General features: G+C 50.3%; 2 protein-coding genes across 4 annotated transcripts; one reads left to right on the top strand and one right to left on the bottom strand.

Annotated features, from left to right (window-relative positions):
- Positions 1–11667: 11667 nt before the first annotated feature.
- On the bottom strand, positions 11668–35878 carry TRIP6 (thyroid hormone receptor interactor 6). Of its 2 annotated transcripts, none has more exons than XM_083580996.1 (10): positions 35304–35878; positions 28646–28852; positions 26419–26531; positions 20350–20466; positions 16788–17441; positions 15195–15285; positions 14718–14887; positions 13863–14041; positions 13355–13475; positions 11668–12815 (listed from the first exon to the last, which is right to left on the bottom strand). In XM_083580996.1, the coding sequence occupies exons 2-10, from the start codon at positions 28839–28841 to the stop codon at positions 12684–12686; spliced, it is 1773 nt and encodes a 590-aa protein (XP_083437122.1). In that variant the 5' UTR covers positions 28842–28852; positions 35304–35878; the 3' UTR covers positions 11668–12683. The 2 variants fall into 2 exon arrangements, with proteins under 2 accessions (XP_083437122.1, XP_083437123.1); XM_083580997.1 differs by having other exon boundaries at positions 26419–26477; positions 35304–35464.
- A 7191-nt stretch (positions 35879–43069) lies between these two features.
- On the top strand, positions 43070–65201 carry BCL6B (BCL6B transcription repressor). 2 transcript variants are annotated; one of them, XM_083581034.1, is made up of 9 exons: positions 43070–43206; positions 46671–46842; positions 49571–49792; positions 51448–51867; positions 53719–53828; positions 55481–55672; positions 58276–58406; positions 60902–61039; positions 62343–65201. In XM_083581034.1, exons 2-9 carry the CDS (start codon positions 46676–46678, stop codon positions 62472–62474), a joined length of 1512 nt encoding a protein of 503 aa, XP_083437160.1. In that variant the 5' UTR covers positions 43070–43206; positions 46671–46675; the 3' UTR covers positions 62475–65201. The 2 variants fall into 2 exon arrangements, with proteins under 2 accessions (XP_083437160.1, XP_083437161.1); XM_083581035.1 differs by having other exon boundaries at positions 43070–43260.
- The last annotated feature ends 4686 nt before the right edge of the window (positions 65202–69887 follow it).

Raw genomic sequence — 69887 nt, 5'->3', positions numbered from 1 at the left:
TATAATCAACTTTAAACAAATATAGGATTCATTGAATCCTTGGACCTTTCTCCAATCCCTCATGGTTTCCATTGCAACTCTTTTCCTAGGTAAAGGTAAAGGGATCCCTGAACATTAGGTCCAGTCACGGACGACTCTGGGGTTGCGGCGCTCATCTTGCTTTATTGGCCGAGGGAGCCGGCGTACAGCTTCCAGGTCATGTGGCCAGCAGGACTAAGCCGCTTCTGGCAAACCAGAGCAGCACACGGAAACGCCATTTACCTTCCCGCCGGAGCGGTACCTATTTATCTACTTGCACTTTGACGTGCTTTCGAACTGCTAGGTGGGCAGGAGCAGGGATCGAGCAACGGCAGCTCACCGCGTAGTGGGGATTCGAACCGCCAACCTTCTGATCGGCAAGCCCTAGGCTCTGTGGTTTAACCCACAGCACCACCCGCGTCCCTTAAATCTTTTCCTACTGCATCTTAAAACATAAAAGGTCAAGGACCCCTGGACGGTTAAGTCCAGTCAAAGGCAACTATGGGGCGCTCATCTCACTTTCAGGCCGAGGGAGCCGGTGTTTGTCCGCAGACAGCTTTCCGGGTCATGTGGCCAGCATGACTAAACCGCTTCTGGCGCAACGGGACACCGTGACGGAAACCAGAGCATACGGAAATGCCGTTTACCTTCCCGCTGGAGCGGTACCTATATATCTACTTGCACTGGTGTGCTTTCGAACTGCTAGGTTGGCAGGAGCAGGGACTGAGCAACGGGAGCTCACCCCATCGCGGGGATTTGAACCGCCGACCTTCTGATCGGCAAGTCCTAGGCTCTGGTTTAACCCACAGGACCACCCGCCAGCTGTCCTTTTTGCCCAATGTCCTGTTCTCACAGTGGTGCTTGTGCAAAGCCCAAATAGATATCTAAATAAATAGATCCAGTAAGCAAATAAATAGTTTTTTATTCCGGGTCTGCGTTGGCATACCCACCCACGGACCATGGCTTTCCTGACCCAGAGCCGCAGAACCGCGGGAAGTATGGTCATTTCGCTGCCCCCGCTGGGAACTGTCGAGAGCAATTGCAACCTTTAACGGGGATCCCTCTGTGACGCAGCCCCTTATCTCTGAGACGTTCTCCCCAGGGAAATCCATAAAATGCTTCAGTTGGAGCCTTCAGAAGAAAAACACCCTGTGACCTTTTTAAAATTCCTGTCTGCTTTTTGGTACATGAGAACATCAGCGCCAGCTGCATCCGGCCAATGTCTGTGGCCAACCTGTCTGAAACCTGCTAGCAGGATTCGAATACAAGACCAGCACTCTCGCCGCCTGTGGTTTCCAGAAACTGGTACCCAGAAGCATTAAAGGCCACCAAACACTAATAATAATAATAATAATAATAATAATAATAATAATAATAATAATAATTTATTTATACCCCGCCCATCTGGCTGGGTTTCCCCAGCCACTCTGGGCGGCTTCCAACAAAACACTAAAATTCAACAACCAATTAAGCATTAAACGCTTCCCTAAACAGGACTGCCTTCGGATGTCTTCTAAAAGTTTGGTAGTTGTTTTTCTCTTTGACATCTGGTGGGAGGGAGTTCCACAGGGCAGGTGCCACCACCAAGAAGGCCCTCTGCCTGGTTCCCTGTAACTTGGCTTCTCACAGGGAGGGAACTGCCAGAAGGCCCTCGGAGCTGGACCTCAGTGTCTGGGCAGAACAATGGGGGTGGAGATGCTCCTTCAGGTCTACTGGGCCTTTGAGGCCGTTTAGGGCTTTAAAGGTCGGCACCAACACTTTGAATTGTGCTCGGAAACATCCTGGGAGCCAATGTAGGTCTTTCAAGACCGGTGTTATGTGGTCTCGGCGACCGCTCCTAGTCACCAGTCTGGCTGCCGCATTCTGGATTAGTTGTAGTTTCCGGGTCACCTTCAAAGGTAGCCCCACGTAGAGCGTGTTGCAGTAGTCCAAGCGGGAGATAACCAGAGCATGCACCACTCTGGCCGGACAGTCTGCGGGCAGGGAGGGTCTCATCCTGCATACCAGATGGAGCTGGTAGACAGCTGCCCTGCACACAGAATTGACCTGTCCCTCCATGGACAGCGGTGAGTCCAAAATGACTCCCAGGCTGCGCACCTGGTCCTTCGGGGGCACAGTTACCCCATTCAGGACCAGGGAGTCCCCCACACCTGCCCGCCTCCTGTCTCCCAAAAACAGTACTTCTGTCTTGTCAGGATTCCACCTCAGTCTGTTAGCCCCCATCCATCCTCCAACCGCCTCCAGGCACTCACACAGGACCTTTAAAGAAGGATTAGAGCAGCCAACCCCAACCTTTGGCCCTCCAGATGTTTTGGACTACAATTCCCATCATCCCTGACCACAGGTCCTGTTCGCTAGGGATCATGGGAGTTGTAGGCCAAAACATCTGGAGGGCCAAAGGTTGGGGATGCCTGGATTAGAGTAATTCATCACGGGAGCACAGTCCCGAGGCAGCAGTGCCTGCAGATACCAGTTCGAATCCTGCTGGTGGGTTTTCCTATTGTGGTTGGCCACTGCAAGAACAGGATGCTGGGCTCAATGGGCCCTTCTTGGCCTGATCCTGCGGACTCTTACATCCACAGCAACCTTTCACTTCCTTGGCCTTGCCCCAGAGGAGACCCTCTGGAGGTGGGCTCCCTGTTCATTATGGGATGGAAGGAGGAGGAGGTGGCGTTTGGTTTCCCCCACCTACAGCCCCGAAACACCTTGGGCCTTCGCGTACGTAAGGGACAGGATCCGACGGAATTGACAAACCCAGATGACTCTCTGGGGAGTTTTCCAGCCCAGCAGCTCCCATTAGCAGAATATTAGGGTGACCACAGAGACATCACCTTGCCAACAAAGGTCTGTATAGTTAAAGCTGTGGTTTTCCCAGTAGTGATGTATGGAAGTGAGAGCTGGACCATAAAGAAGGCTGATCGCCAAAAAATGGATGCTTTTGAATTATGGTGCTGGAGGAGACTCTCGAGAGTCCCATGGACTGCAAGAAGATCAAACCTCTCCATTCGGAAGGAAATCAGCCCTGAGTGATCACTGGAAGGACAGATCCTGAAGCTGAGGCTCCAAGACTTTGGCCACCTCATGAGAAGAGAAGACTCCCTGGAAAAGACCCTGATGTTGGGAAAGATGGAGGGCCCAAGAAGAAGGGGACGACAGAGGACGAGATGGTGGGACAGTGTTCTTGAAGCTACAGTCATGAGTTTTACTAAACTGCGGGAGGCAGTGGAAGACAGGAGTGCCTGGCGTGCCCTGGTCCAGGGGGTCACGAAGAGTCGGACATGACTAGACGACTAAACAACAACAAGGGTGACCGCTGGCACGTCCGACCACCCTGCGCGGTTGGCACCCGTCTCTGCCTCGTCTTCCTGCACCTCTTGCCGTGCCCACGCTCTCCTTCCTCCCAGGGGGTAATTAAAACCCTTTTTACATAAAAACCTCCATCAGGTTTAATCTCCATCAAAGGGAAAGGTTATTAGAAAAGCGTGGAGATAACCCAGGCGCATCTCACACTTCCTTCGCAGACCCAGAGGAGACCTGTGAGTTTCTGGAGATGGAATGGGGTTCTGGAGGAGGGGTGGGGAACGTCAAGCCTGCAGAATCCTACAAGGGACCCCCAGAGGTCATCCATCCCAGCCCCCTTGCAATGCAAGAATCTCAGCTAAAATCTCCCTGGCAGATGGCCACCCGGCCTCTGCTTAAAATCCCCGAAGGAAGGAGACCGTTCCACTGTCGAATGGCTCTTACTGCCGGAAAGTTCTTCCTGATGTTTAGCTGGAATCTCCTTCCTCGTAACCTGAAGCTGTGGGTTCGAGTCCTGCCCACTGGAGAGTTTTTGTTTTTTTTTATCAGAAAGGTACAAGACACAGAATTCAGGGTTGAGACTTGGGTAGAGAACATCATCTATGTTCCTCCAGATGTTCACAGGCTACAGCTGTTAACAGCCAGCATGATTGACGATTAGAGAGGATGAGAGTTTGTATCCGTTCCTGAAAGACCTACATTGGCTCCCAGTACGTTTCCGAGCACAAGTCAAAGTGTTGGTGCTGACCTTGAAAACCCTAAACAGCTTCAAAGGCCCAGTAGACCTGAAGGAGCGTCTCCACCCCCATCGTTCAGCCCAGACACTGAGGTCCAGCTCCGAGGGCCTTCTGGCGGTTCTCTCCCTGCAGAAAATGAAGCTACAGGGAACCAGGCAGAGGGCCTTCTCGGTGGTGGCACCCACCCTGTGGAACTCCCTCCCACCAGATGTCAAGGAAATAAACAACTACCTGACTTTTAGAAGACATCTGAAGGCAGCCCTGTTTAGGGAAGTTTTGAATGTTTGATGTTTTATCGTGTTTTCCATATTCTGTTGTGAGCCACCCAGAGTGGCTGGGGAAACCCAGCCAGATGGACGGGGTATAAGTAATAAATTATTATTATTGTTGTGGTTGTGGTTATCAATTACATGCTATCCTAGCTTACTTGCAGCTGCCATCAGGCATTTTTCCTGCATGCAAACCCAAACCCCCTCAATCTTATAGCCAAGTACATTTAATACAGCCAAAGCCATATAAACAACTATCTGACTTTTAGAAGACAACTGAAGGCAGCCCTGTTCATGGAAGTTTTAAATGTTTGATGTTTTATCGTGTTTTTAATATTCTGTTGGGAGCCGCCCAATATATTATTATTATTATTTATCCCGGAAACCTCTAGATGCCGACCAGGTTTTTTGGGGAGGTGAGTAAGGTCTCTTCCATATTGAAGGGAGAGGGTAGATTGAGAGAAGGGATTCCTGGGCCCTTAAGGAAGTGAGTGAAGCATAGAATAATGGAATTGCAGAGCGGAAGAGTTGTAAGGGATCTTCAGGGGTCATCTAGTCTAACTCACCTTCAATGCACCAACTGGAAACGAATAATTATGTCTGCCTCAAAACTTTCACAAACACAACTGAATGTGGAATCATGTCCAATTGTCTACATCATCAAAGCACAATTAATGCAGCAGGATAGCTCAGTTGGTTAGAGTGCAGTGCGGATAACGCCAAGGTTGCAGGTTTGATCCCCGTAAAGGACAGCTGCGTATTCCTGCATCGCCGGGGGGTTGGACTGGATGATCTTCGGGGCTCCCTTCCAAGCTCTACAATTCTATGATCCTTGTGTAGAAAGGGCCACGGCCGCCGAGGCAACTGGCCCTACCCACGATTAGCAAAAGGATGAAACAGCCATGAAACAGCCAGAAAACGGGCGCTTTATTGCGAAGCATCGACATGTTACAATATCCAAAAAAAGGGAGAGTTTATTTCACAAGTGGCAACAGAGAAAGAGGGAAGCGACAGGGGTCCTGATCCGGACTGAGGGTGGAGGGAGGCGAATAGGTCCTGAAAGCCACTACACACCCATTAGCACAGACAGGCCCGTCTTACCCATAGAGGCGAGTGGCGCAGGTGCCAGGGCGCCAAGTTCTGCCGGGCGCCAGGCGAGAGTCCGGGGAACACCAAACGAGTGTGCTGAGCATAGCTGTCAACCGTCCCTTATCTGGCGGGAAACTCCCTTATCCCAGCGCCGTGTCCCGCTGCTGTCCCTTGTTGATGATGTCCCTTAAATTTCCCGGGTTTCATGCTCGCCCAGCCTGGGAGGGAAGCAGCGGCTCGGGGTCCTCTGCCGAGAGAGAGAGAGAGAGAGAGAGAGAGAGAGAGAGAGAGAGAGAGAGAGCGCACAAGCTGCCGCATCTCCGTCTCTCCCTTTTCCCCCTCAGGGGCACGTCGTGAGGAGACGGGTGGCGGCAGGCGGTTAGGCAGCCCCTCTCTTACGAGACTTCCGCCGCGCTGCCAGGGGAAGCCGGAGCCAGCAGTGGCAGCGGAGGCGGCCTGAGGGAGGAGGAAGAGGAGGGGATGGGGAGGGTCACAGAAGGGCGACGCTTCAGCGGCCACGGTGGCACCACAACTGCCTCATGCGAGGCTGGCGGGCGGTGTGGGCGAGAGTCTCTCTCCCTCTCTCTCAGGCGGGGAAGGGCCGATGGAACTCCTCGCACCAGGACGACGGCAGCCCCGACGTGCTGCTTAGCATCCCCTCCAACCAGTGCAGCATCTCAATGTAGTGATTTCCCTCTCTGCATCCCTTTCATAACTCTATTTTATAAATCATGTGTCCATCCATAGTTCAAATTTTTACTACAAGTTTTCTGTCAATCCTACCAACGTATGTAACTCTTTACAATAGCTTGTCAACTAAATTATAAACTTCCCCCGTTCTTTATTAAGGAGGTCCTCTTCCTGGTTTCTAATTCTGCCTGTAAGCTTTGCCATCTCGACGTCGTTCATCAGTTTTGTCTGCCACTATTCTTTGTTCGGAGTTGTAGACCCTTAGGATCATCTAGCCAAACCCCCTGCAAAACACAGTCAGTCGCAGCAAAAGCAGCATGGCTCCATCAGTGCCGGATTTCTGTATAAGTGAAGCAAAATCCCTTATTTTGGCTGCTGATCCCTTCTTTTCGAGGCTGCTGGTCCCTTATTTTCAAATCTGTAAGTTGACAGCTATGGTGCTGAGCGAGAGAGGGCGCGTGCGCCACACCCGCCGAGCGCCGGCTCGGTTTTTCCCTTTTAGCCTGCAGGCGCCAAATTCTGCCGGGCGCCAGAAGGCTGAAAGGGGAAAAACCGAGCCGACATTCGGCTGGAGCGGCACATGCGCCCTCACTCGCTCAGCGCAGGCCTGCTCACTTGGCGTGCTGTGTGCCATGGCCACCGCGGCACGAAGCAGCCAGCTGAGTCCAGCCTTCACCTCTTCCCCACCGGAGGAGCTGCCCTCCAGCCACTGCCCGCCACAATCTTTGCGCCACGGCGCCAGATATGCTTAAGACGGCCCTGAGCACAGATTTGCTAGCACATCGCATTGAAAGCTACCTAGGAGGGGTTGGGTTAGGGGCCCCACACAGATCTGGGGAAGGCCGAAGAAGAGGAAACAGAGGCAGGCAGATTTTCAAGCGCAATTGCCCAACCTGGCACCCTCCAGGCGTTACGGACTACAAATCCCATTGTCCTGAGTTAGCTTCGCCGATTGAGTCACGGACGATGGGAGTTGCAGTCCGACGATGTCTGGGGAAGACCCCAAGGCTGAAGAACGCCGGCTTGGAGCGGCCTTCGTCAACCTCGCCCCCTCCCAGGAAAAAAAAGGACTACAAATCCCATCACCCTGAGTCGGTTTAGCCAGTTGCCGTGGATGATGGGAATCATAGTCCGAAACATCGGGTGCACACGACGAGGTCACAGAAACACACGCAGCCCTGGAGACGATGCTCTAGCAGGAGGTGAGCGTTTTCCAGTAGAAAGTCTTGCAGCCGGCTTTCCGCTCCCGGGGGGGCTGCCAGGGGGCGGGCGGACGAGCGGAGTGGTGGGGGCCGGGGTGGTGGGCTCGCCGGAGGCCGGAGATGGCTCGCAGGACGAGGTGGTCCGAGGAGTCCTGGTTGTGTGGGAAAGGAAGCAAATTGGGGGAGATCCCCCCCTCAAAATAAAGAACACGCTATAAATATACACATACGCAGTCAAGAAATAAATATATACGTTATTATATAAAGAACACGTCATATGTACATACATACACCCCACTCCAATGCAATCCATGCAAGTCTGCAAATTACCCACGATGCCTACCGGAAGGGGGTCAGACTAGATGACCCCTGGGTCCCTTTCGACTCTACGGATCTATGATCAGCCAGGGTAAAGAGGGGCATCTGCAACATTATTTGGAAGCTGAAAATGGAGGCCTCTGTGGGGAGGAAGTTCCTCAGTTTAGCAGCCACCACAGAGGCATTTGTTGGAGGGCAGTGTGGTGTAGTGGTTAGAGTTTTTGAGCTAAGACCTGGGAGACCAGGGTTCGAATCCCGGCTGGACCATAAAGCTTTGTGATGACCTCAAGCCGGTCGCTCTCTCTCAGACTAACCTATCTCGCAGGATTACTGTGTGGGGATTAAATGAGAGAGCCAGGCACAAATTGCCTTAAACTCCTTGTGGGGGGAAAGGGGGATACAAATGAATAAATAAAAATGTGTTTTTTCTACTCGCGGTCCCAGGGCACGCTGCAAAATTAAATCTGTAGGTCTTCAGAGATCTAAAGTAATCTAACCCACAAAGTTTGGAAGGGAACTGAAGATTACCCATCAATTCTCTCGCCTCCAACAGGTAAAAGTGTGTTGCTTAACTCCCCTGGAAGAATTTCCATCCCAGATTTAGGACCACGAACTAATTCCTCCAAGTCTGTCAATCTTCTCTCCACCTCCCACCAGGCAAACACACACTTGTCTCCCTGAATTTGGGAGCAAACCCAGAAATCGCCCACCCCCTAAACAATATTCTCTGCTTCGCATAATTTTCTTGTTTTTTTTAAAGTTGTGGACCAGATAATGTCAAACAGGCAAGCCATCCTTCCCTTCTGTATCTCTCAAACATATATCCCGACTCTACAATTCTATGGAATAAAATAAAATAATTATAATTTAGGGAGGGGTGTTCACTACCCCTACTCCTTGCAATAATTATTTCCAGGGATTGCGAACGAAACGGCCCAAATTGGCCCAAATTGAATGATAAAATTGGTTGTTTGTTTGGATTACAATTTTGATTCAGTTGAAGCGCACGCCCTTTCTTAAATAAAAAAATTCATTTGAAAACACACATACCCTGATTTCCCTAGAAACTTACCATCCTGCCCCCTGATATTTGGGGAAAATAAAAAATAAAATCTGCACAATTGCTCTCCACTCCTATTTTTGAGAATCCCAAACATAACACCCTAGTTGTCTATTTTGGGGGTTTACAACTAGGAAGACCTCCCCCCTAGTTTCTCCCCAAAGCTTACCTGGCTCTCAGGGGGTAGGAGTTTCGGGGGGCTGGCATGGAGGGCTGCCCTGGGCATCAAGCAAACCGCTAGCAGGAAGAGACACAGCTGGGGAAAAGACCTCATGGTTGCAGCCGTGGGCAAGCTGGCACCCTGAGTGGGCAGCAGGTGCCAGGAACACCCTTTTTATAAATCTCTTCCCCCTCCCCTGCAAGGAGGCAGCCAATGGAATCGCAGGGGGAGGCTGGCGGCAGCCAATGGGCAGGAGGGCAGGAGTCGAAAACAGAAGCATCCCATTCCCAAGAGAAGTTATTCCTGATGTTCAGCTGGAATCAAATCTCTCTTGCAGTTTGAATATCCATTGGTGGTTTGGGTCCAGCGGAAAACATGCTCGCTCCATCTTCCATGGGGCAGCCCGTGAGATATTTGAAGATGGCTAGGGACGCGGGTGGCACTGTGGGTTCAACAGAGCCTAGGACTTGCCGATAAGAAGGTCGGCGGTTCGAATCCCCACGACGGGGTGAGCTCCCGTTGTTCGGTCCCTGCTCCTGCCAACCTAGCAGTTCGAAAGCACGTCAAAGTGCAAGTAGATAAATAGGTACCACTCTGGCGGGAAGGTACACGGCATTTTCGTGCGCTGCTCTGGTTCGCCAGAAGCGGCTTAGTCATGCTGGCCGCATGACCCGGAAGCTGTACGCCGGCTCCCTCCGCCAGTAAAGCGAGATGAGCGCCGCAACCCCAGAGTTGGCCTCGACTGGTCCTAACGGTCAGGGGTCCCTTTACCTTTATATTATTATTATTATTATTATTATTATTATTATTATTATTATTAGTGCTTTTTTTCTTTAAAAAAATGTTTAGGAGTGCAGTGGTACCTTGGGTTACATACGCTTCAGGTTACAGATGCTTCAGGTTACAGACTCCGCTAACCCAGAAATAGTACCTCGGGTTAAGAACTTTGCTTCAGGATGAGAACAGAAATCGCGCGGCAGCAGTGGGAGGCCCCATTAGCTAAAGTGGTGCTTCAGGTTAAGAACAGTTTCAGGTTAAGAACGGACCTCCGGAACGAATTAAGTACTTAACCCCAGGTACCACTGTACTGCACACCTTCCACCTTGTCGACACCCTCCTGAAAGTGGGGTACCCAGAACAGGACACAGGACTCCAGGCAGGGTCTGATCCAAGGCAGAAAAGAGCAGTACTGTGTGACTTCCCTTACTCTAGATTTCTGTCAACGCAGACTGGAATCGACTTTCCTCGCACCGTTCTCTCGATACTGAAGCACGCTGGGCTTTTTCTGTATTCCTGAGCGCTTAGCTGTGGAGCAAGCAGAACAACTTCTCCTTGCTGGACTTCTCCAGAGTGACCCCAGAAGCCTATTCTCAGTGGCCGGCATGTCTCCTCGAACGACGATTGGCTCCAATCAGCCCAAAAGTGAGAAGACTTAGATATAATATAATTTATTATTTATACTCCGCCCATCTGGCTGGGTTTCCCCAGCTACTCTGGGCGGCTTCCAACAGAATATTAAAATACAATAGTCTATTAAACATTAAAAGCTTCCCTAAACAGGGCTGCCTTCAGATGTCTTCTAAAAGTCTGGCAGTTGTTTTTCTCTTTGACATATGGTGGGAGGGTGTTCCACAGGGCGGGCGCCACCACCGAGAAGGCCCTCTGCCTGGTTCCCTGTAACTTGGCTTCTCACAGCGAGGCAACCGCCAGAAGGCCCTCAGAGCTGGACCTCAGTGTCTGGGCAGAATGATGGGGGTGGAGATGCTCCTTCAGGTATACTGGGCCTTTGAGGCCGTTTAGGGCTTTCAAGGTCAGCACCAACACTTTGAATTGTGCTCGGAAACATACTGGGAGCCAATGTAGGTCTTTCTGGACCGGTGTTATATGGTCTTGGCAGCCACTCCCAGTCACCAGTCTAGCTGCCACATTCTGGATTAGTTTCCGAGTCACCTTCAAAGGTAGCCCCGCATGGAGTGCATTGCAGTAGTCCAAGCGAGAGATAACCAGAGCATGCACCACTCTGGCGAGACAGTCTGCGGGCAGGGCGGGTCTCATCCTGCGTACCGTATGGAGCTGGCAGACAGCTGCCCTGGACACAGAATTGACTTCCTTCTCAAGGGCTAAAAAAAGGTCAGTTTTCATGCTGATCGATTGACTTTGGGGTGCTGGAGGTGGGAACCCTGATGCAGATATACTGGTCTCTGACACCCCCATATCTGGACCTCAAAACCTCTGCTTGCAGTATATCCCACCTCCACTGTCCAGGCCCAACCCCAGCTGAATCACCACGTCTGCCTCCAACCTGATGGGAATAATTTACCTGCGAGATCACGGCGAGAGTTGCCACAGTTCCGAAATTTGCAAAAGATCGGTCCTTTACACTTTAGAACTCCCTGCTTATTGATATCAGGCAAGAAACTTTGCCGTGCTCTTTTCAGTGCTTCACAAACGATTCTCGTTTAGACAAGGCTACCCAAGGGATGCGGAACGCCAATGTGTTTTAATCCGGATTCCAGTTTGCTGCCGATTTCATCACTTGAATGTTTTAAAGAGTTGTTTCGACTGATCGTTTCATTCACTCGGTAAACCCAAAGTGGCCACCCAGTCAGATGGGCGGGGTACAAATAATAAAATTATCAAAATTATTTTTAGCTCATTGTTGTTTTCCAACACAATCAAGTGGAGTAATATATTTTATGAAATAAGTAATTAATCTGCCAGCCGATGCAATCCGAGCCCAGGTAACAGCTCTCCCGGTCCCCTGGGTTGGGTTCGGGGGGCAGTTCAGCAAAAGCCCCTCCCCAAAAAATTAGCAGACACAAGGTGAAGTTTGACACATCTTTAATTAAATTCTGACACATAATGCACATGAACGCAATGCCCCACGCCCTGGGGGAAGACGCTTGTGGGGTGGGGAGTTTAATGTATTTTTTAAAAATACCCATCCTTTAAAAAAACACTCACACACAGAGAAGGAACTTGAGGAATTATTTAGAAAAATAAAACAAATAAAACCAAGAGCTAGGGATATAGACCCAGATGTTGATATCCCATTTCCCTCAGTTAGTGGCAATGGTGGAGGAGCAAGGAAGGGTATTTTAGTAAAATTCACCCTTTTCTAAGCTGCTGCTGCTGCCCTCCAGTGTTCTGGATTCCAATCCAACCAACCCCCAGTCAGCACAGCTGACTGGAGGCTGATGGGAGTTGTAGGCCAAAGCATTTGGACGGCACCTGCTTGGTTAAGGCTGCTGTAACTGACCGGGGGGGGAGAGGGGAGATGGCACATAGCTAAGACCAGCTTATAGGTTTGGGGGAGCCCTCAAGGCAGGGAAATGGTGGGGCTGGTGGTGGAGAGAAGACAGAGGCATGCAGAGAGAAGACAGAGATATGCAGAGCGAAGACAGTTATATACAGAACGAAGACAGACACAATCCGCTTCCGCTTTGAGAAATGCAGGGTTGATGTTCGAAGCCGCCAACCCGCAGAGGAGAATTGGGGTGGGGGTAGGGGGGGAAGGAGGGAGGGAGGCAGCCAGGGCAGGACAGGAAAGTAGGGCAGCAGGGAGAAAAAGTTAGGGAGAGTTAGGGGCTTGAGATGCACTGCTGCTGCCCCCGAGACACACAGCAAGGTTTCTATGGCCAAAGGAAAAGAGGGCTGAAATGAACGTCAAGAAATTCCTAGAACAGAAGGGTTGGAAAGGCCCCAACGGGTTGTCTATCGCAACCGCCTGCAGCTCAGTGATAAAGGCAGCAGGAAGTGGGGTGCAAAATGTGGAGCGGTTGAGGAGGCGGAAACCCATAGAGAAAACCAACAAGGGAGATGGGGGGGAGGCAGAAGCCATCAGCAGTCCGTGGTGATCTTGGAGGAGAGCTCCTGGATCCGCCGAGCGCTGCAGCTCTTGCAAAGGATGTGGCCGTCCAGCGGGTAGCAGCCTCGGCCTTCGCCCTCGGAGGAGAGGAGCAGCCCACACTCCTGGCAGGGGAGAGAGAAGAGAATTGGTGGCTGGTATCCATCCGTCTTGAGAGACAACGGAGTGTACCTCCAGGGGGAAAGTCAAACCTCTGCATCAGCAGCACTGAAGTGACCCGTCCCCCCCCCCCGCAGGTGCAAGTGTGTCTGGGGGTCCTGGGCTGCCCAGATGACCAGACCCCCCTCTCAGCCTCGCAGGTGTGGCCCAAAGGAAAGCATGGGTTTGAGACCCATCAGCTCCTCTCACCTGGTTTAGCCGGCCAGTCAAAGCCGTTTCCCAGTATTGTGGCCGCCATCGCACGCTGAAGCTTCTAGAAGCCCCAGGTGAGTGCGGAGTGCAGGTGGGGACCAAAAGGGAACAAACTACCCAAGAAGGAACACAGGTGTCCCCCAACCAGAGGTCTTCCTCCTCCTCCTCTCCAACAGAGCATAATGTTAACCTGCGGAACACCCTCCCACAAGAGACAGGGATGGCCACTAACCTGGATGGCCTCAGAAGAGGACTGGCAAAGAGACCGGGAGCCCGGCCAAAGTGGTCTCACCTCGCATTTGTAGCAGCCTATGTGAAAACTGCGGTCCAGGGCGACGATTCGCACGGTCTCCTCCTTTCCAGGCTCTGGCATGATGGCATTCCCACAAACTGAGCACCGGGGGGCAAACTTCCTGCCGGGGGGTGGAGACAAGAATTAAGGCATTTAGAAGTGAATTTTCTCCTGCTTTTAGCTCAGATCTGCTAGAAGAGGGAGAATATCCACACGTCGTCAAACCTGCGAAACTCCCTGCCACAGGAGATGCCCACCAACGTGGATGGGGTTAAAGGAGGATGAGACAAACTCTTGGAAGATAGGGCAATTTGTAGGTTTTAAAAGCTGTATTTCAAATGGATGTAAAACTTTGGACTTTAGGGAGAATTGTGAGCGAATCAGAGTTACCATCTGCTCCGAACACCAAAGCATGCTGGGAGGAGAGCGCCAGGGGTGCCCACGAGCCCCCCCTCCCCATCCAAGAAAGTTCCATTTAGCAAAAATGGGGGGGGGGGGAGAGATTTACCGGTGGAAGTCTTCGATGCAGTGAATTTGGCTGGTGGCATCGACCGTGAACGGGACGCCATCAAGGCAGCGATGGCAAACCACGCAGGTGAAGCACTGGGGGTGATAGGCTTTCCCCATCGCTCGCAGGATCCGGTCCATGATGGGTTTGGAGCACATAGAACATTTTTCCAAGGTCACCTGGCGAGAGGAGGGAAAGAGGAAAAGGGGGCTTCAACCTACAGACTGTGCATAATAATATAACCTGAAGCGTATGTAACCCAAGGAACCACTGTATTAAAATACAGTGGTCTGTTAAACATTTAAAACATTAAAAGCTTCCCTAAACAGGGCTGCCTTCAGATGTCTTCTAAAAGTCTGGTAGTTGTTCTTCTCTTTGACATCTGCTGGGAGGGCGTTCCGCAGGGCGGGCGCCACCACCAAGAAGGCCCTCTGCCTGGTTCCCTGTAACTTGGCCTCTCGCAGTGAGGGAACCACCAGAAGGCCCTCGGAGCTGGACCTCAGTGTCCGGGCTGGACGATGGGAGTGGAGACGCTCCTTCAGGTCTACTGGGCCTTTGAGGCTGTTTAAAGCTTTAAAGGTCAGCACCAACACTTTGAATTGTGCTCGGAAACGTCCTGGGAGCCAATGCAGATCTCTCAGGACTGGTGTTATGTGGTCTTGGCGGCCGCTCCCAGTCCCCAGTCTGGCTGCCGCATTCTGGATTAGCTGTTTCCGGGTCACCTTCAAAGGTAGCCCCACGTAGAGTGCATGGCAGGAGTCCAAGAGGGAGATAACAAGAGCATGCGCCACTCTGGCGAGACTGCACCCGCCCACCTGCCAGGACCCCCTAACCCCCCTGCCCCATCCCACTCACGATGTAGCAGGATTCGCAGAAGGAACGCCGGTCGATGGCGTAGAACGGCTGCCCACGCAGGCGGCATCGGCAGGTGGCGCAGGTGAAACACTCCACATGGAAGACCTGGTCCATGGCCACACAGCCCGTCCCGTCGCCAACCACGTTCTCCCCGCAGCGGGCGCAGCGGCCTGTCAGGGAGGAAGGAGGCGTTCGGATGCCTTCTCCGGGGTCACCCGCTCCCCCAGAATGCCCCTGCCAGCAACTCTCTACAACCCTGCCTGACTTTGGGCAAGGGAAGCGTTCCCCAGGTCCCGCCTGCAGATAGACTGCCCCTTGCCGTGGAGGCTCCACCGGCAGCCGAAACTGACACAGCTGCAGACCGGACCGCCCCCCTCCCCTCTCGGCCTCTGCGGACCCCGGTTTTGAAGCCATGCCACCGAGTGGTTGTCGTCTCTTGGGGTGCCAAACTCGGCCGCAGGCTTAAGAAAACCTCACCGAAATACTCGCCCGACGGAGGGTTGTTCATGTCGTACACCAGCTTCTTCGTCAGCCGGTCCAGCTCCTCTTCCGGACGGCTGGGGGGAACCTGGTGAGTCGAGATGGAGGGCAGAGAGAAAGAACCATGAGCCATAAATAGCCCTCTCCTCCTCCGTGAATCTGCCTGATCCTCTTTTAAAGCCAACCAGGTTGGTGCCCATTCCTGTGGCAGGGAGTTCTGCCGTTTAACTATGCCCAGCACAAAGGAGGACCGTCTTCTATCGGCCCCGAATCTCCCAACATCCAGCTTCGCTGGTTCCCCACAAGTCCTAGAGCTATGAGAGAGAAGGAGGGAACTTTCCCGCTTCCTCTAGGGTACGGTCACTTTTATAAACCTCTTAACGTGTCTCTCCTTACATGCCTTTGGTCCAAACTAAAAAAATTGCAAATGCTACAGCCCTTTCTCCCTAGGGGAGTCGATCCCTCCCCTTGATCCTTCCAGCTCTGCCCTTTGCGGAACCTTTCCCAGCTCGACAATACTGCAGAATCGTAGAGTGAGAAAGGGCCCCCAAAGGTCATCCAGCCCAACCCGCCTGCGACGCGGGAATCGCAGCTAAAGAATTGCTAACGGGGGCCCATCCAGCCTCTGCTGGAGAACGTCCAATAAAGATAGATAGATAATGATGATTATTTATTAAACTATATACTGCACTTCATCCAAAGAACCCCAGCGCAGATGATGATGATGATGATAATAATAATAATAATAATAATAATAATAATAATAATAATAATAATAATTTTATTTATATCCTGCCCTCCCCAGCCAAGACCAGGCTCAGGGCGGCTAACACCCGATATAAAAACAAATTGATTGAAATACAACTTAAAAACAAGATAAAAATACAACATTAAAACATTAAAATACAGCCTCATTTCAATGGAAACTAAAATCAAAAACTTTTTTGGGGAGGAAAACGTCAAGTCTTCACCAAGGCTAACGAAATAATTAAATTAAATTAATAACAAATAATTATTAATTAAATTTGTATGCGGCCTTCATCCAAAGAACCCCAGGGCTGTTAAAATACAGACTGATCCTTTATTATTATTATTATTATTATTATTATTATTATTATTATTATTTCTTAAAATTTGCATACTGCCCTCCATCCAAAGAAGCCCAAGGCAGTTCAGATATAGATAATAATAATAGATTAAATTTGTATACTGCCCTTCAACCAAAGAACCCTAGGGCAGTTCACACCTAGACAGATTATTATTATTATTTATTATTATTATTATTATTATTATTAACTGTCCTTCATCCAAAGACCCCCAGGGCAGTTCAGATACAGACAGGTAGATCATGATTGTTTATTAAATTTGCATGCCCCACCTTCCTCTGAAGTTCCCCAGGGCGGTTCAGCTACAGAAGCTCCTTGTTCCTCTAACCGTCGACCACAGAAACATTCCCTGCGCTCTGCAAAACCCCCTCTCCCCACTTGCCGGGAAAACAAAACAAAACCTGCCGGAATCTCTCGTGACTCGAACACAGGACCCCCCGTACAAATGCCCCTCGCCCGCCTCCCCCCAGGGCTCTCCTCTTACCTGGTGCTGAAACCTCAGTCCTCCACCCGCTGCTGGCATCTGCGAAGCCACCGCCATCTCCTCCTTGCCCGGTTTCGCCAACCCGGGGTGGTACTGCCCGACCGGCGCCCCGACCTTGCCAGGCCCCGGGTAGAACTCCCCTTCGGCCATCCGCCGGCCGTACGACGGCGGCTCCGGGTACCAGGGCTCAGCGTCGTGGCCCCGGGGCCGGCTGCCCACCTCCGAGGCATACTGAGGGGGCGGTTTCGCCCGGTAGCCCAGCCGGGGGGACGGCGGGCCGTACGCCTGCTCTGCCCGGCGCTGGGGCTGGTTGTACCCGGCGACCGGCTGCGCCACCTTGACCTGGACGTTGAAGGGTGGGCCGGCGGACGAAGAAGCCGTGGCGTACGAGGCGGGCATGGGCTGAGGGTACGGTTTGGCGGCGGCGCTCTGCCGGTGGTAGCTGGCGGCGTAGGGGTCCCCGGAGACGGCGGCACCAACGTACGGGGCAGGAGCTGGCTGCCCGCCGTAAGGGGCGCTCTTGGCGTAGGCGTCGAACCCCGGAGGCTTGGCGGGGGCGGAGAAGGTTCCGGAAGGGCCCGGTTTGTAGGCAGAGGCGGGCTTGGCGATGCCAGCCTGAGGGAGGCTGTGGGAGAAGGGAGCGGGCTCCAAATTCTGTGGGAGGAAGAAGGGGCATGAATCAGGGACTGGCACAAAATGGGCGAACGATACCAGCGAGGGGTGTGCCACCACAAAATAAGTGTGGAAACCTCTATCTTACCACTGCTTCTATTTATTTTTATAAGGGAATAAAAGCTTTTTAGCATTTCTTAAATTCACTCTGTAAAAAATCTGACACACATAAAACCAGTGAGAGATAAGGAATGGAAAGCGACCCCACCGATAGAAACTTTACAGTACAAATTTAAATTCATACAATTTAAATTGGCTTAATCTTAATCCAGTGAGACTGAAGACGGTTCACCTGAGGTACTGGACAAGGTAGTAAAACACCGACCCCTCTCGCTCTCCAGGCTTCAGCAAAAGCAACGCGAAGCCTCCGGAGCGCGGAGGGAGCGCTTCCCTCTGCGCTTTGGAGGCTTCGCGTTGCTATCGCTAAAGCCAAGGAGCCTGCATTCGCTCCAGAGGACGCACACACATTTCCCCTTAATTTTTGGAGGGGAAAAAGTGTGTCCTATAGAGCGAAAAATACAGTACAATTTCAAGCTCCTGCCGGCCAACTCTGTCAGGAGTTGATGATGCATCATCTTCTTTCGTGATTTCACTGTCATCGATTATCTTCTTTAGCTCTTCCACTACACTTTTGTGTACGTAGGCTTCTTTTCTGATCATGACATCGTTTTTATAATTGCTGTTGTTTGCATATCTCAGTTTCCCGTCAGGGCGGAACTCGAACTTGAGGCCAAACTTCCCCTTGTGCCCAACGTAATAAGGCAGACAGAAGTCGCTCAGCATGGCCGCATATGCCCCACTGACCCGCCGAGACACCCGCTGCCTCTATTATATTTTTTACCCTCATGCCCCTGTATCTCGACAACGACAGCCTTATGAGGTCCTGTCAAATTCCATGGCGGAGTCGAGATCCGAACCCGGCTCTCTAGCAGCCGGACGGCAAACTTGATTTCTGCTTTTTTTAAAAAACGCTTTGGGCGAAATTGGCAGCGGCGGCGAGTCCTTGAACTTGTTACAAGTCTTCCTTCCTTCCTTCCATCCATCCATCCATTCATTTATTTAATTAAAATAATTCAACATTAATACATACATATTACGACTATACAAACAAACATGCATTTCATACAGACCTTAAAAATATTCATAAATATGAATATTTGTGTTATAGACTTCCAATCTACTCAATTGCAAGTTCTTTCCACTTCTATTACTTTCTTTCACACACTTTTAAACCAAATTTGTGCTTCTTTTTCTGTTACACGTTGTTATCCATCTTATTTAGTATTCCAGTATTTAAAACGGAACTCATTTATTCTAATAGGAGTTCTGATTTTTCAATATGATTTTGCAAGTATCGTTTAAACACCTTCCAGTCCTTGTCTATCTTCTCTTTTGAGATGCTTCACGTTTCTCCCATTGTTTTGGATATATTGTAATACTCCAATAATTTGGCAAGCCACTCTGTTTTTGTCGGTATAATACCACTTTTCCAATTTTTCGCAATCAATAGCCTTGCGGCTACTGTTGCGTGTAAATTTACTCTCTTGTCTTCTTCCTTTAGACTTCCTGGTACTATTCCCAATAGAAAACCTTTTGATGTTTTCCTAAATGAATAGCTGAACATTTTTTTCATTTCATTATATATTGTTTCCCAAAAATGTTTGATGTTTGAACAATTCCACCACATATGCATCATAGTAGCTTTTTCTGTGCTTCTAACGCCAGTAGCCGTGCTACAGGTAAACCTAGGGAGCAGGAGGCTCTGAATCTCAGGGTTGCGAGTTCGAGACACATGCTAGGCAAAAGATTCCTGCCGCTGGGAGAGATCATCAGGGGGTTTGGGCTGGGTGTTCATCAATATGCAGATGACACCCAGCTCTACCTCTCTTTCAAATCAGAACCAGTGAAGGCCCTGTGTGAGTGTCTGGAGGCGGTTGGAGGATGGATGGCGGCTAACAGATTGAGGTGGAATCCTGACAAGACAGAAGTACTGTTTTTGGGGGACAGGAGGTGGACGGGTGTGGGGGATTCCCTGGTCCTGAATGGGGTAACTGTGCCCCTGAAGGACCAGGTGCGCAGCCTGGGAGTCATTTTGGACTCACCGCTGTCCATGGAGGTGCAGGTCAATTCTGTGTCCAGGCAGCTGTCTACCAGCTCCATCTGGTACACAGGATGAGACCCTACCTGCCCATGGACTATCTTGCCAGAGTGGTGTATGCTCTGGTTATCTCTCGGACTACTGCCATGCGCTCTATGTGGGGCTACCTTTGAAGGTGACCCAGAAACTACAACTAATCCAGAATGCGGCAGCTAGACTGGTGACTGGGAGCGGCCGCCGAGACCACATAACACTGGTCTTGAAAGACCTACATTGGCTCCCAGTATGTTTCCGAGCACAATTCAAAGTGTTGGTGCTGACCTTGAAAGCCCTAAACGGCCTCAAAGGCCCAGTATACCTGAAGGGGCATCTCCATCCCCATCGTTCAGCCCGGACACTGAGGTCCAGCTCCGAGGGCCTTCTGGCGGTTCCCTCCCTGTGAGAAGCCAAGTTACAGGGAACCAGGCAGAGGGCCTTCTCGGTGGTGGCGTCCTCCCTGTGGAACGACCTCCCAGCAGTTGTCAAAGATTAGAACAACTACCAGACTTTTAGAAGACATCTGAAGGCAGCCCTGTTCAGGGAAGCTTTTCATGTTTAACAGACCACTGTATTTTAATACTTTGTTGGAAGCCGCCCAGAGTGGCTGGGGAAACTCAGCCAGATGGGCGGGGTATAAATAATAAATTATTATTATTATTACTATTATTATTATTCTGCGAGGGTGGGTAGGCACAGGGGGTAGGTATCGCCTCTGACCGCCCCCACCCCGAATTCCCGGACGGTGTCTCTCACCTGCCTCTCCCCGCGGCGCTGCCGGGCGCTCTCCAAATCGGCCAGCATGCTGGTGAGGGAGTCTATCTGGACGTCGATGCTGGAGGGGCGGGGAGGACCTTGCTCAAGAGGCGCCCCCTGTTGGCAGAAAGAGAAGGGTGAGCGAGGGGCAGGTGGGCCGCCCCCTTCCGGAAAAATCCAGGGCTTCGGAGGTGGGGTGGTCTCTCAGCACCGATCAGCCGATGGGCGGCGAGAGATACCACTCTGAAGCCTGGGAGACCCCCCTAACCCCCCCCAAATCCAACCTACTGTTGGGTTAATAATAATAATAATAATTATTATTATTATTATTATTATTATTATTATTATTATTATTATTATTATTTATTTATTTATATCCCGCCCTCCCTTGTGGAAGCCAGGCTCAGAGCGGCTAATAACAGTAAAAGTAACACAGTTTACATAAAATCACAATCAATTAATTAAAATACATTCTAAAATAAATTCATTCTAGAATCAAATTCATGGCAACCATTGGGTTAGAGCTCTATGAGGATTACAGAAGGAGAGAGGGGGTCAGACTGTGCCTTGGCCAAAGGCCTGGTGGAACAGCTCTGTCTTGCAGGCCCTGCGGAAAGTCCCACAGGGCCCTAGTCTCTTGGGACAGAGCGTTCCACCAAGTCGGGGCCAGTACTGAAAAGGCCCTGGCCCTAGTTGAGACCAATCTAACCACCTTGCGACCTGCGACCTCCAAAATGTTGTCAATTGTGGACCTCTCCGCGGGGCATACCAGGAGAGGCAGTCCTGTAGGTACGTGGGTCCTAGGCCACATGGGGCTTTAAAGGTTAAAACCAGCACCTTAAACCTGACCCTGTACTCCACCGGGAGCCAGTGCAACTGGTATAGCACCGGGTGAATGTGATCTCACAGCCAGGACCCCATAAGGAGTCTCACTGCGGCATTCTGCACCCGCTGGAGATTCTGGGGCAGCTTCAAGGGCAGCCCCACGTAGAGCGAATTACAATAATCAAGCCTGGAGGTGACCGTTGTGTGGATCACAGTGACTAGATCAGGGCGAGAAAGGTAAGGGACCTGCTTAGCTTAGCGGAGATGAAAAAATGCCGCCTTTGTTATAGCTGTGAGCTGCACCTCCATGGAAAGGGAGGCATTGAAGATTACACCCAAACTCTTAATGGACGGTGCTGGCACTAATTGCGCAAGAGATGGGAGCATAGCTGTCAACTTACAGATTTGAAAATAAGGGACCAGCAGCCTCGAAAATAAGAGGTCAGCAGCCAAAATAAGGGATTTTCTGGGCACAGGTATGTTCAACTTCTGAGCCAAAGGCAGAAAGCCCAGCCAGCAGCCAAACAAAGTCTCAAGCGGTGGTTCCCACAGCGCAGCAACCCGGCAAAGGGGATGCAGCAAGGAAAACCACCGTCACCTCTCCGCTGGGAAGCGCTGAGCAAAGGCGAGTCCCCAGGCAAGGCGGCCGATTTGATCGGCACAAGGCATGCAAGCTCCACCCCCCAGTCGTTCTCAGACTCCTTATTGGGTGAGCAACGCAGCCAAGCAACCCAGTTGGAGCCTCCCTCCTCCCTGGCCGGCAGGGAGGGAGGGAGAGGAGCTGCTTCCTTTGAAACCCGGGAAATTTAAGGGACATCATCAATAAGGGACAGCAGCGGGACACGGCGCTGGGATAAGGGACTTTCCCGCCAAATAAGGGACGGTTGACAGCCATGGATGGGAGTTGCCCCCCAATCCCATATCGTCCCGACCCAGACAAGGATCTTTTAACCCAAGGATGGGGAACCTATGCTGGACTCTCACCTGAGCCTAGCCAGGGTTCAAACACCTTTCTCCCTTTCTATGAGGCAGAAACGGCAGCCAAGTAAAAAAATAATACTATTTTTCCGTTTATAAGACTATATTTTCCCGCAGTTTTTTAAAGTTTAAAATTGCGGGGTCGTCTTGTACACGGAACGCTGCAATTCTTTATTTCTTAATTTGGGGCTCAAAAAATAGGGGTCGTCTTATACGTGGGGGTGGAAAAATATGGTAATTTTATAAGTCGTGTGTCCTTGTTTCTCAGTTTGATCCTCTACCCAGTTTTGTATGTTTTGTGGTATTTTATGCACCGCGACTTATTTTTACTGATTGTAGCTTAGTAATTTTTATTGTAACGGATAAGTGCAAACTGTTTAATTATTATTTGCTGATATTTACGGTTTACTGTTATATTCTAGTGGATTGTTGAATATTTGATATCAGTTGTTTATTTTAAACAACTATCCGACTTTTAGAAGACATCTGAAGGCAGCCCTGTTTAGGGAAGTTTTTAATGTTTGATGTTTTATCGTGTTTTTAATATTCTGTTCAGAGCTGCCCAGAGTGGCTGGGGAAACCCAGCCAGATGGGCAGAGTATAAATAATAAATTATTATTAATAATAATAATATTATTAAAGTTATTGTGACTATTTTGTATGGGGTCAGATTGTTATTAGGTGCGTGGTCTTTGCTGTCTATTTTTCTGTTTCTACAGCTTTCAAACCACCTTGCAGAGAGTAATATAGAAAGGCAGTATTCAAATTAAAATGAAATTAAAACACCCATCTGTTTAAAAGCAGGCCTTGCCAGACTTGTAAGATTGATCACACTGCTCTATTTTGCTATTTATTGATATTTAACTGATTGTTTCATTAGTAGTTTCTCGAGTTTCTCGCCAACGTGTTCCTTCGTCGTTTTGGGTTCCTTTTCCCCCAATTATCTTATTTGTGTTTTACATAAACCGCTTGGGGGTTTTTTGTATACGAAGTGATAGATATACAGCTATTATTCCTGCACAGTTTCTGTGCACACCGCAAGCAGATTCCACAGCGATGGCTGACACACCTTTACCTGCTGCTCACCTGACAGCAGGGCTGGGGTTATATGGGTTAAATCGACTCCGCTGTCGTGGGGCATTTATTTATCTATAAAACTGTTTATGTACTGCCACATCCTAAAGATATATACTACAAAGCGGTTTGTGGCAATAAAAGAATAAAGCCATGCAATAAAAACCAAAAAATAAAAACCCCAGCCGCCCAGAGTGGCTGGGGAAACCCAGCCGGATGGGCGGGGTATAAATAATAAATTATTATTATTATTATTATTAGTAGTAGTAGTAGTAGTAGTATGGGTTTAAAACACACATCAGTTAAGCCTTGCAGGAGGACGTGTTCCTAAACGCCTGCACAGGCCTGGAGGAATAGAAGCGTTTTCAGCCGGCGTTTAAAAGAAGGCGCCCACTGAATCTCCAGTGGTAGAGAGTCCCACAGGACACAATGACACAAAGGGCTTGGGTTATCGTTGTTGTCAAATGAGCCTCGCCAACTCAAGAGGATGACCGACAACCCTCCCTGCAGATGATGGCAGGGACCGAGATGGGATGTAAGGGAGCAGGCAAAATAAGAGCTTTAACAGAGTGGGTCGGGGCTTTCCACAATGTTGCCCTCTGTGCCAGAGCTTCACCGTGTGGATTTCTGCCTAGCGCACAAAAATCGGTCAAGGGACTCAGGAGTGCTGGCCCCTTTGCGGTACAGGGGTACCTTGGTTCTCAAAAGCCTTGGTGGTTCTTAAACACTGAAAACCCAGAAGTAAGTGTTCCAGTTTCCGAACATTTTTCAGAAGCCGAACATCCGATGTGGCTGTCGGCTATCGTTTCCGGGGCGCCTGCACCAATCAGAAGCCGCGCCTTGGTTTTCAAACATTTCAGAAGTCAAACAGACTTCTAGAATGGATTAAGTTTGGCGCTTTTGTTTTTGCTGTTTATTTTGTGTTTTTGTTTTTGAGGCTTTTTCGATTAATTTGGGGTTTTCTGTGACTGTGTGGGACCCAGTTCAGCTAGTGATTGATTGATTGATTGATTGATTATGTGACTGTGAAAATTGATAAAAGTCCCCCATCCAAACAATGACTATCATCAGTGCAGGTAAGAAAAAAATTTAATTTTAATCATCTACAATACAATTTTATAGTACAGTACATTGACTACTGCTTTCATTTTATGGATCAGGGTCTGTCTGATTTTGCTATTTATTTTGCGTTTTTGCGGCCATTTTTGTTTTGTTTTTGTGACTGTGCAGAACCCAGTTCGGCTACTGATTGATTGATTGATTGCAGCACATTGTTTATTGCTTTCATTTTATGGATCCGTGGTCTCGTTAGAAAGTAAAATTCATGTTAAACTGCTGTCTTAGGGGTTGTTTTCCAAAGTCTGGAACGGATCGATCCGTTTTGCATGACTTTCTATGGGAAAGCGTGCCTTGGTTTTGGAACGCTTTGGTTTTGGAATGGACTTCCGGAACGGATCAAGTTTGAGAACCAGGGTACCACTGTAAGAATAATAATAATATGATGATGATGATGTTTGGGCGCTTGTCCTGCTCAGACCACACTGGATGAAGTTTGAGAACCAAGGTACCGCTGTAGCCAGATTTGGACAGGACCCCGCGCTTCCTTGTGGTTCAACAGGATGAGTACCCACCCACCATCACAGATCTCTAGGGCCACTGGGCACCCTTCTCCCACCCCCCAACCCTGGACCCATAGCTAGAGCAAGAATCTAGAGCAGGGGTCAGCAAACTTAGAATCATAGAATCATAGAGTTGGAAGAGACCACAAGGGCCATCGAGTCCAACCCCCTGCCAAGCAGGAAACACCATCAGAGCACTCCTGACATATGGTTGTCAAGCCTCTGCTTAAAGACCTCCAAAGAAGGAGACTCCACCACACTCCTTGGGAGCAAATTCCACTGTCAAACAGCTCTTACTGTCAGGAAGTTCTTCCTAATGTTTAGGTGGAATCTTCTTTCTTGTAGTTTGGATCCATTGCTCCGTGTCCGCTTCTCTGGAGCAGCAGAAAACAACCTTTCTCCCTCCTCTATGTGACATCCTTTTATATATTTGAACATGGCTATCATATCACCCCTTAACCTCCTCTTCTCCAGGCTAAACATGCCCAGCTCCCTTAGCCGTTCCTCATAAGGCATCGTTTCCAGGCCTTTGACCATTTTGGTTGCCCTCCTCTGGACACGTTCCAGTTTGTCAGTGTCCTTCTTGAACTGTGGTGCCCAGAACTGGACACAGTACTCCAGGTGAGGTCTGACCAGAGCAGAATACAGTGGCACTATTACTTCCCTTGATCTAGATGCTATACTCCTATTGATGCAGCCCAGAATTGCATTGGCTTTTTTAGCTGCCGCGTCACACTGTTGGCTCATGTCAAGTTTGTGGTCAACCAAGACTCCTAGATCCTTTTCACATGTACTGCTCTCAAGCCAGGTGTCACCCATCTTGTATTTGTGCCTCTCTTTTTTTTTGCCCAAGTGCAATACTTTACATTTCTCCCTGTTAAAATTCATCTTGTTTGTTTTGGCCCAGTTCTCTAATCTGTCAAGGTCATTTTGAAGTGTGATCCTGTCCTCTGGGGTGTTAGCCACCCCTCCCAGTTTGGTGTCATCTGCAAATTTGATCAGGATGCCCTTGAGTCCATCATCCAAGTCGTTGATAACTTACTGTGCCTCGGGCCGGTGTCTCCAGTGCCGATTGCGCGGTGGGCCGGAGGGCGGGGGAGCGCGTGTCCATACGCGTACGCTATTTCCAGCGCACTTCCGGGTTGGAGGAGCACCGGAAATAGCTTGTGCGCATGTTCATGGGCCTCCTCTGACCCGGATGTGCACCAGAAATAACGCTTGCACATGCACAAATAATGCGTGCGCATGTGCAAATAATGCTTGCGCATGTGCAAATAACTATTTTCGGTGCTTTTCCAACCTGGAAGTGGGCAGCCGCACTGGTAAGAGCAGGCGGTGTCAGCGGGCGGCGCCGCGGACCGGATAAACGAGTCCCTCAGGCCTTATCCGGCATGCAGGCCTTAGTTTGGGGACCCCTGATCTAGAGCCAAGCACGAAAGAAATCGTAACAGTGACTGTCAGGCTGGTCCTCAAATCTCATGAGAAATCTGATCCTAGTGCAATGGGGTTTTGGGCATTCGCAAATCCCAAAACCTGGTGTCACCGGGCAAACCCAACTGTAAGCCCAGCTTACCTGCAAGGGGTACCCAGGAGGAGAAGCGCTGCCCCAGGAACCCCCGGATCCTCTCTCACCTGCGGAAGAATAATGATGGTCACCGGTGGGGTCGTGAACATGTGGCAGAGGGCCTGGAGAAAAAGATTTTGGGAGCAGGGGGTTGGAAGAGAGAAGAAACCAAGAGGGAGGTTTATTATTTTCCATCTATTAAATAAAATTTACACACCCCTTGGGACGCAGGTGGCACTGTGGTCTAAACCACAGAGCCTAGGACTTGCCAATCAGAAGGTCGGAGGTTCGAATCCCCGCGACGGGGTGAGCTCCCGTTGCTCGGTCCCTGCTCCTGCCAACCTAGCAGTTCGAAAGCACATCAAAGTGCAAGTAGATAAATAGGCACCGCTCCGGCGGGAAGGTAAACGGCATTTCTGTGCGCTACTCTGGTTCGCCAGAAGCGGCTCAGTCATGCTGGCCACATGACCCGGAAGCTGTACGCCGGCTCCCTCGGCCAGTAAAGCGAGATGAGCGCCGCAACCCCAGAGTCAGCCAGGACTGGACCTAACGGTCAGGGGCCCCTTTACCTTACACACCCCTTGACTGCATAAGAGAATTTTATTATTACACAAAATACTATTTTTCACCTATTAAATAAAACTTTACATGCCCCTTGCCTGCATTAGAGAAGGAACGCCTCAAAGAGGTTTAGGAAAAGATTTGCAATTTGCAACAACGGTTTAAAAACATGCAAAAAAAGGCCCAGAAAGTTGAAGATTCACAAGCGTTTGGGTCGGCTTGCCCGAACGTGTTTTTTTAGCAGGTGCCGGAAGGAAGACAGCAGAGGCAACTGCTTGTTATCAAGAGGCAGGGAGTTCCGAAGGTTCAGTAGGAATAAGAATTTTTCCAGCCTCCGGTCAGTTAGGATCTGCTTGAAGCAGATTTTTTCTAAACATTATTAGGTGGGCTTCCCCAAGTCCCCCCTTTCTGATTTTCATTTTACCTCATCTTTAGCAGATTACATATATCATAATTCCTAACCTTTTTTTTTTAAAAAAAATCCCGCTTACTTCAACCATAAAAATCTTCGCATTTTATCTCTTACAAATAATACTATTTTAAAATGCACTATCTTCTACTTCTAAGCCTACAGCCTATATCCACTTCCAAAGCTATTCTAAGATTTAAATATCATCATCATCAAACCTTTATTGCATTAGCATACAGCCATAGCAGGATAAGACAAAAATGCTAGAGAGAAGTAACCTAACAAGATTCAAACGATATTACTGGCATTGTGACATTTAAATTACCCTAAAACAATAATGTAAAAATTTAGTTGCCAGCGCCGGGAATCTAAAATGCAGATGTATATAAAACATATAATGGCCCCAAAATAGGCTCGGCACATTAGGTTAAAAAGGTAATACAAAGAATTAAAACAGGTCCAGGTCTGGGACACACTACCCAGTCAGTGTAGCCCTGAGTTTCAAAGCCTGCACTATAAAGATTGCCACCCCACGTGAAATTTGGGGATTTGCATCCACAAGAAGCGATTTCAAACAGTCTTCCTTAGATGTGATGGTGGGCGGGATCAAGAGGAGGAGCTTAGTTCTTATGAGCTCATAAATAGGGCAGTAGAAAAAGAAATGTATGAAGTCCTCTACTTCATTCATTGTGCATGGACATAGACGCTGAGTAATGGGGGTCTTAAAGTAAATCCCCTGCAAGAAGGCCGTGGGTATAGAATGGAAACGGGCCATGGTAAACGCTCCTCTCAAATTGGGCTCCGTCAAGTCTATCAAGTAGTTGGCCAGTGATCTTACCACTTTCACTTTAGGGAGCCACTTGGAGAGGCGAGCTGTGGTGGACTGTGCCCGGTCCATGGCCTCGTCTCTTGTAAGAATCCAGGCCCGGATATTATGATGGTCCCAAGATGACAGCGTGTCAAGATCTGGGAGGGAGTAGCGTGCCGTGATAATCTCCATGGCCTTGGACCATTTGTTGTTATGAGCACAAGTTAAAAAGGCTTGCCTGGCTAGTAGGGAGCCTGGGGCATTGATTAATTTACAATAAAAACTAATTATTCTAATGTGGGCTCTCGCAACAATAGAGGGGAGGCCCAGTTCTGTTCTTAACTGATTTAAATATGGTAATCCTGGAATTGTAGAGTTGTTAGGGACACCCCAAAGGTCATCCATCCCAACCCGCAGCTAAGCAAAGAATCCATTGGCATTCTGCACCGCCACCTTACCTGGCACGGGGGGCAGGTACTGCGTTGGCACGCTCATCGTCCCGTTGGCCTCCTGGGACCCATAGGTGGGTTGGGGGGCCCCGGGAGAAGAAGCAAAACTTTTCTGGGGCTTGAAGGCGGCCGGACCAGAAACTGTGACCCCAGCCTGTCCTGGGACCCCCACCTGTTTCGGGGGAAGCCAGGTGGGGCCAGACATCACGTGGGGGGCTAGGAAAAACGAAGAGAGAGAATTTTGTATTTTATTTTAAGAAAGTTAAAAGAAAGGAAGTTGCCGCAGAGAGCTTTTCCTTTTCTCGTTTTTTTAAATTTAGTTATAAATACAGTGGTACAGTGGTGCCCCGCAAGACGAACGCCTCGCAAGACGAAAAACCCGCTAGACGAAAGGGTTTTCCGTTTTGGAGGCGCTTCGCAAAACGAATTTCCCTATGGGCTTCCTTCGCAAGACGAAAGCCCATAGGGAAATCTCCAGGACAGCGGGGAAGCGCAGCGCATCTTCCCCACTGTCCTCGGACCTCCTCCGAAGGCTGGCGGTGGGGCGGAGAGACCTTCTCCCCGCACCAGCCTTCGGATGGCTGTCCTGAAGACTTGCGGTGGGAGGAGGGTTTTGCGGTGGGGGGAAAAACCCTCCTCCCACCGCAAGCCCCGGGAACAGAGGAGAAGCGCTGCGCGCCTTCCCCTCTGTTCCCGGACCTGTCCTGAAGGCTTGCGGTGGGGAGAAAAGCCCTTCTCCGCACCGCCAGCCTGGCAAGCGGTCTCCATAGGAACGCATTAATTGATTTTCAATGCATTCCTATGGGAAACCGTGCTTCGCAAGACGAAAAACTCGCAAGAAGAAAAAACTTGCGGAACGAATTAATTTCGTCTTGCGAGGCACCACTGTACCTCGGGTTAAGTACATACCGTATTTTTTGCTTTATAGGACGCACTTTTCCCCCTCCAAAAATGAAAGGGAAATGTGGGTGCATCCTATGGAGCGAATGCAGGCTTTCGCTGAAGCCTGGAGACCCCTCTCGCTCTCCAGGCTTCAGGAAGCTATCGCCAAGCCTTCGGAGCACAGCGGGAGTTTCCGCCGGGCTCCCAAGGCTTGCGGATAGCAGTCTGCAGCCCGAAGCCCGGGGAGCACAGCGGGCTCAGGCGGCTCGCGGATAGCAGCAAGCTCCGGGAGTGAAGGCGAGGTTGCATACAACCTCGCCCCCGCTCCCGGACCAGTTCCCCAGCCCCGTGGCTAAAAAGGAAGCCAATCCCGCTGCCTGTATTGGCTTCTTTGCTCTTTGGGGCTGGGGGGGGGAAATAAAATTTCTTTTCTTTATTTCCCCCCCAAAAACTAGGTGCGCCCTATGGTCTGGTGCGCCCTATAGAGCGAAAAATATGGTAATTCGTTCCGGAGGTCCGTTCTTAACCTGAAACTGTTCTTAACCTGAAGCACCACTTTAGCTAATGGGGCCTCCTGCTGCTGCTGCACCGCCGGAGGACGATTTCTGTTCTTATCCTGAGGTAAAGTTCTTAACCCGAGGTACTATTTCTGGGTTAGCGGAGTCTGTAACCTGAAGCGTCTGTAACCCGAGGTACGACTGTAATAACAACAACAACTTATTTATACCCCACCCATCTGGCTGGGTTTCCCCAGCCACTCTGGGCAGCTTCCAACAGAATATTAAAATACAATAGCCTATTAAACATTAAAAGCTTCCCCAAACAGGGCTGCCTTCAGATGTCTTCTAAAAGTCTGGTAGTTGTTTTCCTCTTTGACATCTGGTGGGAGGGTGTTCCACAGGTCGGGAGCCACCACTGAGAAGGCCCTCTGCCTGGTTCCCTGTAACTTGGCTTCTCGCAGGGAGGGAACCGCCAGACCTCAGTGTCTGGGCTGGACGATGGGGGTGGAGACGCTCCTTCAGGTATACTGGACCGAGGCTGTTTAGGGCTTTAAAGGTCAGCACCAACACTTTGAATTGTGCTCGGAAACGTACTGGGAGCCAATGTAGGTCTTTCAAGACCGGTGTTATGTGGTCTCGGCGGCCGCTCCCAGTCCCCAGTCTAGCTGCCGCATTCTGGATTAGTTGTAGTTTCCGGGTCACCTTCAAAGGTAGCCCCACGTTGAGCGCATTGCAGTAGTCCAAGTGGGCGATAACCAGAGCATGCGCCACTTTGGTGAGACAGTCTGCGGCCAGGGAGGGTCTCATCCTGCGTACCAGATGGAGCTGGTGAACAGCTGCCTATATTTTAATTTACAATCATACCACAGCTCATCCAAAGTTACAAGATCCCCACAGATCTCTGGACTTCCTGCTCTGTGGGTTCAATGATTAAACCTTTTCTACTGCATCTTTTTTTTTTTTTAATAATCCAGATTTTTTTATAACTCCATTGTGTCCGTAGTTCTCATTACATTAAAAGTCTTGTTACAGCCCTGCTAATGTTAGCAGAGAGCGTTCACGGGGCCCAGGACTCCTGGGTCCCTTCCGCAGCATCTAAACTCTTTGCGAGACAGCCTTGGACAATACAAGGAAGAAATATTTTATTTTATTGCATTTCTATCCCACCTTTGAGGGACACGGGTGGCGGTGTGGGTTAAACCACAGAGCCTAGGACTTGCCGATCAGAAGGGCGGCGGTTTGAATCCCCGCGACGGGGTGAGCTCCCGTTGCTCGGTCCCTGCTCCTGCCAACCTAGCAGTTTGAAAGCACACCAGTGCAAGTAGATAAATAGGTACCGCTCCGGCGGGAAGGTAAACGGCGATTCCGTGCGCTGCTCTGGTTCGCCAGAAGCGGCTTAGTCATGCTGGCCACATGACCCGGAAGCTGTACGCCGGCTCCCTCGGCCAATACAGCGAGATGAGCGCCGCAACCCCAGAGTCGGTCATGACTGGATCTAATGGTCAGGGGTCCCTTTACCTTTTACCTATCCCACCTTTTTCTCCACTGGGGCCAGTGCTTTTTCTCTCTTTCCAAAAAAATATATTTAGGGGTACTCTCATTTTGACTCAAGAACACCACCATTTTATGGTTTAACAACCCTGTGAGGCGGAATTTCAACACTCATTTCAGAGTAGCGAGTGGGTCATATATGCACCCCTCATCAGCATCACTGACCAGTTTTTGGGGTTTTAGTTTAGTCACAACAGAGATGCACCTTGAAGCTAGGAAACTACCGTATTTTTCGCTCTGTAGGACGCATCTGACCATAGGACGCACCTTGTTTTAGAGGAGGAGAACAAGGAAAAAAAATTCTCCCCCTCTCTGCCCAGTGCCCCTTCAGCGAAGCGGCAGGAGGCACTGCGCAGAGAGGGGGAGAATTATTTTTTTCTTGTTCTCCCCCTCTAAAACAAGGTGCCGTTCAAGGTGTGTTCAGTCCATAGCTGTCAACCGTCCCTTATTTGGCGGGAAAGTCCCTTATCCCAGCGCTGTGTCCTGCTGCTGTCCCTTATTGATGATGTCCCTTAAATTTCCCGGGTTTCAAAGGAAGCAGCTCGTCTCCCTCCCTCCCTGCCGGCCAGGGAGGAGGGAGGCTCCAACTGGGTTGCTTGGCTGCGTTGCTCACCCAATAAGGAGTCTGAGAACGACTGGGCGGTGGAGCTTGCATGCCTTGTGCCGATCAAATCGGCCGCGTTGCCTGGGGACTCGCCTTTGCTCAGCGCTTCCCAGCGGAGAGGGGACGGTGGTTTTCCTTGCTGCATCCCCTTTGCCGGGTTGCTGCGCTGTGGGAACCACCGCTCGAGGCTTCGTTTGGCTGCTGGTTGACTAAAATCCCTTATTTTGGCTGCTGATCCCTTATTTTCGAGGCTGCTGGTCCCTTATTTTCAAATCTGTAAGTTGACAGCTATGGTTCAGTTGCCTTCAGGCGGCTACCTTGGAAGCCTGGAGAGCGAGAGGGGTTGGTGCGCAATGACCCAGGCTTCAGTGAAGGCAACCCGAAGCCTCAGGAGAGTGGAGGGAGTTCCCGCTGTGCTCCGGAGGCTTCGGGTTCCTTTCGACCTGCTCTTTGGGGCTGGCAGGGGGAAGCCCCCCGCCAGCCTCAAGGAGCAGGCCGGGGAGCAGCGGAAAGGCGCGCAGCCTTCCCGCTGCTCCGTGAGCTTCTTTGGGCTGCCGGGGAAGCCCGCCCCCCCCCAGCCCCAACGAGCAAAGAAGCCAAGACAGCGAGAGGGATGCATCCCGCTCGCTGTCTTGGCTTCTGCCGTAAGGTAAAAGGTAAAGGGACCCCTGACCATTAGGTCCAGTCGCGGACAACTCTGGGGTTGTGGCGCTCATCTCGCTTTATTGGCCGAGGGAGCCGGCATACAGCTTCCAGGTCATGTGGCCAGCAGGACTAAGTCACTTCTGGCGAACCAGAGCAGCGCACGGAAACGCCGTTTCCCTTCCCGCCAGAGTGGTACCTATTGATCTACTTGCACTTTGAACTGCTAGGCTGGCAGGAGCAGGGACCGAGCAACGGGAGTTCACCCCATCACGGGGATTCGAACCACCGACCTTCTGATCAGCAAGTCCTAGGTTTAACCCACAGCGCCACCCGTGTCCCTTGGCTTCTGCCATAGCCGCGCGCAACCTGTCCAGCCCGGAGAGGCTGCGCGTGGCTATGGCAATACCCCCACCTCCCGCAAAAGCCCACAGGAGCCGCGCACCCTTTAAGGTGCGCGTGGCTCCTGCGGGCTTTTCTACGAGGAGGGAGAAGGGACTGACTGGCCGCGTCAGTCCCTTCTCCCTCCTGGGGAAAAGCCTGCAAGAGCCGCGCGGAGCTTGTGTGTGGCTCTGGGGGGCTTTTCCCGCCTGCCCCCCCTGCATTCGCTCCATAAGACGCACACACATTTCCCCTTGCTTTTTAGGAGGGGGAAAGTGCGTCTTATGGAGCGGAAAATGCGGTAACCTTCCCCAAAATGGTGCCCTCCAGGTGGTTCAGACCCATCTGAGGCTGCCTGGAGGGCACCTGGTTGGGAAAGGTGGATTCAACCTCAGACGTTCAGAAAATCCACACCTTCTTAAGAACACACACAAAAAAAACCGAGGCCAACTGCGAAAAGCTGATGGTGCCGTAGTTGGAGTGCCAGACCATTGAATCTCGCTCCCCCTCTTTCTTTTTTCCTTTCTCCTCCTGTGATGAGGCTGCATTTTAATGTTTTCAAGTTGTATTTTAATCTTGTTTTTTAAGTTGTATTCATTCAACTTGTTTTTATTATTGGTTGTTAGGCGCCCTGAGCCCGGCCTTGGCTGGGGAGGGCGAGGTATAAATAAAAATTATTATTATTATTATTATTATTATTATTATTGTGTGTGTGGCCTCGGGGGCCGGTCCCTGCCTCTCAGCCTGGTCCCTGCCTCCCTCACAAGGCTGTTGTGAGGATGGAAGGAGAAGAAGGGGGAAAATTCCCTCAGTTTCCCCGAAGAAAAAAGATGGCCTGTGGATGCAATAAGGAGAATCATCGAAGGAGGTCCAGACCGGGAGGATGACTTCCAGGTTTCAGTAAAAAAATAAAATATAAATCCTATTTCGCTGGGGAAGTTTAGATGAGGCGCTTCTGGAGCAACCAAGGTGGGATATAAATAATAAAATTGTGATCACTATTCCTTCTGCAAATGCCCTCCAAAAAGAACTTCAGCAAGGAGGTTTTTGGGGGTGTGGAAGGAAGGGAAACACTTGCTATAATTGCAGAAATGTGGGGTATAGAAACACCCTCAAGCCACGCCACAGAGTGGGCTAGCAGATTTTTAAGGGGGGGTCATAGGAACGAACCCCCTTTTTTTGGTCAAAGCCAGATCTGACATTCCCCCACCCCTTCCCCAAATTGCCCAGCTTCTCAGTCCCCCCCCCTTAAAATCATGTCAGGGTCTGCTCCAAAGCCACACCCAGACCCTCTTGATGGCAGTTATGGGTCGGGCCCCATAGGCCAGATTTTTAAGGCACTTTGCACATGCCCTGCGCTCAAGGGGTTGCTCCGAGCCGGGGCCCCCAGCTCAGGGCGAGGCCTACTAGTGCACCCCCCTCCTTGCAAGAACCCAGGCGTCCGGGCCCCCAAACCCTCCGACCCACCCAAGATCCCCCAAGGCTGCTGCTGCTGCTGCCGCCCCACAACTCTGGGTTGCAGCAAGGAGGAACCCAGGCGTCCGAGCTCTCCCCCTCCATCTCCAAAAGGGCTCTCTGTCGCCCCCAAAGTGGGAGCGGGGAGCCCCCTATTAGCCCCCCATGCACAGGGGGGTGGGGGGTGGAGGGAGAGGGGGTCCTGGGGGGCCAGCCAACTTTCACCCTAGAGAATATATGGGGACCCCTCCTTGCAAGAACCCAGGCGTCCGGGCCTCCAAGCCCTCCGACCCACCCAAGATCCCCAAGGCTGCTGCTGCCGCCCCACAACTCTGGGTTGCAGCAAGGAGGAACCCAGGCGTCCGAGCTCTCCCCCTCCATCTCTATCGCCCCCAAAGTGAGAGCGGGGAGCCCCCTATTAGCCCCCCATGCACAGGGGGTGGGGGGTGGAGGGAGAGGGGGTCCTGGGGGGCCAGCCAACTTTCACCCTAGAGAATATATGGGGAGGAAAAAGGGGAAGAGGGCAAGGGACGCGCCCAGCTCGGAAATAGGGGGCCGATTCCCCCACCCTAAAAACTGCATCAGGCTTGAATGCAATGGGTGGGGTGGCAGGGGGTGTGTCTCCTGCAACCTCCCCCCCCAGGGGTCTCACCTGATCCCAGGATCTGGCAGCTTGTGGGGTCGATCTCCCTTGCGCCCCAGCTCGATCCCCTCCCGGGCCGCGCGCAACTTTCTTGCAAACTTTCTTCCGTCCCGCAGAAAACTTCCCTTCCCTTTCTCTCTCCCCCCCCCCGCTCCGCCTCCCACGCAACACTTTTTTTTCCTTAATGGACCCCCCCCGGGTGACGTCACCGCATTCCAGAGCGTCACGTGGAGCCTGGGAATTCCTGCCACTTCCGGTGGGAGGAGGGCGAGGGGTGGGGTGGGGGTCTGGGAGGGGGCGGGGCGGAGGGTCCCCTCCCCTCCCCCCCAATTGCCTCTCTCGGACTCCTGGGTTCCTCTTGGAAGAGGAGGTCTTCCTCTGTAGGGTTTTCTTTAGAGTAAAGGGCTTGGGGGGGGGGGTTCCCCTGGGGGGCAGGGTGGGGGTGGGGAAGGGCAGGACGCCTGGGTCCTCCAGGGAAGGATTGCGCTTCTAGGTGGGTCCTCTGGGAGGAAGTGTGTCAGGAATTTTTTTTGGGTGGGGGGGTGGAGAATCCTGAGTTCTCTAAAAAAAGGGGGTCTGCCTCTAGTGGGGCGCCAGCTCAAGGGGCGGAGCAGGACTCCTGGGTCCTCTTGGTCAGTGTGGTTTGAATTTTGCCTTTAGTTTAAAAGTTAAAAGTTTCATAAAATCATCATAAAAGTGTTTTTTTGGGTGGGTACCAGCAGGGCAGGACTCCTGGGTCCTCTTGGGCAGGGGGAGGGGAAAGTAAGGTACAAGAAGGTGGGGGAGGGGAGCAGGACTCCTGGGTTCCTTTGGGGAAAGGGGTGCGTGTGCCTCCGTGGCCCGGACGCCTGGGTTCCCTTCCCCAGGAAAGAAGGCCTGGTGGGAAGCCAGGATTCCTGACCTTGCTTCGGAGGGTAGTTGGGCCTAGTGGGCGGAGGCAGGCTGGGAAAAGGAGAGGGGCTGGCGCTCTTTCTCGTCCGTCCCCCCACCTCGCCTAGGGAGCTGTGATGCAGAGTTGCGTGTCTGAGACAGGGACTGGGTGTGCCAGGCTCCCGGTCGGTCGGGGTCTGCATGTCCTGGCACGCCTGGCAGGGGAGCGGATCCTACCCTGTCTCTTCCGCTGTCTGCTTTCGGCAGTGAGGAATCCGCAGTCAGAGCTCTTGCGCCAGCCTTCCAGGCGCACTCGGACTACAAATCCCATTGGCGGCGGGGTGGGCTGGATGGCCTTTGGGTGCCACCTCCTTAAGAAGGCGAGGGATTCCGCGGCCGTCACACGGGGGGGGGGGTCTGAGCTCACCCTTCCCCAGCTGAGGACCCTCCAGGTGGCCTGGACTACATATCCCATCAGGGAAGGCTGGTGTGGCGCAGCAGTTAAAGTGCTGGACTAATAATAATAATATTAATAATAATAAATTTTTATTTATACCCCGCCCTCCCTAGCCAGGGCCGGGCTCAGGGCAGCTAACACCAAACATGAATTACAATAAAACGTAATAGAAAAACAAACAAAAACAAAACAAGAACAAACAGTTAATTAAAATATGGCTTAAAACTCTCAGCTGAACCTATTTCTGTTCACTGTTGTGAAGATTAAATGAGAACCATGTGCCGCATTTTTGAGTTCGTTGCAGAAAAATGGTGGGGTTGCAATGCAATACCATTAAGTGCAATAAAATAAAATAAAATAAAATAAAATAATTAAATTAAATTAAATGGTTGTAACTAAACTAGAATCCCAAAACTGTTCGGTGATTCTAATGAGCGTTGTGTAAATATGACCTGCTACCCTGAATTGAGAGTCGACACTTTCCCCTATTAACTTTAGAACAACAACCCTGTGAGGTAGGTCAGGCTGCCTGATATATTTCGTGGCAGAGTCGAGATCTGAACCCGGATCCTTGGTGGTTTTGTTTTCGTTTGCCGTGGATGAAATTGGCGGCGGCGGCTCATTCCTACAGCATAGGTGGCGCATTGGGTCAGTGCGCCAGAAGGTTGGTGATTCGAGCCCACCCAGGGGCGACTGGGGGGGGGGGAAGGATTCCATGCATCGAAGCGGGTTGGACTAGATGACCCTCGGGGTCCCTTCCCAGGGGCTGATGGGAGTTGTAGTCCAAAACATCTGGACGGCACCAGGTTGGGGAAAGAGTGTCTTAGCTAGCCAAGGAAGGGCCCCAGAACCTCTTTTCTGCTTCTAACACCAGAACTAAGCATTTAGATGCCAGAACTAAGTATGAAGAAACCAGGGCATGTGCAGAGTGCAAAAGACCCTAGGAATTTCTGGTGGTAAGAGCTGTTTGATAGCAGAATGGACTCCCTCATGATGAGCTCTCCTTCCTTGGGGGCTTTTCTTATATATTATATATATTATATTATATATAATATATTTTTTATTCTTTTTCCATAACAAATTATACATCCAAAACATCTTTTTTACATCCAAATTCCTCCTTATTGACTTCCCTCCTCCCGCCTGAAAAACCTTCCTAGTACTTACTTTCTCCACATTTCTTAAATTTAAATTACACCACCATATTATTAATTAATTTTTTACAATCTAACAATATTCCTACCTTTTCACAGAGCTTCCTTAAAACTTACAAACGTTATCTGATTATCACTTAATTTTTGCATATCTTCAGTAAATTTCATCCAATCTTCTGTAAATCTTTGATCACGTCAGTTCCGGATCCTTCCTGTTAGTCTATCGAGTTCCGCATAATCCATCATTTTCATTCTCCATTCTTTTTTTTTTTTAATAAATTTTTATTAATTTTCCAATATAGTTATACATTTTTAACCAAATTATAACAAAGCTTCTCTTTTGGACTTCCTTCAGCTTCACTGGCAATCATCCATGTTTATCTCTTAATTACACATTCCCTTTACACATATTGCCATTTGTCTTCCCTCTCCCTTCTATTTCTTTTTGACAATATCTCTCAGTTTTTACAGCGCCTCTCGAAACTCCACTAGCGTTGTTTGTATATCGCATACATTTTTCAGATACTCTACAAACTTACCCCAGTCTTCGATGAACCTTTGGTCTCGGACATATCTGATTTTCCCAGTTAATTTATCCAGTTCCGCATAGTCTGTCAATTTCAATCTCCATTCTTCTATTGTCGGTAATTTCTCTTGTTTCCATTTTTGAGCCAATAAAATCCTTGCCGCTGTGACTGCATACTGAAAGAGTTTACAGTCTTTTCTTCTTAATTCTTTTCCTGTCATTCCTAAAAGAAAGGCTTCTGGTTTCTTCACAAAAGTAAATTTTAACCTCTTTTTCAATTCATTATAAATCGCGTCCCAGAAACCTTTGACCTTCTTACATTCCCACCACATATGGTAAAATGTTCCTTCTTTTTCTTTACATTTCCAACACTTATTACATGTCTTATACATTTTTGCTAATTTTACCGGCGTGATATACCATCTGTAAAACATTTTCATAACATTTTCCTTCAACGCAGTACATGCAGTAAATTTCAAATTTTCTTTCCACAATTTCCCCCAATCATCAAATTGTATATTATAACCAAAGTCTTTGGCCCATTTCATTCTCCATTCTTCAATCGTAGGTAACTCTTCTTGTTTCCACTTCTGGGTCATCAAAGTTCTTGCTGCTGACACTGGATATAAAAATTTCTTCCTATCTTTCTTATCTGTCTCATTACCCTTCCTTGCAGGTTTTTCAAGGCCTCCTGCCAGGGATTTTTTAAGCTCCGATTCCTGCCTTGCAGCGGGGCTGGATTGGATGACCACTGGGTGCCCCACTCCCAATTTGCAAGCCTACGATTCACGTTCATATATACGCCTGAAGGTGATCGGGAGAGGCTTCTGAGAAAGGAGGCGGGGATTTGACCTGCCGAGCGAGCTCACATATACCCCCCCCCAAGGGAAACGGACGTGAATCACTGTCTCGTTCGCCCTGGCACACTCCCAACGTTATAGGGCCCTCTTTATCAATCTTGGCCGCGGCTCAAACGCTTTAATAGACACCAGAGAGCCGGAAAGAGCAAATATTGCCGCAGCTCTGTGTGTGGGATGAGTCGGGGAGGGAACGGTGGGGTGGTGCAGTGGTTAGAGTGCAGGTCGGTCCTTTCTATCAGGCCAAAGAAGCCTTGGAGGGGGGGTGAGGGGTGGAGAGAAGGCTATAGATCAGGAAAAACAGGCATCTGGCAAGGAAAGGGTGGTTCTCCAGCCGGCTGCCACATTGGCAATCTGGCGGTCTGGACCGAGGCCTGGTCCACAATCTTCTTCCGCCCAAGGCAAGCAAGCGTCTATTTTTAAGGCTGGACACGCCCCCCTTGCTGACCGCTGCAGCGTTCTGTGAAATCCGAAATCTAAATATAATATGAATCGGCAGGAGCATCTCGGAGTCCTTTTGCTATTTCGGACCTGGGAACTTCTTCCAAGTCCCCCCAAACTACCCAGCTGCCCCCAGGAACTCAATTCTGCCTTCGCAGGTTTTCCAGACACCCCACCCACAGCACCACCCAAAAGCTTTCCATTGATTTCATCACATTTCATCTCAACCTTTGCTCCAAGGTGGCGACACGGTTCTCTCCCGCTCCTCACTGAATCCCCACGACAACCCTGCGAAGTAGATGAGGCCGAGAGCAGCAGGGACTGGCCCTAACGCCATTGAGCCTCATGGCTCTCTTCCCTCATCTTGATATCCCCGTGTGGTAGGCCAGGCTAAGAGACGGTAGCCGAGGCAGGATTCGAACCCAGGTCCCAGTCCAGCCCGCTACCATGGGTAGGCAAACTAAGGCCCGGCGGCCGGATCTGGCTCAATCGCCTTCTCAATCCGACCCGTGGATGGTCCGGGAATCAGCGTGTTTTTACATGAGTAGAATGTGTGGCTGGATTTAGAAAGCGGTTGGGCCGGATCCTGCCCCTGTGCCTTAGTTTGCCTATCCATGGTCCAGAGAGACAGGTTTGCTATCTCACCTGCTGCTTGGAAGAACTGAAACATAAGAAGAGCAGAGGTTACAAGGAAGGAAGGGTGTTTGGGCTAGGTGTCCATCAATATGCGGATGACACCCAGCTCCACCTCTCTTTCAAATCAGAACCAGTGAAGGCAGTGAAGGCCCTGTGTGAGTGTCTGGAGGCGGTTGGAGGATGGATGGCGGCTATTGGATTGGGGTTGAATCCTGACAAGACAGAAGTACTGTTTTGGGGGGACAGGGGGCGGACGGGTGTGGAGGGCTCCCTGGTCCTGAATGGGGTAACTATACCCCCGAAGGACCAGGTGCGCAGCCTGGGAGTCATTTTGGACTCACCGCTGTCCATGGAGGGACAGGTCAATTCTGTGTGCAGGGCAGCTGTCTGCCAGCTCCATCTGGTGTGCAGGATGAGACCCTCCCTGTCCGCAGACTGTCTCGCCAGAGTGGTGCATGCTCTGGTTATCTCCCGCTTGGACTACTGCAATGTGCTCTACGTGGGGCTACCTTTGAAGGTGACCTGGAAACTACAATTAATCCAGAATGCAGCAGCCAAGACTGGGGACTGGGAGACCGTATAACACTGGTCTTGAAAGATCTACATTGGCTCCCAGGACGTTTCCGAGCACAATTCAAAGTGTTGGTGCTGACCTTGAAAGACCTAAATGACCTCAAAGGCCCAGTATACCTGAAGGAGCATCTCCACCCCCACCATCCAGCCCGGACACGGAGGTCCAGCTCCGAGGGCCTTCTGGCGGTTCCCTCCCTGAGAGAAGGGAGCTTACATGGGAACCAGGCAAAGGGCCTTCTTGGTGGTGGCACCTGCCCTGTGGAACGCCCTCCCATAACATGTCAAGGAAATAAACAACTATCTGACTTTTAGAAGACATCTGAAGGCAGTCCTGTTCAGGGAAGCTTTTAATGTTTGATGCATGACTGTATTTTAATATTTTGTTGGAAGCCGCCCAGAGTGGCTGGGGGGGCCCAGCCAGATGGGTGGGGTATAAATGATAAATTGTTGCTGTTGTTGTTGTTCCCACACATACACAGAGTGCTCTCACCACCTTATAATAATAATAATAATAATTTATTATTTATACCCCGCCCATCTGGCTGGGCCTCCCCAGCCACTCTGGGTGGCTTCCATAGAAACCAAAAATACAGTAAAATATCACTCGTTAAAAACTTCCCTGAACAGGGCTGCCTTAAGATGTCTTCTGAATGTCAGGTAGTTGTTTATTGCTTTGACATCTGCTGGAAGGGCGTTCCACAGGGCGGGTGCCACTACCGAGAAGGCCCTCTGCCTGGTTCCCTGTAGCTTTGCTTCTCGCAGTGAGGGAACTGCCAGAAGGCCCTCGGAGCTGGAACTCAGCGTCTGGGCAGAATGATGGGGGTGGAGACGCTCCTTCAGATATACTGGACCGAGGCCGTTTAGGGCTTTCAAGGTCAACACCAACACTTTGAATTGTGCTCGGAAACGTACTGGGAGCCAATGTAGGTCTTTCAAGACCAGTGTTATATGATCTCGGCGGCCGCTCCCAGTCACCAGTCTAGCTGCCGCATTCTGGATTAGTTGTAGTTTCCGGGTCACCTTCAAAGGTAGCCCCACGTAGAGCGCATTGCAGTAGTCCAACCTTCATTGAGCAAGTAGTGCAGGTTGCTCCACATAATCACCCCAGTGAATCTGAGACTGATGGTTCAGGAATTCGGAGGCAAGAGGTTAGGAGTCCGCGCGAGGCCGACACCTGCTGTCCAATATCTTGTAGTAAAGGAGAGGCGCAGGATGAGGCCAGCTCTTCTGTTTGAGCCTGGCGTCAGAGGAAGCAAGCCTCCGGGTTTTGCAAAAACGACTGGGGCAGGCGCCAGAAAAAAAACCTCTGCCCTCCTGTGGAGACAGCGCATAGCCATGGCCTGGCTAGTAGCCGTCTAGATTGGTGGCCATCGCTGCTTCTTGTGGCGGGGAGTTCCGCAGATTAACTCTGCGCCGCGGGAAGAAGTCCTCTTTTCCCCACTGTCCCAAATCTTCCAACACTCACTGGAGTCAGGAGAGAAGGGGAAATCGACTTTCCACTCTCTCCATGCAGCGCCCCTTTCCATTCCCAGCTGCGTGGACGGGGGGTGGGGTGGAGGAGAGACAAATGCCCTCCGCACATGCTCAGAGGCACTCTGCCTCTGTTGCGGCTTTGGATATTCCACGGCTGGGGGAACTGGGGACCCCCCTCCCCGCACTCTTCCCGCCGCCCTTTGGCTCCGTTTGAACGCGGGACCAAAAACTCAGGAAAAGCTGGGGGGGGCAGGAAGAGGGGAGGAAATGGTCTCATGCAAACAGGTGCTTCCTCTCTCCGGCCTTCGCCCACCCCCAAAACAAAAAAAGAACAAAACCTTACAAACCCCTCCAACGCGCGCCCTCTGCTTGCGAGAAATCTCACAATGTAAGGAAGCGTGAAACAAAGTCTAGAAAAAGCCTTAGGGGTTGGGGAGGGGGCTTTGAAGCACGGACCCCCCCCCCCCGCCACTCAGTGCGTTTGGCAAGATATCAAGATTTGGCGAACTGGAAGAAGGCAGCCAGGAATTTTTTTGCGGGGGTCTTGCTTAAATCTTTGGGGTTGTGGGCTAAGACGCGGAGCAGTCTCCCTGAGTTGTAAGCGCCCCCTCTTTTTCCTGAAAGCGCTATAAATACACCCACTCCTGCCCCCCCAAAAAAACACACAGACACACCTCTCTCTGCTTCCCAGTACAGCTGAGCCAAACTCTGAAAGGAAGGATGTGTGACTTAACACCGTTTCCTCTCCGACGTTATAAAAAGGCCACACCGGCCCGGCCGTCCTCTGAGGCTGGTTCTCGGGGCGCCGCGGCTTCAGGGGGGGGTGCAGGGGGGTTCAGCTGGATCTCTGGCCCCCTCCCCACCTGAAGCGGGCAGGGACATCACCTTGCAGGCGGCTCCAAGACAGACCCTGCGGGACAGGGCGGTAAGGACTCAAAGCCAGGCGTTCCCAAGGACGCGCAAAAGGGGTGAAGGGCAGGTGGGGGTTTTTTTCCTTGGGGGAGGGGAACGGGGTTCAAGGGGTGAAGGAGAGGCTACCCGTGGCTACTACCACTAGGCAAGAGGGCTATGATCTGCGCCGTCCCCTGTCGGAGGCAGTAAATGCGTCTGGATGCTAGAGTTTCTCCTGCGCGCTGGTCCCAGTTGCGCGTTTCTCCATCGTGGGTACCAGCTTGGTCCACCGTGAAAAGAAGGTGGGGGGGGGGACTAGATGAGTCCAGGGTCTTCTTAGGTTCTTAGCAGCGGGCTGGGAGGAAACGGGACCCCTGGGGGTGGTTTGGTGGGGGAAGAAGCGGCGGTCTCGGTTTCCATGGTCTCATGCGCTAGCCTTGCGCTTTTCTCCTCCAAAGGCTCAGAACAATAGAGGCATCTCCGCAGCACTGCGCAGGTAAAGGGCACTCCATTAAAAATAAAAAATGGACAGTGGTACCTCGGGTTACGTACTTAATTCGTTCCGGAGGTCCGTACTTAACCTGAAACTGTTCTTAACCTGAAGCACCACTTTAGCCAATGGGGCCTCCTGCTGCCGCCGCGCCACCGGAGCACGATTTCTGTTCTCATCCTGAAGCAAAGTTCTTAACCCGAGGTACTATTTCTGGGTTAGCAGAGTCTGTAACCTGAAGCGTATGTAACCCGAGGCACCACTGTATCAATATAAATTTATATTTGTGACATCAAATGAAAATGATTTCAAAAAATCAAATCAAAATCCTGGGAAATGTAGTTTTCCCCTCGGGGCGCGATGATTCCAAGGAGCTTTGGAGAGCTACAGTTCCCAGGACGCTTAAGGGGTTTTGAACGCACAGTGCGTGGGCAAATCTGAAATCCCGTTGAGGTTTAAGAACCCTGGGAACTAAAGTTGAAGCCTTTCGCAGAGCTACAATTCCCAGCACCCTTTAATCAACGACAGCGCCCGAGATTCTCTGGAGGAGATGGAAATGTGCTTCGGATGTACGGCGCGTACGCACCGGACCGGGACGCGGGAGAGACCTGAGTTCGAATCCCCACTCGGCTGTTAAGCTCCCTGTCACTGGCTCTCCGCTTCACCTGCCTCGCAGGGTTGTCGTGGGGGTTAAATGAGAAGGGGGGGGTAAAGAACCATGCGCGCCCCTTTGAGCAAACTGGAGAAAAAGGCGAGATTTAAATGCAATCATCAAAATATTTGAAGCTGCCTTGAATCCCGACTCGGGAAGAAGGCAGAATAGAAATGCATTAAAAAATTACAACAAATTTGGTGCAGGGAACTTTGGATCGTGGGAACTAGGGACTCCAGATTTGGTGCAAGGGATCGTGGGAACTAGGGACTCCGGGGAGGGGTTTTCCGTGACTTCTTGGAGCTGCAAGCGGCCGCAGAAAGGCAAGGAGCCAGGACTTCTGCGTTCTTCAATAAATGAATGGCGGGAGGATCAAAGAGGCGGCAGGCAGCCAGGACTCCTGGGTTCTGCCCTCAAGCTCTGAGCTAAGTCCCTGGCATGAGAAGGCTGTCCTGTGTGCGGTGGACTCCCCTTTGATGGATGATTCTAAACAGAGCTCAGGTGGCCATCTGTCAGGGATTCTTCAGCTGTGATCCTTGCATTGGGGGGTGGACTAGATGGCCGCTGGGGTACCCCTCTCTCGAGTTCTCTATATGACTCCAGGACACCCGAGCTCATGGCAGCTCAGTCGGCAGAGTGTGAGGCTCATTCCGTCTCTCTCTGTCTCTCTCTCTCTCTCTCAGTTTCTAATTTACATTTCAAAATATCCATTTAAACAACCTTAAATCAAAGACATCCTTTCTTCTCCTTCCGTGGTTCATTTTGCATACCAAACATCCCTGCATGTTTTACATGAACGAAACTATCAGTAAACCATTGTTACATCCATCAAAACTTATTTACACTGCTAGATTTATCTTAATGCTACTAGCATTTTTAGGGACGCGGGTGGTGCTGTGGGTTAAACCACAGAGCCTAGGACTTGCCAATCAGAAGGTCGGCGGTTCGAATCCCCGCGACGGGGCGAGCTCCCGTTGCTCGGTCCCTGCTCCTGCCAACCTAGCAGTTCGAAAGCACACCAGTGCAAGTAGATAAATAGGTAAAGGCGGGAAGGTAAACGGCGTTTCCGTGCGCTGCTCTGGTTCGCCAGAAGTGGCTTAATCATGCTGGCCACATGACCCAGAAGTTGTATGCCAGCTCCCTCAGCCAATAAAGCGAGATGAGCGCCGCAACCCCAGAGTCATCCACGACTGGACCTAACGGTCAGGGGTCCCTTTACCTTTACCTTTTTACCAGCATTTTTAAAGGAACACAATTTTCACCCATATATTCAGTAAACGTTTTCCGATCTTATCTAAACGTATGTTCTTCTTGTTCTCTTATTCTATATTTTAAATCTGCAAGTTGCGCGTATTCCGTCAGTTTAAGTTGCCATTCTTCTTTGGTTGGGACCTCACTCGTTTTCCATTTTGGGGCTAACAAAACACAGGCCGCAGTAGTGGCGTACATAGATAGTCTTTTTTGACACCCTCTGAATTATCCCCAGCAAAGAGGATTCTGGTTGTTGTTTTTTGAAAGGTACTTTTAAACATTTTTTTTTCAATTCATTATATATCATTTCCCAATACTCTTTTACCCTTTTACAAGTCCACCACATGTGATAAAACGTAACCTCATTACATCCTCAGCAGTTATCCGATTCGGACTTAAACATTTTAGCAAGTCTACTCAGAGTTAAATACCATCTATAAATCATTTTCAGGTAGTTGTCCTTCAATGAATAACATGCTGTGAACTTCAAATCACTCTTCCAAAGTTTTTCCCAGAGATTCAAATCTATATTTTGTGTGTGTGTGTGTGGATTTCTCTCTCTCTCTCTCTCTTTTTCTTCGTGATCTTTTAGGTTTTCCTGCTTTTGGTGTAACTGTATATGCTATTAATTTATTTTCCTTCTTTTCTTTTTATAGATCATCTTTCTTGCATTTAAAAATCTACAAAAAAGAAAACAAATTAATCCTTACACCCACATGTACCAAAAAGAATGCGATACATAAAAGAAAATATAAAAAGGAGGGGGAAAAGAAAAAAGAGAAACTTGTCAAGTACACAATGTTATTTAAGGAGTACAAACCATCGTTCAAATATTTGATACACAAAATTCATAGCAACACATTACCTTCATATTCTCTCTTTCTTTTCCCCCTTTTACCACTGCATTTTTCCTATTCCTCTAAACTGTTTTGAGTCCCTTGTGTGTTAACTGACTTCCCTGTATAATATCATGTCCTATATCTATTGCCCAGCAGTGTGGGAGGCTCTTAGTCTCAGGGCTGCGGGTTCGAGTTCTGCAATGGCGGGTTGGGCTAGATGACCTTTGGCGGTCTCCGCGATTCTAAGGCTTTTCCCGCTCCCGCAGGTGCGATGGCCGGGCCACGCGACCAGAGCGACGTGCGCGAGTTCACGCGCCACTCCGGCGACGTCCTGATGAACCTGAACGAGCTGCGGAAACGACACTTCCTCACGGACGTCACCTTGCGAGTGGGGGGCTGCCCCTTGCAGGCCCACAAAGCTGTCCTCACTGCCTGCAGGTGAGCGTCCCACCCTACCTGTGTGTGTCTGTGCCACGCGTGGCCAAGGGGGTCCGCAGGAGGGCAGCGGCGGCTTGTGAAAGCGCAAGAGGGAGCCAGAGGAGCGGAAAGCCAGTGTGGTGTAGTGGTTAAGAGCGGTGGACTTGTAATCTGGGGAACCGGGTTCGCGTCTCCGCTCCTCCACATGCAGCTGCTGGGGGACTTTGGGCCAGTCACACTTCTCTGAAGTCTCTCAGCCCCACTCACCTCACAGAGTGTTTGCTGTGGGGCAGGAAGGGAAAGGAGATTGTTAGCCGCTTTGAGACTCCTTCGGGTAGTGATAAAGCGGGATATCAAATCCAATCCAGCGGAGGAGCGCTTGGTTCAGTGCCAGATTTGAGACCTTGAGCTTAATGCTCATCTGGAGAGATGGGACATTAGTCAGCTGTGTGGTTGCATACCCTCCAACATTTATCCAATGAAAATAGGGACACCCTATTCCAGCGGCGTAGTGTGGGTTGTCAGCACCCGGGGCAAGGCAAGTAATTTGCGCCCCCTAACCCGGGGCAAGGCAAGTAATTTGCGCCCCCAACCCCTAACCTGCCGCCGCTGCCAGCTTCTTCTTGCTGCTGCCTGGTCTGGTCTGGTGTGGTTCTCTCCCTCGCTCAGCGCTGTGCTGGGCGGCCGCTGCACTGTCCCTCCCCCAGATAGTCCCTCACTCTCTCTCCGCACCGCACGCCTGGCACCCACCCCCTCCACAGTGGGCCGCGGCCCGGCGGCTCGGATCGGATTCGCACAGCCAGCACTGCAGTGAGAGTGAGTGAGTGAGCCAGGTAGGGGCAGAGAGCTGCGAGTGCGAGCGCCCCCCCCCAGATGTTGCGCCCGGTGCGGCCGGCCCCCCTGCACCCCCCACGCTACGCCACTGCCCTATTCCACGGTAATTAGGGACGCGGGTGGCGCTGTGGGTTAAACCACAGAGCCTAGGACTTGCCGATCAGAAGGTCGGCGGTTCGAATCCCCGCAACGGGGTGAGCTCCTGTTGCTCGGTCCCTGCTCCTGCCAACCTAGAAGTTCGAAAACACAAAGTGCAAGTAGATAAATAGGTACCACTCTGGCGGGAAGGTAAACAGCGTTTCCGTGTGCTGCTCTGGTTCGCCAGAAGAGGCTTAGTCATGCTGGGCACATGACCTGGAAGCTGTACACCGGCTCCCTCGGCCAATAAAGCGAGATGAGCGCCGCAACCCCAGAATTGGATGCGACTGGACCTAGTGGTCAGGGCTCCCTTTACCTTTTAAACAAGCTATAGCTTAGGGCAGGTGTCAGGAAACTTTTTCAGCAGGGGGCCGGTCCACTGACCCTCAGACCTTGTGGTGGGCCGGACTATATTTTGGGGGGGGAAAGAAAAAGAATGAATTCCTATGCCTCACAAATAACCCAGAGATGCATTTTAAATAAAAGGACACATTCTACTCATGTAAAAACACGCTGATTCCCGGACCATCTGTGGGCCGGATTGAGAAGGCGATTGGGCCGGATCCGGCCCCCGGACCTTAGTTTGCCTACCCATACTATAAAAGGGTCTGGAAACCATTCCTGATGAGGGACAGTTGAAGGAGTTGGGTGTGTTTAGCCTGGAAAAGAGGAGACTCAGAGGACGCACGAGAGGCGATTGGGACGGATCCGGCCCCTGGGTCTTAGGCTTACGACCCGACTCTCTTGGGGGGGCCCAAAGAAATTAAAAAGGCGGGAGGACTGGATGTACATTTCCAGAATATATGATACAAAACAAATAAAATAAAACCTACCTACAGCAACAGTGTTTTGTGTTGTGTAGGCTCCTATGAAGCTCACAATGGAAATTATCATTGACTTCGGATTTCAACTCTACAGTGGTGTCACATAGTTATAACGCACTTATAACGTTGTAAGTTGACTAGTGTAGCTGAGTCCCTGGTCAGATGGGCAGGGTACAAATAATAAAATTATTATTATTATTATTATTATTATTATTATTATTATTATTATTAGCCACTCATCTGACGGGGTTGACCCAGCCACTCTGGGCGGCTTCCAGCACAATATAAAAGTATTCGTATCAGGATTACGCAGCTGAACCATGGGGGAAGACCCAGTTGCTGTGTTGTCCTGGGAACAGCAAGGGTCTCGTTTTGATGTTTTATCACATTATTATTATTATTATTATTATTATTATTATTATTATTATTACTATTCTGTTGGGAGCCGCCCAGAGTGGCTGGGGAAACCCAGCCAGATTGGTGGGTATAAATAATAAATTATTATTATTATTATTATTATTAATTATTATTCTGTTGGGAGCCGCCCAGAGTGGCTGGGGAAACCCAGCCAGATTGGTGGGTATAAATAAATTATTATTATTATTATTATTATTATTATTATTATTATTATTAATTATTATTCTGTTGGGAGCTGCCCAGAGTGGCTGGGGAAACCCAGCCAGATTGGCAGGGTATAAATTATTATTATTATTATAATTATTATTATTATTATTAATAATAATATTCACAAATCCTAACCGCGGTGCCCCAGAACCACGGTCTTGCAAAGGAAACCATGGTTTGCCCTATGTGAATGCCCCACATGCCGTCATAGAACGTGGCCGCGACTAGAGCATGCTGGGAACTGCGGTCCCTTCTCCGCCTGCGGGAGCGATGCATGCTGGGACTTGCGGTCCTCTTGCCCTGACCCCTCTCCTCTGTGTCCTTCGCAGCGGGTTTTTCTACTCCATCTTCCTGGGCCAGGGGGGCCACGAGGTCAGCGTGCTCACCTTGCCCAGTTCTATCGAGCCTGCCGGCTTCCAGGCCCTCCTCGACTTCATGTACACATCCCGCCTGGTCCTCACGCCGGGCACCGTGCCCGCGGTCCTGGCTGCCGCCTCTTACCTGCAGATGGAGCACGTGGTGGAGAGTTGCCATCGCTTCATCCAAGCCAGGTATGCGGGTGGGGAGGGCAAGAGGGGTGCCCCCAGAGAACATAGCTGTCAAGCGTCCCTTATTTGGCGGGAAACTCCCTTATCCCAGCGCCGTGTCCCGCTGCTGTCCCTTATTGATGATGTCCCTTAAATTTCCCGGGTTTCAAAGGAAGCAGCTCCTCTCTCTCCCTCCCTGCCGGCCAGGGAGGAGGGAGGCTCTAGCTGGGTTGCTTGGCTGCGTTGCTCACCCAATAAGGAGTCTGAGAACGACTGGGGGGTGGAGCTTGCATGCCTTGTGCCAATCAAATTGGCCGCGTTGCCTGGGGACTCGCCTTTGCTCAGCGCTTCCCAGCGGAGAGGGGACGGTGGTTTTCCTTGCTGCATCCCCTTTGCCGGGTTGCTGCGCTGTGGGAACCACCGCTTGAGGCTTCGTTTGGCTGCTGGCTGGGCTTTCTGCCTTTGGCTCGGAGGGGCTCAGAAGTTGAACATACCTGTGCCCTGAAAATCCCTTATTTTGGCTGCTGATCCCTTATTTTCGAGGCTGCTGGTCCCTTATTTTCAAATCTGTAAGTTGACAGCTATGCCAGAGAACAAACCACAGAGAAATGGGTTGGAAGATTCAAGGCAGGCGCAACGAAGCACTTTTTTAGGCAGAGGAACTGCGGAACTCCCTGCCACTTGAGGCAGCGACCGCCGCCAACTTAATGGCTTTGAAAGAGGACTGGACCAATTCGAAAAGGCTATTGGGGGGGATGTTAGCCAGAACGGCTATTCTCTGCCTCCATAATTAGAGGCAGCAAGTGCTTCTGAGTCCTGGTGGCTGGAAAACGCAGAAAGGGAGCGGGGTCTTGTGTTCGAATCCTCCCTGGGGGTTTCTCATCATGGGAATCTGGTTGGCCGCTGTGAGAGCAGGGTGCTGCCGGACCAGAGAGGGGCCAGTGAAATCAAACGTGGATGTGAAATTCGTCAAAATATAAGCACTCTGTCGTTCTTAAAATATATCTGGGAGGCTTGCCTAAGGAATAAGCTTTGAGCCGGTGCTAGGACCAGTCTGGAAAGTTAGCCTTGGTGAAGACTTGACGTTTTCATCCTCCAAAAAGTTTTTGATTGAGTTTCCACTGAAATGAGGCTGCATTTTAATGTTTGAACGTTGTATTTTAATCTTGTTTTTTAAGTTGTATTTCAATCAATTGTTTTTATATTCAGTGTTAGCCGCCCTGAGCCCGGTCTTGGCTGGGGAGGGTGGAATATAAATGAAAATTATTCTTCTTCTTATTATTATTATTATTAAAGCAGACCGGAGAAGGGCCCTTCCTCGTCTTAATGGCAGCCGTGGAAATTTGGGAAGATGACAAAGGCTTCTTTAATTCAGAAGCCCAATCCCACTTCCTCCTTCTCTGGGTCAGGGCCGACAAAGCGTTTTTTTCCACGCAGCCAGTGGAACTCACTGCCACAAGACGGCTTAAAAAGAGGTCCAGGCAGATGCCCAGAGCAGCCAGCTATTGAAGGCAACTAGGCAGAACGGCTAAGCTCTGCCGTCACAGTTGGGGGGCGGCAAATGCTTCTGAATAATCCCAGTTGCTGGAAGTCAGAGGTCCTGTGTTCGAATTCTGCCTGTGGGTTTGAACGGGACACTAGCCCTTCTGACTTTCTTCTGTTCTGATGTTCTTACGCAGCTACGACCGGGTGACCTTCTTCCTGACCCCCCCAGCACCCACCTTCCTCCGCCACAGACCCCTGGAAGACACCGGGGGGTCTCTCGCCCCCAGTTTCCCAAGGGAGGGCCAAGAAGAACCCCCCACCATCGCCGGAGCCTCCGGCTGCCCTCTGCCGGCTCCCTACTGCCTGAAGGACAAGGATTTGGGGTCTGCGATGTCGCCGGGGGCCGGGGACCAGTCTCCTCCGGGCCAGCCGGCCTCCCCCCGCGAGTCCAGCGGCTGCGCCCCCCCAGGAGCGGACCCCAAAGCCTGCCACTGGAAGAAGTATCGCTTCATCGTCCTCAACTCCATGCTGCGCGAGGGGAGGCCGGACCCCCCCGAATCGCACGGCCAGGCCGGCCGGGATCGAGACCCCGGGAACAGAAGCCACCTTCACAGGTCAGGGAGCCAGTAGGGGCTTTACAGATGGACTGCGGCCTGCAGGTTGGGAAAATGGTGTTTAGTTTCCTCTTGGGGGGGTAGGACAGCAGGCAGAGGTCAGCTGGGTGCAGTATAAGCTAAACAAGCTATAGCTTAGGGCCCCACTCTCTTGGGAGCCCCCCGACAATTTAAAGGAAAAAAAACCTGGATGTACATTTCCAAAATTTAACATACGGTTCCCCCGCTGTGAGAAGCCAAGTTACAGGGAACCAGGCAGAGGGCCTTCTCGGTGGTGGCTCCCGACCTGTGGAACATCCTCCCACCAGATGTCAAAGAGATAAACAACTATCTGACTTTTAGAAGACATCTGAAGGCAGCCATGTTTAGGGAAGCTTTTAATGTTTAATAGGTTATTGTATTTTAGTGTTCTGTTGGAAGGCGCCCAGAGTGGCTGGGTATAAATAAGAAATTATTACAGTGGTACCTCGGGTTAAGTACTTAATTCGTTCCGGAGGTCCATACTTAACCTGAAACTGTTCTTAACCTGAAGCACCACTTTAGCTAATGGGGCCTCCTGCTGCCGCGCCTGCTCTGAGACCTGTGATGAAAGACTGCGAAAATCCCTGAAACCAGAAGTAATCGACTACAAATATTATCTTATAGAATTAAACTAAATAACAAAAATCAAAAAGTTTAAGGGAAAAAATTAGAAAAACCTAGAACTGAACGGGATGCCGGCTACAAATCTCGTTTCACTGGACTATTCAGTTTCCTCAGAAGGAAATCGAGAAATCGTAAACTTTAAATGAAGAACGCAAGAACAGGGCTGAAACGCTCCCCTGAGTTTACAAAAAGGGTTTGAAAACCTAAATGGCAAGTTTTAGACATGTTGTTGTTGTTTAGTCGTTTAGTCGTGTCTGCCTCTTCGTGACCCCCTGGACCAGAGCACGCCACACACTCCTGTCTTCCACTGCCTCCCGCAGTTTGGTCAAACTCATGCTGGCACCTTCGAGAACACTGTCCCACCATCTCGTCCTCTGTCGTCCCCTTCTCCTTGTGCCCTCCATCTTTCCCAACATCAGGGTCTTTTCCAGGGAGTCTTCTCTTCTCATGAGGTGGCCAAAGTCTTGGAGCCTCAGCTTCAGGATCCGTCCCTCCAGTGAGCACTCAGGGCTGATTTCCTTCAGAATGGAGAGGTTTGATCTTCTTGCAGTCCATGGGACTCTCAAGAGTCTCCTCCAGCACCAGAATTCAAAAGCATCCATTCTTCGGCAATCAGCCTTCTTTATGGTCCAGCTCTCACTTCCATACATCACTACTGGGAAAACCACAGCTTTAATTATACGGACCCTTGCTGGCAAGGTGATAGCACAAATTCAAAGAAAGGAATACAAGATAAACTGTTTTAGATTTTGAAACAAACCCAAGAACAGGGCTGAAATGCTCCTTTGGTCTAGATGTTACTGCTGATGTTAAAGACTTATTTCTAGTCGATTACAGTGGTACCTCGGGTTAAGTACTTAATTTGTTCTGGAGGTCCGTTCGTAACCTGAAACTGTTCTTAACCTGAAGCACCACTTTAGCTAATGGGGCCTCCTGCTGCCGCCGGAGCACGATTTCTGTTCTCATCCTGAAGAAAAGTTCTTAACCTGAAGCACTATTTCTGGGTTAGCGAAGTCTGTAACCTGAAGCGTATGTAACCCGAGGTACCACTGTACTTCTCGTTTCAGGGATTTTCACGCTATTTCATTTGTTTTGTGTAATTTCTCGGTCCTTTGTCTTTTTTCTACTGTGATGAAAGACTGGCTATAAATAGGAAGGACATTTTCTGCCTGGCTCTGACTCTTCCTTCCTTCCGCTCTTGCCCAGGCTGCCGTCCTCTCAGCCCCACTGCTCCGCCTGCAACCAGCCAGCCCCCCTACTTTGCTCCCACCCTCCAGAGGACGCGTCCATGGGGCAGGGAGACCCCTGTGGTTCTGGTGAGTAGGAAGGGGCGGTTTCTGTTTCTCTCTTTTCCAATCTTCCCCCGTAGGAACCGAACCCGGACCCTGTGGTCACCATCGGGCGCCTGTCTTCGTGTGCCCCCTGCAACATGAGGACGGGGCCTTTTTGGTGGTGGCTCCCCGCTTGTGGAACGCTGTCCTCAGGGAGGCTCACCTGGTGCCAACGTTAGACATCCTTAGTCATCTCTTTTCTGCCAGGCTTCAAATTATCTGCAGCCTCCTTGAGTGGGTGGGATGTTTCAACCCTGCTTTTTTCCAAAGTGAGGTCGGAGAGGGCCTTCTGGGTGGTGGCGCCCGCCCTGTGGAACGCCCTCCTGTCAGATGTCAAGGAAATAAACAACTATCTGACTTTTAGAAGACATCTGAAGGCAGCCCTGTTTAGGGAAGCTTTTAATGTTGAATAGGTTATTGTATTTTAGTGTTTTGTTGGAAGTCAGATGGGCGGGGTATAAATAATAAATTATTATTATTATATTATATCTGAAGGCAGCCCTGTTTAGGGAATTTTTTAATGTTTGATGTTTTATCGTGTTTTTAATATCCTGTTAAAAGCTGCCCAGAGTGGCTGGGGAAACCCAGCCAGATGGGCAGGGTATAAGTAATAAATTATTATTATTATTATTATTATTATTAGTTTTCCTCCTGTGCTGTTTCTAACGTATGCCTTTGTCCATTTATACGTTGTAAGTTGCTCTGAGTTCTTCTGGTTAAAAAAAAAGTGACTGATAAGGTTTTTATTTTTTAAAAAATTTTTATTCATTTTTCTTTTTCATCCATTACATACATCTCAATTTCTTAACATTTACTATATATTCCTCCCTCCCTCCCCTCCAAGACTTCCCCCAACTTCCGCTTCTGGTTTGTTCCTATTTTCACCCACTTTGCTATCTCTTAACAGAAAAAGTTATTAATAACATAACACCTAAAAACCTAAAAATAAAAGCAAACACACCATCATATTCCACTACCTTCTAAACATTTTCTAATGCTGATAATGTAAATGTTTATTTAAACCCTGCCATCAAGTCTATTGCCTTTCTTTGTTTCTGCAAATATAATATGAACGGTTCCCAATCTTTTTCAAAGCCTCTGTTGCCTTTTTCTCTTCGTCTCTCTGTCGTTTTTGCCGGTTCTGCATAGTTCATCAACTTCTCTTGCCATTGTTCTGTAGCGACTGATAAATTTAATCAGTGAATAAGTCTCCACCTCTCCAGATCAGTTCGCAATTCATTTATTTTTCTAAAAGGGTCTCGCGAAAACCCACCAGGATTTTAGTGCGAATTTCTCGTAACGTGCACAGGGTCAAACGCTGTTTTGTTTTCACATTTTTGGCTAAGCGAAGTTGCATATCGCAACACCTTTTTAACATTAATAATAATAATAATAATAATAATAATAATAATAATAATAGATGAGTCAGTTGGTTAGAGCATGGCGCTCGCCAAGTTGCGGGTTCAAATCCTGTACGATATTCCTGAATTGCAGCGGGTTGGACCAGATGACCCCCTAACCCTCACCCCTTGCAACTCTACAATTCCATGAGTCTATGAAAAAGGGATTTCGGGGCAGAGAGTGTGTTTTTGCATGGACTGGGCAGGCTCAAACGCTTCACGTTTGTGACTCTACAGGGGCCGGCCCTTACGACTGCAGTGCCTGCGACTTAGGATACCTGGAGGAAGACGAAGAAGAGGGGGGAGGAAGAGGGAGGAGCCCCCCAACCTCAGGAAGCACCTTCGAAGAGAAGCCATACAAATGCCATTTCTGCAACTCAACCTTCCGCTACAAAGGGAACCTAGCAAGCCACAGATCTCTGCATACCGGTTGGTTTTGCTTTACTTTGAACAATGTCTAAACTGGGCTTTCATCCAGAACACGGGCTCCAGGCTGGCGCATATAAAACTCAAATGTTTATACAGTGGACACTCTTGTTGCAAATGTGATCCATGCGGGAGGCACGTTCGCAACCCGCAGTGTTCGCAACCCGCAGCGGTGTGTCTGCGCACGTGCGGGTTGCGATTCGGTGTTTCTGCGCATGCGCAAAGTGCGATTTAGCGCTTCTGCGCATGCGCAACTGCCGAAACCCGGAAGTAACCCGCTCCAGTACTTCCAGGTTTCGGCAGTCCAGGTGGCACTGTGGGTAAAACCTCAGCGCCTAGGACTTGCCGATCGTCAGGTCGGCGGTTCGAATCCCCGCGGTGGGGTGCGCTCCCGTCGTTCGGTCCAAGCGCCTGCCAACCTAGCAGTTCGAAAGCACCCCCGGGTGCAAGTAGATAAATAGGTACCACTCCAGCGGGAAGGTAAACGGCGTTTCCGTGTGCTGCGCTGGCTCGCCAGATGCAGCTTGTCACGCTGGCCACGTGACCCGGAAGTGTCTTCGGACAGCGCTGGCCCCCGGCCTCTTAAGTGAGATGGGCGCGCAACCCCAGAGTCGGACACGACTGGCGCGTACGGGCAGGGGTACCTTTACCTTAACCCGAAAAAACACAACCTGAAGCGTCTGTAACCCGAGGTATGACTGTATATCTATATATTGATATGGATAATCAAAACAATAAATTAAACTTCAACAGGGACAAATGTCAGGTTCTGCACTTAGGCAGGAAGAACCAGAATGACAAATATAAGATGGGGAACACCTGGCTTACTAGCAGTACATGCGGCCTAGGACCCTCGTACCTACGGGACTAGCTTTCCTGGTATGCTCCGCGGAGGACCTACCGTATTTTTCGCCCTATAGGACGTACTTTTCCCCCTCCAAAAATGAAGGGGAAATTTGTGTGTGTCCTATGGGGCGAATGCAGGCTTTCGCTGAAGCCTGGAGAGCAAGAGGAGTCGGTGCGCACTGACCCCGTTCGCTCTCCAGGCTTCAGGAAGCTATCCGAAGGCCTCGGGAGCCCGCGGGAGTTCCCGCCGGGCTCCCTAGGCTTGCGGATAGCAGCCTGTTCTGGGGGCTGGGGTCGGCTGGGGGGGGGGGAATAAATAAAAAAAAATTATTTGGGCCGGTGCGCCCTATGGGGCGAAAAATACGGTAAATAACAACACTTTGGAAGTCCCGAGCCCCAGGGGCAGGGCCTTTTCAGCTCTGGCCCCGGCCTGGTGGAACACCCAGCAAAAGAAGCTAATGGTATTCTAATCTGCATCCGCAGAAGTCTAGTGCCCAGATCAAGGGAAGGAATAGCCCGCCTTTTTTCTTCCTTGGTTAGAGCCCACCTGGAGTCCACTGTCCAGTTTTGGACACCACCATTTAAGGATATTGTCAAGCTGTAAGGTGTGCTGAGGAGGGTGAAGAAGATGCTCAAGGGTCTGGAAACAAAGCCATATGAGGAATGGTTGAAGTAACTGGGTATGTTTAGCCAGGAGAAGAGGCGACATAGAATCATAGAATCATAGAGTTGGAAGAGACCACAAGGGCCATCGAGTCCAACCCCCTGCCAAGCAGGAAACCCCATCAGAGCACTCCTGACATATGTTTGTCAAGCCTCTGCTTAAAGACCTCCAAAGAAGGAGACTCCACCACACTCCTTGGCAGCAAATTCCACTGTGGAACAGCTCTTGCTGTCAGGAAGTTCTTCCTAATGTTTAGGTGGAATCTTCTTTCTTGTAGTTTGGATCCATTGCTCCATGTCCGCTTCTCTGGAGCAGCAGAAAACAACCTTTCTCCCTCCTCTATGTGACATCCTTTTATATATTTGAACATGGCTATCATATCACCCCTTAACCTCCTCTTCTTCAGGCTAAACATGCCCAGCTCCCTTAGCTGTTCCTCATAAGGCATCGTTTCCAGGCCTTTGACCATTTTGGTTGCCCTCCTCTGGACACGTTCCAGTTTGTCAGTGTCCTTCTTGAACTGTGGTGCCCAGAACTGGACACAGTACTCCAGGTGAGGTCTGACCAGAGCAGAATACAGTGGCACTATTACTTCCCTTGATCTAGATGCTATACTCCTATTGATGCAGCCCAGAATTGCATTGGCTTTTTTAGCTGCCGCGTCACATGAAAGCCATCTTCAAATATCTGAAGGGCTGTCCCATGGAGGAGGAAGCAAGCTTGTTTTCTCCTGCTCTGGAGGGTAAGACTCAAACCCGTGGCTTCAAGTTTCAAGAAAGGAGATTCTGACTAAATATTAGGAAGAACTTTCTGACAGCAAGAGCTGTTCGACAGGGGAACGGACTCCCTTGGAAAGTGGTGGACTCTCCTTCCTGGGAGGTTTTTAAGCAGAGGTTGGACAGCCATCTGTCAGGGATGCTTTAGTTGAGATGCCTGCATCGCAGGGGGTTAGGCTGGATGACCTTTGGGGGTCCCTTCCAGGAGTCTATTCAGAATGGGGAGATGGAGTCCCCTATCGGTGGGTGAGGGGGGCATTCAGAATAGTGTGACCGGCCCCTGAAGCCTCACCTGTGCCACTGCTACCTGTCACGCTTAGGAGAGAAGCCGTACCACTGCAGCATTTGCGGCGCCCAGTTCAACCGCCCGGCGAATCTCAAGACTCACCTGCGTATTCACTCCGGGGAGAAGCCCTACAAGTGTGAGACCTGCGGATCTCGTTTTGTGCAGGTAAACAAAAAAGTGGGGGGAGATCCCTGGCAGGTGTGGAGGACTCCCTGGTCCTGAATGGGGTAACTGTGCCCCTGAAGGACCAGGTGCGCAGCCTGGGAGTCATTTTGGACTCACAGCTGTCCATGGAGGCGCAGGTCAGTTCTGTATCCAGGGCAGCCATCTACCAGCTCCATCTGGTACGCAGGATGAGACCCTCCCTGCCCGCAGACTGTCTCGCCAGAGTGGCGCATGCTCTGGTTATCTCCCACTTGGACTACTGCAATGTGCTCTACGTGGGGCTACCTTTGAAGGTGACCCAGAAACTACAACTAATCCACAATGTGGCAGCTAGACTGGGGACTGGGAGCGGCTGCCGAAACCACATAACACTGGTCCTGAAAGACCTACATTGGCTCCCAGGACGTTTCCAAGCAAACGTCCAAGACGTTTCCATCAAAGTGTTGGTGCTGACCTTGAAAGCCCTAAACGGCCTTAATTGCCCAGTAGACCTGAAGGAGCGTCTCCACCCCCATCGTTCAGCCCGGACACTGAGGTCCAGCGCCGAGGGCCTTCTGGCGGTTCCCTCATTGCGAGAAGCCAAGTTACAGGGAACCAGGCAGAGGGCCTTCTCGGTGGTGGCGCCCACCCTGTGGAACACCCTCTCTTCATATGTCAAGGAAATAAACAACTATCTGACTTTTAGAAGACATCTGAAGGCAGCCCTGTTTAGGGAAGTTTGATGTTTTATTGTGTTTTTAATATTTTGTTGGAAACCACCCAGAGTGGCTGGGGAAACCCAGCCAGATGGGCGGGGTATCAAATAATAATACAGTGGTACCTCTGGTTGCAAACGGGATCCATTCCAGAGCCCCGTTCACAACATGAAAAGAACGCAACCCGCATCTGTGCGGGTCGCAATTTGCTACTTCTGCGCATGCGCGTGACGCCATTTTGAGCATGTGCGCATGCACGAGCGGCGAAACCCAGAAGTAACCCTTTCCGGTACTTCCGGGTTGCTGTGGGACGCAACCTGAAAAGATTTAACCTGCAGTAAACATAACACCTGGGACACGGGTGGCGCTGTGGGTAAAACCTCAGCGCCTAGGACTTGCCGATCGCATGGTCGGCAGTTCGAATCCCCGCGGCGGGGTGAGCTCCCATCGTTCGGTCCCAGCTCCTGCCCACCTAGCAGTTCGAAAGCACCCTTAAGTGCAAGTAGATAAATAGGTACCGCTCCGGCGGGAAGATAAACGGCGTTTCCGTGTGCTGCTCTGGTGCCGGCTCGCCAGAGCAGCTTCGTCACGCTGGCCACGTGACCCGGAAGTGTCTGCGGACAGCGCTGGCTCCCGGCCTCTAGAGTGAGATGAGCACACAACCCTAGAGTCTGTCAAGACTGGCCCGTACGGGCAGGGGTACCTTTACCTTTACCTTTAAACATAACAAGAGGTATGACTATAATAATAATAATAATAATAATAATAATAATAATTATTATTATTATTATTATTATTATTATTATTTGAGTGGCCGCCCATGAATCACCTCTCTATGCTGGGTTCCTCCCTATTTGCCCCAGCGAAGGGCTGCCCCACATAGTGGCAGCTGGTATTGCACCCTGGTTGAGGGGCAGTTGGTTTCTGCCATCCAGGTTCAGCTGATTGATCAATTTGGTTAGTTCCCGCACCCAGGTTTCCTTTATTTACACCTGCAGCCTGCGCTATCCTGGAGGCTGAAGGTATGCAGTCATAGAACCTGTTGTAAACAAAAATTGCCCTTTTTCCCTTATGGGGAATCCAAGAGCCCATATAGAGTCCTTACATCGGTTCCCTATTGGTAGGAGAGAATAACAGAGGCCAACCAGAGAATATTGAGAAGCAAAGTGGCTAGTAAGCTTGATCTTTATTGATCTGCTGCAACAGGGTGCTCCCCTCATCCGCAGGAGAGAGGAGGGACCCAGAAAAATTGTGCGCAAGGCCTTACAAAGACTTTTGAAATTGCCACCCTGTAGATCAAGACCACTCCCAGAAACATCATACATACATCACAGAAGGGGTGTAACCTAAGACCACCCCCAGATACATCATACCTATCACAGAAAAGGCGGTCTAAAACAGAAATTTGAATATTGTTTTTCTCCTGTTGTTGTTCATCTCCTGTCTGGCAGGTTACTTCTTGATTGGATTGCCTGGGGAGCCTGGCCAGTCTTTTGTAGTGATAAATATTTAGTTCCTGGGCCAGGTCACAGGCTCACACCCTATTCAAACACAGACATACCCCCAAGACAGGATTTGTGAGGAAAGAGACAATGGGGAGGTTTCCCACTTTGACCTTGCAGAGAAAACATTTGGTCAGTTTGGGAATCAAAATGGTTCCAGGTTGGCCTTCCTGTGCTGATCTATGTATGTGCTTGGTTGGTACACTTATGAACATTACCATATATCTAAGACCTCAAAATTCCTATCACAAACCGCAGAGCTGTCCAGCCACCGGTCATTCCTCCTTCCTTCTCCCAGGTCGCTCACTTGAGAGCCCATGTCCTGATCCACACTGGGGAGAAGCCCTACCCCTGCGGGACGTGCGGGACTCGATTTCGGCACCTCCAGACCCTGAAGAGCCACCTCCGTATCCACACGGGAGAGAAGCCTTATCATGTGAGTGGAGAAGGAGCTTTTTCATGGTGTGTTTGGTGTGGCAGACGAGAAACGGGTCTTGGTGATCGGGGCGTAGGAAGGGGGTGCGGGGGGGCTATGCACCCCAGTTTCCATCATGGAGGGGGGGGCAAATTATCAAGGAGCAATTACTGCCCTACTAGGGCGGTTCATAATTTTTTTATTTTTAAATGTCTCCTCCAAAGGCCTTATCTTACTACACTAGGGATTATATAGCTATATATGAAATTTCATGCATATCAGTTAATATCTTGACCCTCCTCCAGGACAATACAGTGGACGCTCAGGTTGCGAACGTGATCCGTGCAGGATGCACATTCGCAACCCGCAGCGTTCACAACCCGCAGCGCTGCGTCTGCGCACGTGCGGGTCGCGATTTGGCACTTCTGCGCATGCGCAAAGGGCGAGTTAGTGCTTTTGCGCATGCGCCAAAACCCAGAAGTAACCCATTCTGGTACTTCCGGCTTTGGCGCGGTGCTCAACCCGAAATCGCGCAACCCGAAGCGTCTGTAACCCGAGGTAGGACAGTACAACATAGCAGCAGCATAAAAGACAGTATAAAATCATGAATGACAATAAAATTCAAAGTTCAGAAATCAAAATGGGGGAAATCCATCTAATAAGTACAGTGGTACCTTGGGTTACAGACGCTTCAGGTTACAGACTCTGCTAAGAAATAGTGCTTCAGGTTAAGAACTTTGCTTCAGGATGAGAACAGAAATTGTGCTCCGGCGGCGCGGCGGCAGCAGGAGGCCCCATTAGCTAAAGTGGTACCTCAGGTTAAGAACAGTTTCAGGTTAAGAACGGACCTCCAGAATGAATTGAGTACTTAACCTGAGGTACCACTGTATTAGATAGTCACCAGGGCTAGCTGGCTGAATTAGTCCTATTTGGGCCAGCGAGGAGGCCAGGGGAGAATTAGCTGTGGGGTCTCAGAGCGGGTGATCTTCATAAAAAGGGGAGGGGGAGGGAAGAGAAGGGAAATAAAAGATCAGGCTGAATTCAAATTAAAAGCCAGGTGGAATAGCTCTGTCTTACAGACCCTGCAGAAGGAAGTTAAATCCTGCAGGGCCCTGGTCTCATGGGACAGAGCATTCCACCAGGTCGGAGCCACCACTGAGAAGGCCCTGGCCGTGGTGGAGGATAGTCTGGCTTCCTTAGGGACCCCTAAACTATGGTTATTCATGGACCTTAAGGTCCTCTGCGGGGCACCGGTTTGGGGAAAGCCGCCCTGCAGCACTCTGGGATGGAGGCGCCCACCTTGACACCTGTCTTCTCTTCACAGTGCGAGAAATGCGACGTCCGCTTCCGCCACAAGAGCCAGTTGCGGCTGCACCTGAGGCAAAAACACGGCGCCATCACCAACACAAAAATCCGCTACAAAGTCTTTGAAGGCCCTTACGCCGGTCTCTGCTGAGCGGGGAGCGTGTTGCGCGATTTTGGCCGGATCCAAAAATCCGCCGACCAGCAGATTCTGCGCTCAGGTATCTGAGTGGAATCATCTCTATCCTGCACCTGAGAGCTGGACCTTTTCGGTGTCTGAAACTCAGAATATCCGACGCCCTAAATGGTGCGCGTCACATTCTTGCATAGCTGTCAACTTTTCTTGCGAGGAATCCTATTCGGAATAAGGGAATTTCCCTTAAAAAAAGGGAAACGTTGGCAGCTATGCATTCTGGGTGACTGCATTTTTTTCATTATTTAAAGAGGTTCCTGCAAATAATTATATCTAAAAAAAGAAACATTCAGACGTCTGCCGGATCCCTACCCTGAAATTTAGGTAATTTGGCGAATTTCGAATGTTTAGATTGAGAGCTGATTATTATTCAGAATCAGGGCGAGGGAGATACTGAGCAAACATTCTTGGTTCATGCCCCCAACTCCCAAGATATAAACCCACTAGGCGCTACTCCCGTCTTGGGGGTTAGAGAAGGAACCCCAAAAGCTGATGTACGGCTCTGCAGGCAGAGCTGTGATAGTAAAAGTAGAATTTCCAAGCCACATCCAGTCTCTTCTTAGTTTATATGTTACTTTGCGCCGCCTGGGAAGCGGCGCAAAAATTCGGTGCTCGAAGGAGCAGAGGTGTAAGGCAGGCGAGAAAGTCTGCAAATTAGGAGCAGAAAAAGCTCTTACGCCTGCTATACACCTCTCGGGCTGCATAAATGCACCGTCCCTTTAAAGCACACCCTTTCCCCCAAAGGATTCTGGGAACTGTAGTTTGCTGAGGCTGCGAGGGGTTAAAAACTACAGTGCCCAGAATTATTTGGGGGAAAGAATTTGCTTCCGGTGTGCTTTAATACCACAAAGTTGCATTTTGTTAGGGGCTGCTGGGAGTTGTAGCGTGGCTCAATGATCAAACCCTGAACAAACTAGAGTTCCCTCCCATAATTCACTGGAGGGGGGCCACGGCTATGGATCCCCAAGATGCTTTGGGGGGCAGAAGCTGTGACTGTGGATTCCCAGAATCCTTTGGGGCACATTCAGCCCAATACTTGACTTGTTTGACAGCAGAGTCTCTCAGGCAGACTTTTCCCTGCTCCTGGCAACCAGAGATTCGAACCCAGAACCTTCTGCGTGCAAAGCAGGGGTCCCTGCTACTGACCCCCCCACACCCTAGCTATGGACTCTGCTTTTCTCCTCCACAGGACATAAGCTAGAATTAAGAGGAGTTTATTAGAATCATTGTTCGACTTCATTTTGGGTTTTTTTTAACGTTATGTGTAGTGTACTTTCCTCTTTCTAAATGTGTTATTTTGCTGGCCAAATCTGTCTTGTCTGTTCCTAGTGCTCCATTGTTATTCTTGATTATTATTATTATTATTATTGCTGCTGCTGTTTCCTTCTTCCGACTGCGATGCTGCTTTGTTTGCCGATCTTCCTCTTAACATCGAAGAGAAGTTGCGGGTTGCGTGGGCCGATTCCACCCCGTACCATTAAAGCGCTGTGCTATACCACTTTAAACAGCCACAGCTTCCCCCAGAGAATCATGGGAACTGTAGTTTGTTCATGGTGCCGAGAGGGGAGCCTTCTATCCCCCCCACAGAGCAACAGTTCCCAGAATTCCCTGGGAGGTGGGATTGACTCTCATGGGAGTCCTGGGAGCTATAGTTTGCTACGAGTGTTGAGGGGAGACCCCCATCTGCCCCTCGTAGTACTATAGTTCCCAGAGTGCTTTAACCATTGATCCCTCTTCCCGGGGGATTCTGGGAATTGTGCCTCTGTAGGGATGGTGGTGGATAAGTTAGGGCCCCATATTTCAAGAAGTAAAAATCTGGACACAAAAAGCTTTTTTAAAGGAAAGTTGTTGAGCCCAGATTTCCCCAGACACTTAATGTCGTCATTGGAATCCGGGGAAAATCCGGATGTATGGCCTTCTCGGCACCCTTGGGTGTCAGTTCCCATAATTCCTCGGGGGAAGCGCCGGCGGTTTAAAGTGGAATCAAAGCGCTTTAAAAGGATGGTGTGGACCAAGCCATATTCAGAGAACCTTATCCGGAATTGGGCCTGGCAGGAGCAGAAAGAAAGTGGGGGGCGCAGCGAGGGCTGGAACCTCAGCCTAAGAACTTTCCAGAAGTTTCTAGAAGAGGTCTGGAACCTCAGAAAGAGAGGAAAAAGCTAATGAACAATAGGAGACGCCTTGCACCAGCCTGCCTCCTCCAGATTTTGCTTTTTCCTTTTTCTTTGCATGCATGCATCAGTTTTCAGGAAATGAGACGATTTCCATTTTTAAAGGGAGTTATTAGGAAAAGGCCTCCCCTCCGGTGAGAGAGGAAGGAAGGTTCTGCGTTGACATGGGGCTGAAGACGGCACACCCCCCCACAATGGAAAATGAACATCGGTGCCTGATCCCCAAAGACCTGGGTTCGAAAGGTGCGCTTTTTGAAGGCACCCCTGGTGTCTGGGCAAAGGGGCATGTCGTGGGATTGTGGCTTTCAATGCCAGGAATTGGATCAATCGGGCTGGTTCCCTTTTGGTCTGGGTAAAGTTTGGAGGGGGGGGGGCAGAAAGATACAAGGGTCTGTCTGGGTTTTGAAATATATCTATATGTATTTATTCACGCACGCCTGCAACAAAACAATCTCTTTGTAAGGTCGCCAAACTTTATATCCTTGCGTTGTTTCAATAAAAGCTAAAGTTGTCTGGCGATCGTTCGTCGTTTCTCGAACATCTTGAATGGGGACTTTAAAATAAAAAACCAGTCTTGTTGGGTTGGCCATATATATATATATATGACCTTAAATTATTATTTCAGCAATGAGGGTACCTGAGGGGCCAGCTGAGGCCATTTTCTTGCGAAGAAACTTTTCGGACTGGTTCAGCAACCACCTCTCTTAGATGCTGGCTTAGAACATATGTCAGAGCCCGCTGGATCAGTCCCATGGCCTCAATGAGAGACCCGCAAGCAGGATCCGATCACAAGAGCCCTCTCTCCTTCCTGCGGTTCCCAGCGCCTGGCACGGAGAAGCGATCCTTTGCCACCCCGCCCCCCGATTGCGGAGACCAAGCCGTCGATAGCCCTCTCTCCTCCGTCAATTTGTCCAGTCCTCTTAGGTAAATCTGAGTTTGCCAGCGCTCGCTACCTCCAGTGGCAGTGAGTTCCACAGCTGACCTCAGCTCTCGGCTGCAAGAATGGGAAGGGATAGATAGATAAACTTTACAGTGGTACCTCTGGTTACGTACTTAATTCGTTCTGGAGGTCTGTTCTTAACCTGAAACTGTTCTTAACCTGAAGCACCACTTTAGCTAATGGGGCCTCCTGCTGCTGCCGGAGCACGATTTCTGTTCTCATCCTGAAGCAAAGTTCTTAACCCGAGGTAATATTTCTGGGCTAGTGGAGTCTGTAACCTGAAGCATCTGTAACCTGAAGCGTATGTAACCCAAGGTACCACTGTATTTGCATTAGCCAATGGCCATGGCAACGTAAAACAAGCAATATATACAGATAAAAAGACAGCAATGGGTAAAAAGGGCACTCAAATGACCATGATTATTGTTCAGATAGTGGTCCTTAATCTCATTGCACCCTCGATAAACCACAGCTGACCTCAGCTCTCGGGCTGCAAGAACAGGAAGGGAACCCAGGGCATCATCCAGACTGACCCGCTCCCCACTAAACCCACCGCAGTATAACGCAGATAGGGCCTGCTTTTGGCGGCAGCTGGCGCTCTGAGTAGGGCGTTCCCGCATGCGCCAGTGGCCACACACACACAAACTCAGCAGCGCCCAAACCAGCTGCAAGCCCAACTTTCTGCCCATCCGAAAGACTTCTGCTTTCTCCGAAAAAAGAATGGCTAAGGGAACCCACCCTGCTCTGTTTCCTGGCCTAACAAAGCCTCCCAGGGCAGCTGCATCCTGGTGATGAATCTGTACCACCGTCTCATGCGCGAAACCACCCCATTTTTCCTCCCTTGGGGGAGCTGCACATGGATGGGGTGGGAGTTACATTTGCAAAGCCCGAGTCTCAGATCCAGAACGTGCCTCTACACTTTCCCTTTGCAGAGGGTAGGCAAGGGGTTTCGAAGTCACAATTTGCTCATCTTTCACAGGAAAGCGACTTTTCCCCCCGTTGCCGTTTTTTTCATATCAAAGGTGCCGGGATTAAGCAAACTTTTACTACGGATACTGGGAGTCCATCCTGTTTTGGTAGAGGTTTTCCTGGTGCTGGGTTCTCCCTTCACCAGGGACGGATGTGTGCATTACGCGATTTCTCCCGGAAACTCTCCGCTCAGGGACAAATAAGGATTAAAAACTGTACTCCGGAACGGCAGCCAAGTTCCGGGCGGGTTTGCTAGGTTACCTTTCGGAGAGGAAGGTCTGGGCAGAAAGTTTCTGCAGGCAGAAAATTGTGGGTCGTGGCAGAGTTGGGCCCAGCAGGCTGGGGGTCTCTAATAATAATAATAATAATAATAATAATAATAATAATAATAATAATTTATTATTTATACCCCGCCCATCTGGCTGGGCTTCCCCAGCCACTCTGGGTGGCTTCCAAAAAAACATTAAAATACTGTAATACATCAAACATTAAAAGCTTCCCTAAACAGGACTGCCTTCAGATGTCTTCTAAAAATCTGGTAGTTGTTCTTCTCTTTGACATCTGGTGGGAGGGCATTCCACAGGGAGGGCGCCACCACCGAGAAGGCCCTCTGCCTGGTTCCCTGTAACTTGGCTTCTCATAGCGAGGGAACCGCCAGAAGGCCCTCAGAGCTGGACCTCCGTGTCCAGGCTGAACGATGGAAGTGGAGACACACCTTCAGGTATACTGGACCAAGGCCGTTTAGGGTTTCAAGGTCAGCACCAACACTTTGACTTGTGCTCGGAAACGTACTGGGAGCCAACATAGGTCTTTCAAAAAAGGTGTTATGTGGTCTCGGCAGCTGCTCCCAGTCCCCAGTCTGGCTGCCGCGTTCAGGATTAATTCCAATTTTCGGGCCACCTTCAAAGGTAGCCCCACGTAGAGTGCATGGCAGTAGTCCAAGCGGGAGATAACCAGAGCATGCGCCACTCTGGCCAGACAGTCTGCGGGCAGGTAGGGTCTCATCCTGCGTACCAGATGGAGCTGGCTGACAGCTGCCCTGGACACAGAGCTGACCTGCGCCTCCATGGACAGCGGTGAGTCCAAAATGACTCCCAGGCTGCGCACCTGGTCCTTCAGGGGCACAGTTGCCCCATTCAGGACCAGGCAATCCTCCACAACTGCCCTCCTCCTGTCCCCCAAAACAGTACTTCTGTCTTGTCAGGATCCAACCTCAATCTGCGCAAGTCTCATGGAAACAGGCAGGAGGTGAGTTTGGCCCAGCAGGAATTGGCAGCCGGTGCTGGTCTCTGAGCACAGCTGCCGTACGCCGACAAGGCCTCACTGCTGTCAGCAATCGTGCTGCAGCATTCTGCTCTAACCACAACTTCAGGATCAAGCGCGCGGGAAGCCCCACGTAGAGTGCATGGCAGTAGTCCAGCCTCGAAGCAGCTCATGAAGTTGGGTGGGTCACGAAGAGTCGGACACGACTAAATGACTAAACAACAACAACACAGCTATTTGCTCCAGTTGGTGGCTGGACTCCTTCTTTTATTCCGCAGGGACCCACGACGAGCTGGGTGACTGAGCAGCCTCGCTCCAGGGGTCCAGGGGGTCACGAAGAGTTGGACACGACTAAACGACTAAACAACAACAACAATTTATGGCTCTAATAGGTATCTAAAGCCATTTGCACATAGCAAAATATGTATTTTATCAAAGTAATCGTTGAACTGAAATACAATTAAGAAGAAGTATATTAATAGTGAATACAATCAAGAAGAAGTATATTTGTTGTTGTTTAGTCGTTTAGTCATGTCCGACTCTTATTTAAAGAAACAACAAAACGAGTTGGACTCCTTGGCAGGTGTTGAAGAAACATACACACATTTATTTGTTAACACAATAGATGGATAATTTAGAGATTTTTACATTTTTGTAATACGCAGAGAACAATATATGTTAACAAATCAGAAAGAGGAACTGAGGGAAGTCGTAGGGGGGAAATGGGGGAAAATACAATTGTTGGAACAATTTGTTATGTGAAAATAGTTATTTTTTATTTTTTTTAAGGTATGCTGTGGATACGGCCACAGGCTGCCTTGGGTGGCTGGGAGTTGTAGTTCGAGGGCACCCGGATGGCGAAGGCTGGATTAAGGCCTCGGATGGGGCCTCCTGGCCTTTTTGCACTACAGCCCCGCTGTCTCTCGCTTCCACCCACGCGGCGCAGGAGGTCTGAGGCAAGGGAAGCAGCCTCTGGCCCTTTTGTTCAGATTCCTGCCGGACGCCTGCAGTCATTTTTCCTGCTGGGATATTTTTAGCGCCGCGCCGCAGCAACCCACTTCCTGCGGAGAAAGGATTCGGAAGGGGAGGGAAAGGATGAGGTCCCGATCCGTTATCCTCCCAGCCCCTGACACACAGCGACAGCGCAGGCACCACAATCACAACATTGGCATATCATTTTTTTAATGATATATAATTTTTGTTAAATGATCTGCTTCACAATTTAAAATATTCATTTGTTGTTGTTTAGTCCTTTAGTCGTGTCCGCCTCTTTGTGACCCCCTGGACCAGAGCACGCCAGGCACTCCTGTCTTCCACTGCCTCCCGCAGTTTGGTCAAACTCATGCTGGTAGCTTCGAGAACACTGTCCCACCATCTCGTCCTCCGTCGTCCCCTTCTCCTTGTGCCCTTCATCTTTCCCAACATCAGGGTCTTTTCCAGGGAGTCTTCTCTTCTCATGAGGGGGCCAAAGTCTTGGAGCCTCAGCTTCAGGATCTGTCCTTCCTGTGAGCACTCAGGGCTGATTTCCTTCAGAATGGAGAGGTTTGATCTTCTCGCAGTCCATGGGACTCTCAAGAGTCTCCTCCAGCACCATAATTCAAAAGCATCAATTCTTCGGTGATCAGCCTTCTTCATGGTCCAGCTCTCACTACTGGGAAAACCACAGCTTGAACTATCCAGACCTTTGTTGGCAAGGTGATGTCTCTAGCTTTTAAGATGCTGTCTAGGTCTGTCATTGCTTTTCTCCCAAGAAGCAGGCGTCTTTTAATTTCGTGGCTGCAGTAGTGGCGGACATAAATAACCTTTTGACATATCCTTTACGGACATCAGCTTGTTCATTGAGCCTGTGGCGTCCTTGGGATATATAGTTTTATTTGCGCATGTGCGCAACCTGAGCAGAGGAGGGAGAGGCTCACGGCATCAACCCCCCCCCCCGACAGATCTTACTTCGCCATTTAGTCACAGATTTGGACCCAGCACAAAGCTGGGTCTCTGTGTCTCCACCTTCCATCCTGTTTTCCGGCTCGGCTC

The sequence above is a fragment of the Podarcis filfolensis genome (assembly GCF_964270895.1).
Source record: "Podarcis filfolensis genome assembly, chromosome: 13".
Taxonomy (NCBI): Eukaryota; Metazoa; Chordata; class Lepidosauria; order Squamata; family Lacertidae; genus Podarcis; species Podarcis filfolensis.
This window is presented reverse-complemented; position numbering and strand designations above follow the sequence as displayed.

Bases quoted from the DNA above. Each gene is read 5' to 3' on its own strand.
- TRIP6 (XM_083580996.1), bottom strand. From the start codon at position 28,841: ATGTCTGGCCCCACCTGGCTTCCCCCGAAACAGGTGGGGGTCCCAGGA. The intron at 20,467-26,418 runs GTAAGCTGGGCT...TTCTGCCAACAG, and splicing joins CTCCTGGGTACCCCTTGCAG to GGGGCGCCTCTTGAGCAAGG. The intron at 17,442-20,349 runs GTGAGAGACACC...TTCCTCCCACAG, and splicing joins AGCGCCGCGGGGAGAGGCAG to AATTTGGAGCCCGCTCCCTT.
- BCL6B (XM_083581034.1), top strand. From the start codon at position 46,676: ATGGCCGGGCCACGCGACCAGAGCGACGTGCGCGAGTTCACGCGCCAC. The intron at 51,868-53,718 runs GTCAGGGAGCCA...GCTCTTGCCCAG, and splicing joins AACAGAAGCCACCTTCACAG to GCTGCCGTCCTCTCAGCCCC. The intron at 61,040-62,342 runs GTGAGTGGAGAA...TTCTCTTCACAG, and splicing joins CGGGAGAGAAGCCTTATCAT to TGCGAGAAATGCGACGTCCG.